General features: G+C 45.3%; 2 protein-coding genes and 1 long non-coding RNA gene across 3 annotated transcripts; 2 read left to right on the forward strand and 1 right to left on the reverse strand.

The window, feature by feature from the left end:
• The first annotated feature begins 5,184 nt into the window (after positions 1-5,184).
• On the forward strand, positions 5,185-10,968 carry LOC132389568 (zinc finger protein 229-like). The gene is made up of 2 exons (XM_059962045.1): positions 5,185-5,231; positions 6,682-10,968. Exon 2 carries the CDS (start codon positions 7,086-7,088, stop codon positions 8,292-8,294), a length of 1,209 nt encoding a protein of 402 aa, XP_059818028.1. The 5' UTR covers positions 5,185-5,231; positions 6,682-7,085; the 3' UTR covers positions 8,295-10,968.
• A 15,044-nt stretch (positions 10,969-26,012) lies between these two features.
• LOC132389571 (zinc finger protein 214-like) lies at positions 26,013-39,254 on the reverse strand. Its single transcript, XM_059962053.1, has 3 exons — positions 39,208-39,254; positions 35,215-35,382; positions 26,013-27,196 (listed from the first exon to the last, which is right to left on the reverse strand). The coding sequence occupies exon 3, from the start codon at positions 26,805-26,807 to the stop codon at positions 26,022-26,024; it is 786 nt and encodes a 261-aa protein (XP_059818036.1). The 5' UTR covers positions 26,808-27,196; positions 35,215-35,382; positions 39,208-39,254; the 3' UTR covers positions 26,013-26,021.
• Positions 27,619-38,470, forward strand: LOC132389573 (uncharacterized). The gene is made up of 3 exons (XR_009510597.1): positions 27,619-29,602; positions 36,391-36,465; positions 38,321-38,470. It is a non-coding gene; the product is annotated as an uncharacterized LOC132389573 (long non-coding RNA).
• Positions 39,255-62,996: the final 23,742 nt, after the last annotated feature.

Raw genomic sequence — 62,996 nt, forward strand, 5'->3', positions numbered from 1 at the left:
CATCACAGGCAAGTACATTCAGATAACACACGGAACACAAGTTATACGAATCTCTGTCAGTAAAAATCTATAAATATGCTTTATGTCTTTAACAATATATAAAATACATTGTGTCATGATCAATATTAAAATGTGCATTTTGTGTCAATAACAGATTTGGAAATGTTGAATTTGCTCCCTGTCTCCATTCCTCCTGTAATCCACAACCAGCTTCTTTGTTTTTGTTACAATGAGGGAGAGGTTGTTTTCTTGACACCACTGTGTCGGGGTGACGACTTGTTCTCTGTAGGCTGCCTCGTTATTATTTGGGATCCGGCGGATCAATGTACTGTGGTCAGCAAATCTACCTAGCAGATTGGAACCCGCCACTGCAGCCCCACAGTGCACTATGTACTGATTGCAAAGCTACGAAATTGCATGTGAATAGCCTCCCCTCCCCCAACTCCACTCTTTCAGCGTCACCAGCAGACTGGGACATCTCACATCTCGCTGCCTCCTCCAGGACATTAAACTGGGAACAACTGTGGTCAGGGACTGATCTCTGGGGAACTCCAAACGCTACCTCCTTCCAGTCTGAAAACGACCCACTCATCCAGACACACACTACCGGCAGTTTATCGATCTCCAACGAAAAAGCCTAATCACCTACTCCTGAGGGTCAATACCATTGCTGACTCTGAGTTTACCACCGTCAAATGCCGGGAGGGACATAATAATCAGAAAGTCTCCAGTCACAGCCGTGTAAATAAAATGTGATCTCAGTGGGTGTGTGGCGCATGCTCAGAATGCGAAGGAGACAGACAGACTGAGCCAAGTCACAGACTGATGAAGGGGAGGAATGATCCATTTTGACAAAGAGAGGGAAGCCGAGAGTTCCTGATATTGTTCCTGATACCGGAACTGTGGCCAGTTAAAAGATGAAGCTTTGTTCCTTCAAAATGTTTTGAGTTCTGACAGTGTTTTTATCAGAAGGCACCATGAAGACTCAAATTATTTCAGTTAAACTCTTGTCCTTCACGCACTGACGTGCTTTGTAAACTTTTAACAGTGCAGGAAACTCGCTACAAGGAGAGCCCGAACACGTGTCCATGTCCGTGATCTGATTGGATACATCGCCATGACGTTGATAGCACTGTGACGTCATTCACTGGCTCTCATTTTGGAAGGGATTCAGTCGGCCATCGCAGATACATCAACAGCTTCTCTCTGGGAAGCGGCCGTTCACCTGCTCCGTGTGTGCGAAGAGACTCATTCAGTTCACCCACCTTGTGATGCTCCGGTGAGTTCACAATAAATAGAGGCCACATTTCTGTCCGGAGTGAGCAAAGAGTTTTACTCAATCATCCCAGCTGCGGCAACACCAGCAACTTCACATCAGGGAGGAAGTTCAAATCAGCTCCGTGTTAAATGTTTCACCATCACGGTGACTGAAGGCAGATGCAGGTTCACGAGGGACTGTTACTGTCAGATTCTGCAGTTCTTGCGGCTGCTCATCGCACCCAGGACTGAACCCTGGTCTCGGAGCATTGGAGGAGTCTGTTCTGTTGATGTTAGCCTTAAACTAGACTTGTGTTTAATATTGTGGATCTGTGAAAGATAAATCAATTCTGTATCAGGTCCCGTGTCTCAGGTACTTACTGTCTCTACCACACTCACAATGTACACTAGAAAGTCCACTCGGCCCATCTGGCTCCTGCAGTGTTTCTGTTCCATATCAGTATATCAAAATCTACCCCTGCCGTTCCTCTCTCACTCTCCCTGAGATGTCAGGTTGCAACTAGTCACCACTCCGTGGGATAGGAGATTTCTCTTGAATTTCATAGAATCATAGAAATCTACGACACATTACAGACGCTTTGGCCCGCAATGTTATGCCGACCATGTAACTTACTCTAGAAATTGCTTAGAATTACCATACCGCCTCGCCCTCTATTTTCCTAAGCTCCATGTACCTATCTAAGAGTCTCTTAAAAGACACTATTGTATCCGCCTCTACCACCGTCGCTGGCAGTGTATTCCACACAAACACAACTCTTTGCTTAAAAATATTAGCTCTGACATCTCCCCTGTACCTACTTCCAAGCAGCTTAACCCTATTCCCCCTCATGTTAGCCGTTTCAGCCTGGGAAAAAGCCTTTGACTATCCACACGACCAATGCCTCTCATTGTCTTATACACCTGCATGAATTTCCTGCATGATTTTCTCCGGGCTGAACAAGACGATGAGCTCACTGTGGTTGTGACGTTGTTCAGGGCTCCGGACGAAGATGGTTAAACTCCTTCTTCCCCGCTCTTTTCAACGTTTTGAGTCATTTTCACCAATTTTAAAGGACTGTGCCTCAGACAGCTGGGTTGTTGCAATTGTTACGTACCAGCAGCAACAGATAACAAATGGAGTCTGGTTTCGATGGTAAAAACACTCTCTTCATTAGAATATACTCCAAATCTAAAAGACTGAACGAAATAAACAGCAATTAACAGTGTAATGCGTATATCTAGCTCCTAAACTATCAAGCTTGGGAAACAATACTTAAAGTCTTCAGATGGTAACGTGGAAAAGTTCAGTAATCCACGAAACAAGTGAGTGAGAGGAGAGGTTTGTAAATCCACACGAACATATAGAGAGAAGGCAATTACGAAGAATTCCACACACATTCCACGCTGGGTAAACGAAATAACAGTCGCCGAAGATCTTATCCGTCGAAATCCACTTAGAAATATCACCAGGTGACAGTCACAGGAATATCGTCTTCAAGTGATTACCACAGAACACCCCGATTCCAGATAAGGGCCAACAAAAGTGATACCACAGACACTCCAACAAATCCACACATAAGGATTATACGAAGTGACAGCCAGACATCCGTTGTGCACTGCGTGCCGATGACCAACCCAATCTTTTGGGCACAGCAGTGACAAGCTGAAGTCACTCTCACTCTCTTCCTCTCCCTCTCCCTCTCTCCCTCACTCTCTCTCTCCCCCCTCCTCCCCTCTGTCTCTGCTGCAGCGCGTTTGTGCCGTCACAGCCGCGCCTCCCTCAGGCACTTAAAGCGACACTCACTCCGCTGTATCTGTCAGTTCACCAGCGCTTGAAAGCCGCCGATCCTTGAATGTGGAGGCGGAGATGCTGGAGAAGACAACGCCCCACTCGCTACAAGGAGAGCCCGAACACGTGTCCATGTCCGTGATCTGATTGGATACATCGCCATGACATTCAGAGCACTGTGACGTCATTCACTGGCTCTCATTTTGGAAGGGATTCAGTCGGCCATCGCAGATACACCGACAGCTTCTCTCTGGGAAGCGCCCGTTCACCTGCTCCGTGTGTGCGAAGAGACTCATTCAGTTAACCCATCTTGTGATGCTCCGGTGAGTTCACAATAAATAGAGGCCACATTTCTGTCCGGAGTGAGCATAGAGTTTCACTCAATCATCCCAGCTGCAGCAACACCAGCAACTTCACATCAGGGAGGAAGTTCAAATCAGCTCCGTGTTAAATGTTTAACCATCACGGTGACTGAAGGCAGCTGCAGGTCCATGAGGGACTGTTACTGTCAGATTCTGCAGTTCTTGCGACTGCTCATCGCACCCAGGACAGAACCCTGGTCACTGAGCATTGGACGAGTCTGTTCTGCTGATGTTAGCCTTAAACTAGACTGGTGTTTAATATTGTGGATCTGTGACAGATAAATCACTTCTGTATCAAATTCCGTTTCTCACTAGAGAAGTCCCTGCCGATGTTTCTGTTCCATATCAGAATATCAAAATCTACCCCTGCCATTCCCTTCTGACTCACCCTGAAATGACAGGTTGCAACTAGTCACTACTCTGTGGGAGGAAGGATTTCCACTGAATTTCATAGAATCATAGAAATCTGTAGCACATTACAGATACTTTTAGCCCACATGGTTGTGCCGACCATGCATCATTCTCTAGAAACTGCCTAGTATTACCATAGCCACCTATTTTCCTAAGCTCTGCGTACCTATCTAAGAGCCTCTTAAAAGGCCCTATCGTATCCGCCTCTACCACCGTCGCTGGCAGTGCGTTCCACACACACACCGCTCTTTGCTTAAACAAAACTTAGCTCTGACATCTCCTCTGTACCTACTTCTAAGTAACTTAAACCTATTCCCCCGCGTGTTAGCCGTTTCAGCCCTGGGGATAGCCTCTGTCTATCCACACGACCAATGCCTCTCATCACCTTATACACCTGCATGATTTTCCCCGGTTTGAACAAGACGACAAACCCACTGTGATTTTGACGTTCTCTCCCCTCTCTCCATTCTCTCCCTCCCTCCATTCTCCCTTCCTCCCCTCCCCCTCTCCCCTTCACCTCCTCCCCCACTAACCCCTCCTCCCCATCCTCCTCTCCTCCCCTCCCTCTCTCCTCCCTTCCCCTCCCCTCCCTTCCCCTTCTCTCTTCTCTCTTCTCTCTCTCTTCCTCCCTTGGTGTTACACGTCACAGACCCACCTCACTCAGGCACTTGAAGGGACACTCAACAGTAAACGAACCTGCGGTCTCGTAACACAATGCACCTCTAAAGTCTGACAGCAGACTAGCGAGTGAATCTTCGATGGTGTAGAGTCAGAAACCAAAGTGCTGCCAGATTGAGTCAGACTTTAGGGCTGCAAAGAGGAGGAAGAGGAATCAGACCAGCAGGATGTGGTTAAAAGTGAAAGATTAGAAGCATTTTGAAACTTGTTGATCGAAAAAAAAGGTCGTTAATTTCTGCAAAATACTGGTGGAAATCAACAGTCAGGCAGCAAATGTGAAGAGGAATAAAAAGACAACGTTTACACCGAGCCTCTTCAGCATGCCTTGCCTGTGTACTCCGCTGCTTAACTGCTGCTTGAACTACAGAGATCTTCCAGCATTTTGTGTGCGTGCGTCTCTGTATTCCCAGCAACTGCAGAATCTCCTGTGTTTTATATCTGCATTTTACTTTTGCATTAGATACACGTTGATATTGAGTATATTGCTTATGGAAACCGCTTTCTGCGTTAAAACAGCTGCAGATTTTTCTATACACACGAAAAAAATGAAGTACAGACATTGAGCCGGTGCTTGCAGAAATGTTTAATGGCACCGTGATTACCCATAGGGCCATGCGTTATGAATTTCGCCGGCGCTGAAGCACCGATGAAATGCGCAGGCGTCAGGTTGAGGGCGTCTTCGAGTATCACGCATGCGCGCAGTACACTGAAGGCCTTGAAAATGTCGGATGCGGGTAAGAGCGATCCTCCGTGATTTTATCTTAAACACCGACTTCAGAAAAATTCCTGTGAAATCCGGGCATCACAGTCCGCAATTCCGGGACAGTCCTGCCCTCTTCCCTCTCTCTCAGCCCCACGATCCGTACACGGGCCCCGGGGAGCTTCCGGTTGATGAGGGAATGGGAACCGATGGATCTCTCAGACAGAGCTGAGCTCCAGCTATCTAAACGCAAGGATTAGGAACTCGGAGAAAGGGAACAAAATCTTTTACATCAGCAGCTGAGAAAATCGCCTTTGTTCCACCTCCAATCACTAACAAGAGAAAATCTGAAGATGCTGGAAATCCAAGCAACACACACAAAATGCTGGAGGAATTCAGCATTAGTACCCTTTTCCATGGATGCTGCCTGGCCTGCTCAGTTCCTCCAGCATTTTGTGTCTGTTGCTTGTTCTACCTCCTCTTGTTCTGGACTTTTCTACTGGTGAGAACATGTTTTGTCCCATTCTCTCTGGGTACTAAATGATATCAAGCAACTTTGCCCTGGGCAGCAAGTAGCTTTCACATCTCAAATGTGCCAGACTCCAGTGAGACAGAAAGACTACTGCCCTTCCCTTCGTATTCATTGGCATTGCCATCACTGAGTTCACCACTGTCAGTCTCTGTCTGATGTGTGTATTGTGGCGATGCAAACGTTGCTGGAGAATTGGGGGAGGCTTCAGGTGAATATAGAAACTGAGTTCACCACTGTCAGTCATTGAGGGTTCAGGGGAAATATTTATGTAGAATATAGAAACTGGTGATACTTGTGTGTATTCTGGAGTTGGAAAAGTTGCTGGAGAATTTGCAAGTGGGAAGAAGTGGCGAGATATTTGGAAATCTGAATTTTTAAAGCGTAACTTAGCAAGCAAACCACATATGGACAATATGCAAAAACTTTGGTGAGAAAATCCTGCATTACCCATTACAGGCCTGCTACATAGGTTGTGTGAGAGTGCAGATGAAGTGGATTGAACCCAGAGGAGATCAAAGTTCCTATTGACAGTGATTTGCTAGCTGTGAAAATGAATACCTCTGTATATAAAATTCACTGTGCACATCTTGGCACTGGGTAAAAAAAATACACAGTGCAAGATTTATGTACACACTGGTTATTTCAAATTAGAGGGGGTATTGGAGGGAAGATGGGGAGACCTGTAGTGTCCCTGATGCCCTCACTTACAAGATGTGCATCCAGCTGCAGCTTGTAACCCTGCACTTTAAGGAGTTGGAACTTGAAACGCATATGGGAATTGATGGTCATTCCAGATACCAGCACTCTGCCCAGTCAGGAGATGATTTCTCTGTCCAACTTGGGAAGAACCTCACTGTAACAGTGTGATACCAGATCAAACCTTGGCAACTCAAGTAATCTCATCTGAAATATTGTCCTACACCCATTGATGGATTTTGTAAATCTTTTACAGGTTAAAAACGGACAGGAATTTGTCTCCAGGAATCTCAAACACGACACGCCAGTTTTGTTGTCTCTGTCTAGATATTTAAGAAGTGGAGCAAGGGATCCTATCGACCATCCATCCTGCTCAGACTGTGGGGAGGGATTCACTCGGTCATTTGACCAACTGGCAAGCCCGGCATTTTACACAGGAGAAAGGCCGTTCACCTGCTCAGACAGTGGGAATTGATTCACTTGGTCATTTCAACTGAAGGTACATCAGCAAGTTCACACTGGGCAAGGCCATTCATCTGTTCTGTGTGTGAGAGATTCTGCCGGACATCCCACCTGTGGACCCACCAGTCAGATCACACTGGGCAGTGGCTGGTCATCTGCTCAATTTCGGGGAAGGGATTCTCTCAGTCATCTGACCTAATGGCACACCAGCGTGTTCACACCAGGGGGCAGCCATTCACCTGCACAGTCTGCGGGAAGGGATTCTCTCAGTCATCCCACCTACTGAGTCATCAGCGAGTTCACACTGGGGAGAGGCCATTCATCTGCACAGTATGTGGGAAGGGATTCACTCAGTCATCCACCCTACAGAGTCATCAGCGAGTTCACACTGGAGAGAGGCCATTCACCTGCTCAGTCTGTGGGAAGGGATTCACTCAATCATCCAACCTACTGAGTCATCAGCGAGTTCACACTGGGGAGAGGCCGTTCACCTGCTCAGTCTGTGGGAAAGGATTCACTCAGTCATCCAACCTACAGAGTCATCAGCGAGTTCACACTGGGGAGAAGCCATTCACCTGCTCAGTCTGTGGGAAGGGATTCACTGATGCATCCCACCTACTGAGTCATCAGCGAGTTCACACTGGGGAGAGGCCATTCACCTGCTCAGTCTGTGGGAAGGGATTCACTCAGTCATCCCACCTGCAGAATCATCAGCGAGTTCACACTGGGGAAAAGCCATTCACCTGCTCAGAATGTGGGAAAGGATTCACTCAGTCATCCAAACTACTGGTCCACCAGCAATTTCACACTGGGGGGCGGCCATTCACCTGCTCACCGTGCGGGAAGGGATTCACTAGCTCATCTAAACTGAAGGTACATCAGAGAGTTCACACTGGGGAGAAGCCATTCAACTGCTCAGTCTGTGGGAAGGGATTCACTCAGTCATCCACCCTACAGAATCATCAGCGAGTTCACACTGGGGAGAGGCCATTCACCTGCTCAGAATGTGGGAAGCGATTCACTCAGCCATCCAGCCTACAGAATCATCAGCGAGTTCACACTGGGGAGAGGCCATTCACCTGCTCAGAATGTGGGAAGGGATTCATACTGTCATTTTACCTACAGAGACACCAGCGAGTTCACACTGGGGAGAGGCCATTCACCTGCTCAGTCTGTGGGAAGGGATTCACTCAGTCATCCAACCTACTGGTACATCAGCGTGTTCACACTGGGGAGAAGCCATTCACCTGTTCAGTCTGTGGGAAGCGATTCACTCAGTCACACCATCTGCAGAATCATCAGCGAGTTCACACTGGGGCAAAGCTGTTCACCTGCTTAGACTGTGGGATAGGATTCACTCAGTCATCACAACTACTGGCACACCAGTCAGTTCACAATGGGAGGTAGCCGTTGTTATGAATCCCTGGGTTTCGTTTGCTGTGGACTGTCATTTTAAAAGAGAGAGAGAGAGAGATTAAGAAGGTGAATCAGCCTGACTTGCAGCTGGTTTACATCGCGTGCAGCTTGTTTAGTTTTAACTGAGGACACAGACACTCAGAGTCAGATGGAGACGGAGGAAAAATGGAAGGATCAAAACCAGGGAACTAGGGGCCAAGTGTCACCGTTTGGAACTTTCCTATGCCCACAAGGGTGGGTTAATTATCGATTTACCATACATCGAATGTGTGGTTGTCACCTTGTTTGATCCATAGGAGTGGATCGGATTTGGCGCATCCTGTGAAGACCACTTATGTGTTAACCCTTGCCGGCTGTGGTGTGGTTGTTCACTTGAAGATGACACACCTTGTGACAAGTCACTTTCGGTGATAATTTGTATGTGGATTTGGAGCGATGACAGATAAAATCTACAGCGACTGTTCTCTTGATTTACCACCGAAGAACCTGTGGAATTCTACATATTTGCGTTTTTTCGCCATTTACCCTGGATTACAAATCTCTCTCTCTCATCGCCTATACTGTAGTTGAACTGAACTTTCATACTTTACCATCTCAAGACTCTAAGCTTTGTTTCCCCCGAGCTCAACAGTTTGGGAGTTACATTTACACACAGTTATAAACTTAACACTGTTAACTTCTGTTTATCTTGTTTAAGTTGCAATATTACAAGTAGATTCTAATAGGGATAGATTTAGCATCAAAACCAGACTCCAGGTGTAGTCTATTGCTGCTGGTTTGTTTCTAAAGCATTATGGTTCATAACAAATTTGGGGCCTGCATCTGGGATATGAACAAATGTGGGGTCTATTGATCGATTAATTATCGACTTGATTGGGAAAATTCCTTTTGACTTATTTGTGTGTGGAAATTAGCAGCAATGGACATTTATAAATTTCTGGAATCGCCAACCCCTGAGGCATCTGGAAAAGCCAAAAAGAATGAATTACTGACTGTTGCTAATGGGCTGAATCTTAAGCAGGTAAGGGGGTGTGAAGGACCAGGGCAAGCATAAAACTGGGAAAGGAGGTAAAGGAAAACCAATAGGGATTTTATTATAAAATATAGGCATCCACCCCCTTTTTCGGAGACTGGGATCCCTGTTTCTACCGGTAATAATGTGCATTTCAATGTGTTCACTCAGCCCTCGATTCTCTAAATGAAAGGGTTATCCACATTTGATCTTTCTTTATATGTTGACCCAACCATTTCAGGGATCAGTCTATTGAAACTCCATTGCACTCTTTATAACAAATACTCTCTAACCACTTTGTTAATCCTCTGCGCGAAAAAATGTGCATCTTCCGCAGCCCCGTGTTGCCCCAACCACTCACCTCCTGAACCTGTCATTGGCCCCACTTGCACGTCAACCATCTGCCGGTGTTTTCCCCCTAATGTGAATCCCTCTGCTCACCACCACTGTGGGCTCAGACATTTCCGCAGATTTCCACCGGGACAAACATCCTGTCTGCCCCCTCTCACACCATTTTTTTTCCTTTCAATAAAATCGCTCCTCTCCCTCCCCAAGGAACTGGCATCAAACCGACGGGCCAAGCGGTCTCCTACCTCTCGACGACACATTAGCCTTCAGCCGCAGGAGACGCTTCACAAACGCCCCAACTTCCCTTGGAGGGAAATGGAAATAAATCAAAAAACGGACATTTACTCGACTGTGATGTGGAGTTTGAGGCTGGGGCGAGAGTCGAAATCAGCGGGGGTAACGCCCTCTGGACTTGTCCACCAATGCGAACTGGTGGTAACAAGTGATTGACATCGCTTTGCACCAGAGGGAATAGCGCAGCCCCTGAATCCTCTGTAGACAGCTGTGGGGGACGGCTGGTCACATGTTTATTAGCCCAGCTATTAAACTGATAAAGCCCGAGCTCAGCAACACATGGATGACGTAAGACGCTGTGCACGTAAGGGCAGATCCCGGTGTGGGTAGCCCATGAGTGACGTCAGGCACGAGGGAGGTCTGTGTGACGTCACCTGTGGGGATGCACTCCCATTTAAATGCACCTTAGTGCGTTTCTTATGATTTCAGAGGGATAACAACATTAATCACGGGTTTCATTACTGAATCCACTGTTGTGAGATGTAAAGTCCTCTGTTATGTGACCGGCTGGGCCTTGTTGGTTGGGGGCTATTGATCTATTAATTATCTATTTGATTGGGCATATCCCTTTTGATTTATTTGTGTGTGGAAATCAGCAGCAGTGGATATTGATAAATTTCTGTAGGTTGGATGACTGAGTGTATCCCTTCCCACGTACTTCCGCATCCAGGTCATCCACTCTTGGTCTTCCTGGAATCATTCTTTGACACTTCTCCGGACCCACTCCAATACGAACACATCTTTTGCTCAGATAATAAGTCGGAAGTACAGGTCGGAATCTGCTCACTATCCACCAACAGGGATCTGCCCAATGTGTTGTAAAGCTATAATATCGCATCCTTGCTCTTATATTGCTAACATTGCAGTTGTCATCCTTAATCAACTCAATCTACAAGCAAATCTTTAGGGCCTCTTGCTCAAGGACTTACAAGCACTTATGCACCTCTAATTTTTTCAAGCTTCTCCCATTTACTTTTTTTCTATGCCAATTACTTCTACCAAATGTGCATGACTTGCATACACTGTATTTCAACTGCTACTTTGCTGGCATTATCCAGGCCTATCAAAGTCCTTCTGCAGACTCCCGCTTTGCTCTAAACTACCTGTCCCAGACCTATCTTTGTATCAACTGCAAAGTTCGTCACCAAGGTATCAATTCCGTCATCCATATCATTCAGATTTAACATGAAATGATGCGGTCTCAATACTGACCCCTACAGAACAGCATTAGTTACCGACAGCAAAACAGAATTGCCCACATTATTCTGACTCTTTCTCCCTTGTCAGTACAAGTTTCTTTCCTGTAATTCCATGAGCTGTGATCCTGTTAAGCAGCCTCACGTGCAGCACCTTAGAAACATAGAAAACCTGCGGCACGTTACAGGCCCTTTGGCTCACAAAGCGATGCCGAACATGTCCTTGCTCTAGAAATGCCAAGGGTTACCTACAGTTCTCTGTTTTTCTAATCTCCGTGTACCTATCCAGGAGTCTCTTAAAAGACCCTATCATGTCCGCCTCTACCACCATTGCCGGCAGCCCATTCCAACCACTCACCACTCTCTGTGTAAAAAACTTACCCCTGACATCTCCTCTGTACCTACATCCAAACATCTTCAAACTATGCCCTCGTGCTCGCAATTTCAGCCCTGGGAAAAAGCCTCTAACTATCCACACGATCAATGTCTCTCATTTACTTGAACACCTCTATCAGGTCACCTCTCATCCTCCATCACTCCAAGGAGAAAAGACCGATTTCACTCAACCTATCCCTATCCAAACAACATCCTCGTAAATCTCCTCAGCACCCTTTCTATGGCTTCCACATCCTTCCTGTAGTTTGGCGACCAGAACTGAGCACAGTACTCCAAGTGGGGTCTGACCAAAGTCCGATATAGCTGCAACATTACATCTCGGCTTTTAAACTCAAGCCTGCGGATGATTAAGGCCAATGCACAGAATGGCTTCTTAACCACAGAGTCAACCTACATAGCAGCTTTGAGTGTCCTATGGACTCCGTCCCCAAGATCCCTCTGTTCCTCCACACTGCCAAGAGGCTTACCATTAATACTATATTCTATAATATTTGACCGAAGCAAATGAACCATATCACACTTCTTTGGGTTGAACTCCGTTTGCCACTTTTCAGCCCAGATTTGCAGACTATCAGTATCCCCCTGCAACCTAACCCAACATTTGTGTCATCGGCAAATTTACTAACCCATACCTCCACTTGCTCATCCAGGTCATTTATAAAAGTCACGAAGGGTCGGGGACCCAGAACCGATCCCTGAGGCAGACCACTGGTCACCGACCTCCATGCAGAATATGACCAGTCTACAACCACTCTTTGTCTTCTGTGAGCAAGGCAGCTCTGGATGCACAAAGCAATGTGCCCTTGGATCCCATGCCTCCTTACTTTTTCAATCAGCCTTGCATGGGGTACCTTGTTGAAGATCATCTGAAAATCCAAGCAAACAACACACACTGCTTCTGCTTTATCTACCTTGCCTTTTATTTCTGCAAAGTATTCCAAGAGATTTGTCAGTCAAGATTTCCTCGAAAGAATCCGGCTGACTTTGGCCTACTTCATCATGTTTCCCCAATTACAGTACCCAAAAAACACACTCTTAGTACACTCTAACATCTTCCTGACAACTAAGGTCAGACTAACTGTCCAATAATTTTCTTTCTTGTGCCCCCTCTCTTCTTAAAGACTGGAGTGACATTTGCAAATTTCTGGTCCACCAGAACCGTTCTAAAATCTAGTGATTTCTGATAGATCATTACTCATCACTTGAAGAGGAAACTACGGGGGAACTTCTTCATTCAGAGGCGGGGAGAGTGTGCCCCGAGCTGCCAGAGCAAGTGGCAGGGATGATTGTAATCTTTTAGAGAAGTTTGCTTAGGTCAATGGATGAGAAGCATAGGGAGGGCGATGGTCCAGGTGGAATTTGTTGGAACTCGGAAGATTAATGCTTTAGCACGGACTAGACTGCCCGAATGGCATTTTCCTGTGTTGTAGTGTGTTATGACTCTAATGCCTTCACAATCTCTTCAGCCACCTCTTTCTGAACTCTGCGGTGTCTTATCTACCTTCAGGCCTTTCCGCTTCAAAAACCCCTTCTCCCCTTAGTAAAAGCATGTATCCTCACTTCTGCCCCAGGTACTGCTGAATGTTTGGCATTTATGTAATAAATTTAATGACACAACTGTAGTGGGTGACTTCAGTCTGCAGGAGGATCGGGAAAGTCAGATTGGCGTGAGATCGCAAAAGAGGGGATGTATTGAATGCAAACGAAATGGCTTTTTAGAGCAGCTGATGGTTGAGCCTACTCGGGGAACTGCTATCTTACATTGGGTGTTGTGTAATAACCCAGATCCTATTAGGCAGGTTAATGTAAAGGAACCATTAGAAGGCAGTGATCATAATATGATTGAAGTCCTACTGCAATTTGTGAGGGAGAAGCACAGGTCACATGTGTAATATCGCAATGGAATGAAAGTGAATTACAGAGGCGTGAGAAAGGTGATTCCCCAGGTGGATTGGAGGATGCTGGTGGAGATGACGTCAGAGCAGAAATGGCTGACGTTTCTGGGAATAGTTCATAATGTGCAGGATAGATATGTCCCACAGACGTAGTTCTCAAACAGCGGGGCTAGGCTATCGTGGCTGACAAAGGAAGTTAAGGACTGTATAAAAGCATATAAGGTAGCAAAAGTGAGTAGTAGGTTGGATAAATGGGTAGCTTTTAATATCCAACAACAGGCAAATTTAAAATAAAAGCTATAAGGGGAAAGGTGAAATAAGACAGCAAACTATACAATAATATAAACCAGTTATAAAATATACGAAAGGGAGGCGAGAGTTGATATTGGACCACTGGAAAATGATGTTCATGGGGTACAAATGGGGAAGAGATGGTAGATGAACTTGATAGATACTTTTCATCCGTCTTGTCTGTGGAAGACACCACCCGTGTGGCAGAGATCCATGGGTGTCAGGGAACAGGAGTGAGTGCCATTGCTTTTACAAAGGAAAACGTGCTCGGCCAACTCAGGTTCTTAAAGTGGATAAGTCACCTGGACCAGATGGATTACATCCCAGAGTCCTGAGAGAAGTTGCTGGAGAGATAACAGATGCATTGTTCATGACACGTCAAGAATCACTTGATTCTGGCATGGTCCCGGAGGACAGGAAGATTGCAAATGCCAATCCACTCTTTGAGAAGGGAGGAAGGCAAAGTAAAGCAAATTATAGTCCAGTTAGCCTAACCTCAGTGGCTGGGAAAGTGTGGAGTCATGATAACAGTTGAGGTTTTGGTGTACTAGGAGACTAATGATATAATGTCAAAGCCAGCATAAGTTCTATACAGGGAAATCTTGCCTGACAAGTCTGTTACAGATCTTCGAGGAAGTCATAAGCAGGATGGACAAACGAGAGGCAGTGGATGTCATTTACTTGGATTTTCAGGAAGCATCTGATAAGGTGACACACATGAAACTGCTTAACAGGATAAAAGTCAGAAGTAATACTGGCATGGATAGAGGAATGGCTGACAGCCAAGAGGCAGCAAGTAGGAATAAAAGGGGCCTTTTTCTGGTTGGCCAGCGGTGATTAGTGGTCTTCAGGGGTCAGTATTCGGACCGCTACTTCTCACATAGTTTGTCAATGACTTGGATAATGGAACTGATGGGGTTGTGTGGCTCAGACTGTGGGAAGAGATTCACCACATCATCTCACCTAGTGACTCACCAGTCAGTTCACACTGCAGTGAGGGATTTCACCTGCTCAGTCTGTGGGAAGGGATTTGCTCAGTCATCTAACCTACAGAGTCATCAGCGATTTCACACTGGGGAGAAGCTGTTCACCTGCTCAGACTGTGGGGATGGATTCACTCGATCATTCAACTTATAGGGACACCAGTGAGTTCACACTGGGGAGAGGCTGTTCACCTGTTCAGACTGTGGGAAGAGATTCACCACATCATCTCACCTGGTGACTCACCAGTCAGTTCACACTGCAGAGAGGGATTTCACCTGCTCAGTCTGTGGGAAGGGATTTGCTCAGTCATTCAACTTACAGGGACACCAGTGAGTTCACAGTGGGAAGCGGCTGTTCACCTACTCAGACTGTGGGAAGGGATTCACACAGTTAGGTAGCCTACAAGTACACCAGTTAGTTCACACTGGGGAGCGGCCGTTCACCTGTTCAGACTGTGGGAAGGGATTCACCACATCATTTCACCTAGTGACTCATCAGTCAGTTCACACTGTTACATATTCAGGCAACAATAAATATATGAGATCGGCAAGGGTTTCTTATAACAAACAACACGTTTACTAAACACAGAAAACAAACCCCCCCAAAAGTAAACAAACACTACCGTAACCGGAAACAGCTGCTGAGCGGCAGCCCAAACAGTTCTTAAAGTGATATTCCAAAACAGTTCTTTAAAGTGGTATTGCCAAAAGTTCGATATGCTCACAGTCCATTTAAAAGGAGAGACTTTACAGGACGATTTAAGTTCTCTTTCACGTCGCTTGCTTCGATCCCCGACATCGAACTTCCCACGAAGAATTCACGAAACAGAACGGCTTAAAGGCACTGACCTTTCCTTCTCCACTACCTTCAATCCTTTCTAGGTAAACCTAGGGATTAACACGAAGATAGTCAACGAAATCCTTCCAAATAAGGATCAAACAAAGGTCGCCCCCGTTTCACCGTAGAAAGCGATTCTCCTCGATCTTTAACTTCCAACTTCGAATCTTCACTCTCCTCTAATTTCGAACTAACAGAATCATAAAGAACCTGCTGGCAATAACCTTTTAAACTTTAGGCATTAAATAAAAACTTCATCCTTCAACTAAACTGCGTCATCACTTCAAACACGCAGTGGCATGAAGTCAACCTGGCAAATCCAGCCACGAACTGCCCCTCCTCACAGGGTGGGGTCTACCTTTTATAACCTGTAAAAAAAAACCCGTCACAAGATCTCTACTGGCGGGAAAATGACATCATTCCACCATCACAAGACCACCACCTCAAGTCCAGTACAGCTTCAACCCCAGTCACATGACAAGGGCTCCACTGTCATGTGTCACGAGTACGTAACAACACAGCAGAGAGGGATTTCACCCGCTCAGATTGTGAGAAGAGATTCACTCAGTTATCTGATCTGCTGGCACACCAGTGAGATCCACTGGGGAAAGGCCGTCGACCTCTAAATGTGGGAAGGCATTCACACGATCATCTCATCTATTAAAACACCAGCAAGTTCACACCGGTTAGACAATGATCGTCTACTCAGACTTTGGGAAGAGATTCACTCAACCGTCTCCACGAATGCTGCATCATTGTGTTCCACTGGGGAGAGGCCGTTCACCTGCTGTGAATATGGGAAGGGATTCACTCAATAATCTAACCTTGTAACACACGACTGGGTTCACATTGGGGAGAAAGTTCCAAGAAGCTGCAGGCTGGATATTAGTCCATCCCCATTGCTGAATGCAATTTCAGGAGTGACTGGGGGAGCCTAGTACAAGAGGGCATGACTTAAGGTTTGCAGGGCGCCCATGCAGAACAGAGATGTGGAGAATTTTTTTTAGTCAGAGGGTGGTGAATCGGTGGCATTTTTTTGCCACGGGCAGCAGTGGAGGCCAAGTCATTGAGTGTGTTTAAGGCAGAGATTGATAGGTATCTGAGTAGTCAGGGCATCAAAGGTTATGGTGAGAAGGTGGGGGAATGGGACTAAAGGGCAGATTGGATCAGCTCATGATGAAATTGTGTAGCAGACTCGATGGGCTGAATGGCCGACTCTGCTCCTTTGTCTTATGGTCTAATGTGATTTTTTTTCTCATGTGCGTTATTCTTCTTCCTCCTTCTGTCCAAGGAAGTGTTAATCCCGGTGGGTTTGAGTGTAAGTAGTCTTTTCTAAACTTGTCATTTCTGTTCTTACTTATCTTTGTAAATTTTATGATCGAAATGGGACTAAGATATTTTCATTTAAAAAAAGTCAATGTCGGTATTGATGGAAGTGTTTATTGCCTTTGTTGTATTTGTTGATTATTGAGCTCTGTTCCACAGATTTTAAAGCCTTGAAATAAATTTTGTCACAGGTTTTCTCAATATTGCACTACTTTCTGTTGTCTTTGCTTGTTGATTTCCCAGATACGTGGTTATCAAGAGTCCCAAAGAAGGGTATTGGCCCGAAATGTTGATTCCCATCCACAGATGCTGCCTGACCTGCTGAGCTTCTCCAGCACTTTGTGTGAATTTCTCTCGATTTCTTGCACCTGCAAGTCCCCTTGTTTCCCAGATATTTATATGTTTAGTGAAATAACAAGCTGGTCGTGGGGTTGTGTGACTCTGTTGGTGAAATATTAAATAAAATCGTTAGATAAGAGGTGGCATAGCGTTGGGCAGTGTAGAATCTGTGGGTAGTATTAAGGAACAGCAAATGTACAAAAAACCCCTGATGGGAATTTTATAGTGACCCCAAAACAGTAGTAAATATGTGGTCCACAAATTACAATGAGAGATGGAAAATGAATGCCAAACGGGCAATGTTACAATAGTCATGGGGATTGTCATGCAGGTGATTAGGAAAATCAGGATGGTGTTGGTCTCAGGAGGAGGAATTCCTAGATTGCCTACAAGATGCTTTTTAGAGCAGCTCGTGATTGAGCCCACTTGGGGATCAGCTATTCTGGATTGGGTGTAGTAACGAACCGGAATTAATTAGGTCACTTGAGTCCAAAGAACACTCAGGGGCAAGTGTTCTTAATCTGATCAAATTCACCCCGATATTAGAGAAGGAGAAACTAAAGTCGATGTGGAATAAAGAGAATTAGAGAGGCATGAGAGAAAAATTGTCAAAATTGATTTAAAAAGAACATGAAACAGAGCAACAATGGCTGGAATTTCTAGAAGCAATTCAGAAGTCACAGAGTGGAAGTGGTATTCTAAAGGTAAGTTGACAAAACCGTGGCTGATAAGGGAAACCGAAGACAACATATAAAACAAAGAGAGGGCACAGAACAAAAATTACTATAAGTTGGAGGATTGTGAGGCTTTTAAAAGCAAACAGAATGCAACTAAAATCATTAAGAAGGAAAAGATGGAATACTTAGGTGAGCTAGCCAGTATTATTAAAGAGGATACTATTTTTATCTTCAGGCATATATAGTGTAAAAGAGAGACAGCAGCGAATATCAAACCAATGGAAAATGATGCTGGAGAGGTATTAATGGGGTGAGGGTGAAAGATGATGGCTGATGAACTGAATAAGTATCGTACATCACTCTTATCTGTAGAAAACACTGGCAGGAATATGGAAGTCCCAGATGTCAGTGGTCAGAATGTGTAAAGTTACATTACTCGGGGGTATGTAGAAGGAAAGGTGGGCAGTAATTTTTTTACTGGAAGGAGAAACCGATATTCATGCCTTCCTGTTGGAGCTCTGCAGGTGGAATATGATGTGTTTCTCTTCAACACTGAGGCTGTTAAGTTGAACAACTCCAGCCATAGCAATTCTGCTATCATCCCTGCTAGTGTCCCCTTCCAATCAACTTTGGTAAGCTCTTCTCCCGTGCCTTCGAAGTTCCCCTCACCCTACTAATAATGATGCATCTTGTTGTACCTTTCCTCTCTCAAAGTGCAGGGTGAATTGCAACATGTTACGATCACAATGTCCACGTGTTTCCTTTACCATAAGCTCCCTAATCAAATTTGGTTCTTTGGACAACACCCATTCCAGAATTAACTTTTTTCAAGAGGGCACAATTACAAGCTATTCTAAAAGCACCTCATTAGTATTTTCCAAATTCCCTCTCTTGAGATCAAGCACCAACCTAATTTTCATAATCTATCTCCACCCATCCCACTGATGGACGATTCATCTCACTCTCATTGGTGGGGAGATGCTCAGCATCCTTACCAGGATTACCAGCCTCCGGGACAGATACTTTTCCCAAGCAGTAAGGCTGATAAATATCTCTACCCTCTAACCCACCCTTCCACAACACCAAACACCTCTACTTTATCATTTCCTGTCTGTCATCTTAAATGCAGGCATCCAATGCCGAGCGTCACTTTATGAACATACCATCAATCCGTACACAGTATATAAGCTGTGGATATATGTTGTTACTATTGTGTTTTTGTGTTGTATTGGAGCCGGAGTAATAATTATTTCGACCTCGTTTACACATGCCTGCTGGAAATGGAATTAAACAACTCTGAACCTTGAATAAATAGTTCAGCAGGCTGCAGCGTTACATTTCTGTCTCTCAGTGTTATTGCGGCAGAGCGCCACCTGGTGACAATGGAGTCCACAAATCGGGGTGGGGGGGGGGGGGGTCCTGTTATTGTGGCAAATCACCACCAAGTGGTAGTGTTGTCCACAAAAGGGAGAGGTTTACAGCGATTGTGAAGTGGACTGGAAGCCAACTGCAAGTGGATGAAGTGCCAGACCTGCCCGAGAACACTTTCCTCACCACGAGTCAGGTTCCCAAACAGTCCTTCCATTTGAGGCAACTTTTCAGCATCGTGACTGTTGGGGTCATCCACTGTTTCCGGTTTTCCAGGTTTTCCTCGACATCAGTGAGACCCGATGTAGTCTCTGCATTCTGCACTCTGTCCCGCTGAGTTTCTGCGGATGTTGGAGATGCAGAGTCACAGACACAAAATGTTGGAGGAAGTCAGGAGGTCTGGTAGCTTCTATAGAGGGGATGAAGCAAAACAGAGATTTCCTGCCGAGACCCTTCATCAGGACTGGAAGTGCGGAGAAGCCGGAACAAGATGGAGCGGGGAGTGGAAAGAGTCCAAGCTGGTAGGTGATAGGTGAAGCCAGATAAGAGTGAAGGTGAGTGGGTGGGGGAGGTGGGAGATGAAGTGAGACGCTGTGAGGTGGTTGGGGGAAAATGCAAAGGGCTGAAAAGGAGGAATCTGATAGGAGAGGAGAGCGGACAATGGGGAAGAAAGTAAAGAGGAACCAGAGGGAGACGATCCGCCGTGGAGAAGAGAGAAGTGAGGAGACATAATGGAAGAGACTGGCGTGTGGGTTGATGAAATGAAAAGGTGGAGATAGAAGTTAAAGATATCGATGCTCATTCTACCCGGAAGTAATATGAGGTGTTGCTCCTCCAACCTGAGAGTGCACTCATCGTGTTAGTTAAACAATGAAACGGAAGGGAGAGTGGATTAATGATTTTACCCTGGGATCCCTATTAAATCAATCCTCTCTCACCTTAAACCAGTCCTCTCTGTTTGTTGATTCCACAAAAGTGGAGTAAAGGAAAAAAATAAACATAGAAAACCTACAGCATTATACAGGCCCTTCGGCCCACAAAGTTGTGCTGAGCATGTCCCGACATTAGAATTTACGAGGGTTACCTATAGCCCTCTATTTTTCTAAGCTCCATGTACCTATCCAGTAGTCTCTTAAAAGACGCTATCGTAGCCGCCTCCACCACCATTGCCGGCAGCCCATTCCACACACCCACCACTCTTGAGTATAAAACTTACCCCTGACATCTCCTCTGCACCTGCTCCCAAGCACATTAAACCCGTGGCAGCCATTGTAGCCCTGAGGAAAAGCCGCTGACTATCTACAAGATCAATGCCTCTCATCATCTTGTACACCTCTATCAGGTCATCTCTTATCCTTAGTCGCTCCAAGGAGAAAAGGCCGAATTCTCTCAACTGCGCACTTTCTCCGTTTCTGTACACTTATAGTTTGGAACACCTGCATAATGTCGGCCTCATTAGTAAGTCTTCGGAATCTGTTGAATTTATAACAGTGCTAGTGTACAGCAGAGAGTCAACTCAGGCCTGCTAAACCCTACCACTGATTCTGTTCCACGACTCTCCTTTTAAATCCTCCCCTGTTGTTCCCCTCTCGTTCTCCTTGCGAAATGGGTTGCAGTCACCACTTTCTGGGGGAAGAGGTTCCCCTTGAGTTATCTGCAGACTGAAGAAGACGAGCTGACTGCAGTTCTCTCCAACATGTTCTTCGCCCCTCTCATCTCTGGACTGATGAAGAATGACTTTGCTAGTTAACCTCCTTATTCACGACTCATTTCCATATTATGGGTCATTTTTCCTGCTTCTAAAATTTGTTGAAAACACCCCTGTCCTTTAAAGACTGAAAGCAGAATGGGGAACCACCTGACGGATGTTCAACGAAGCAGGGTCAGAAACCCGAGGGAAGTCTACACAGGGCAGAGTGGGGCTTTGGATTCTGAACGTATGATGAGGAGAAGGGAAGCAGCAGCGGGGCGTGGCAACGAATGACAGAGTAGCAACATTTGGAAGATGATTGACAGAGAATATAATTTGGTTGTCTGACTGATGGCACAAACAATGACTGTGGTGAGGTGCTCCACTGGTTGAGGAACATGTATGTGCTTGGAATGGTTTAATCTGCTGGGGGAGTTAATCGTGTTTGGTTATCCCGTAATATTATAACCGGATGGTTATTATGGATTGTCCTATCTGAAATAATGTATTGATTATCATATAATATGTAAGATTTTGACACTAAAACTGTATCGGGCTTGAATTTATGGTACCTTTGTGAAGTGATGGGCATTCATGAGTTTGTATTTTAAAGCAAGATTTTGGTGAATGATATTTGCCATTTGTTTGTACCTTTGTGAGTAATCAGATTGAGTTAAACTGTTGCAGGATCCTGGAATGTGTTGGGTTGTGTCTGCTTTCTCTGGCATTTTCTGCACTAACTGCCTCGTTTGTTAATATTTCATGTATTTTTTGATGTTTTCCCCCTTTTGTCAAGCGTCCTTTATTTCTGCAAGGAACACCTTTGTTTTTTGGGGAGAGGTCACCAACTCTCAGTCAGGTGCTCAAGGCTTCCTTGTCACCATCTAGTCTACTCAGATCATTGGGATGTCTCCCATGGAGGGTCATACTCATTCCACTGCTTAATGTTTTCTTCCAGAGTGATGATTTATTGTTCTGAGTTGGCCTCACATGTACGTGTTCTGGTCTGTATCTCTTATCACGATTGCATATACACACATGGAGTGCTGAATCCTGTTCATTTTTGATGAAAATATATACTTAAAAGTTTTATCTGTTTTTCTTGTTGTTTTTTATTGAAGTTCATCGTCAAAGAAACATTTCCAGAAGTTGTATTTCAGACATTGTAGATATATATCATATAATCATATATGTCACAAATCTCAGCATTGAATATATCTGAGGTATACACTTATAGAAAAGAGTGAAAGAAAAAAAAAACAAGCAAAACGAAAAGAAACTATGTACAAGTAGGGAGTGATTTTTTTTTAACAACATATTAAATGATTTGTGAGAATAAAATCGGGCCTATGAGGCATTATGTAGTTAAACCATTTTTCCCAGTATGAAGCAAATTGTTCCAGATTATGATTATCTTCTCCATTTTGTAAATGTCCATTGTAATTTCCATCCATGCATTTAACCTTGGGCTCTCCTGTGATAACCATTTCCTAGTAACAGTCTTTTTACCAGCCGCCAACCATATATTCATTAAATATTTATATTTTTGCAACCATTCTTGAGGTATATATCCAAAATATATGGTCTTACTCCCCAAAGGTATTTCACATTTAAAGATGTCATGTCGGGCATTGTGTATCCCCCTCCAATAGTCTTTGATAACAGGGCAGTCACAAAAAATATAATAATGATTTGCATTTCGATTTCCACAGTTTCTCCAGCAAACCGCGAGGTTACTATCATAATGGGATACCTAAGAGGGTGTAATAAAATATCTTATCAAGTTTTTCCGTCCGAACTCCCTCCATTTCTGTGAACTGGTACACTTCCATTGATACCTCCATATTGTTGTCCATTCTTCCTCAGATATAATTATCCCTCCTTCCTTCCTTCCCCCATTTTGTTTTAATGTATGAAGTCAAATGTATTTTAAGATTTGACAAATCCTTATTCATGCTTGAAATAATTCTACTACCGCTATCTGAATTATATGCTTTTCTAAACAGCTCTAACATGCACGTACTTGCCTTGGTTACAATTTTAAGCATCCTATTAACATACTGTCGCATCTATATATACTGATAAAAATCTTGTTTTTCTAAATGTTTCTCTTTCAGCATTTCAAAGCTGAACAGTGTTCCTTCTTTCATTATGTTGCAAAGAACTGTTATTCCATTAGCTGTCCAGTCCTTAAATCTAGCATCCAATTTATTTGGTGTAAAATCCGAGTCATATGCACACCATTTAAGAATTGCAGTATCTCCCTCGAGATTATATTCTTTTATAGTAGTTTTCCATATTTTAAGAGTCAATTTCACCCATGGATTATTAATAGTATTTATGTACCTTTGCAAGTTATTATCAGCCAAAATTGCTTGTATGGGGAAGGGAAGTACCCGCTCCTCAATGTTTTTCCACTGAGCGTCATACGATGGGTTGCTCCAGCATATCACAGCTCTCAACTGTGCTGCAAAATAATAACCTCTAAGAGAAGTTAGGCCACATCCACCTTTTTCCTTTGCTAATTGCGAAGTTTTGAGATGAACTCTAGGCCTTTTACCTTGCCAAATATACCTTGATAACATCTTGTTCCATTCATTGAATTGATTTTGATTAATCTCTATTGGTAGGGTCTGAAAGAGCTATAACAGTCTGGGCAGTGTATTCATTATAATAGACTCACTCCTTGAACTGAAACTAAAAGAAAGGAATCCGGTTCCATCTTGCTATATATTCCTTATTTTTTTTTATATATAAAGGCTGATAATTACATTCTGATAATGTTGCCTAATCTTTTGGCATAATGATGCCCAAATATTTGAAAGACTCTGTTTGCCATGCCCGGGGTTATCTACTTTCAATTTCTCTTGCTGGGCTGTAGTAATATGAAAGTAATTGGGTTTTATCTATGTTGATCTTGTATCCTGATAATTGACCATATTGTTCAAAGGATTGCATCAATCAGGTAAAGAGGTCAAAATGTCATCCACGTAACAAGCCGATTTATGCTCTGTCCCTTTACTAGTAATTCCCCACTTTGTCTGATGTATTGAGCTAATGGTTCCAGATATAATGCGAAGAGTAGTGCTGACCATGCAAAACCCTGTCTTGTGCCCCTTTCTAGGGTAAGACTATTTGATTAAATATCCATTGATTTTAATCCTAGCGGTAGGGTTGTCATATAGTGCCTGTATAGTTTTAATAATTGTTATGGAAACCAACTCTATGTAAAACTCTGTAAAGAAAATTCCAATTAACCGAATCAAATGCCTTTTCAGCATCCACGCTTATCACTATTGCTTTGATTTTACTTTTTTGTATATATGATCCATAATGTGAAGTATCCTTCGAATATTGTGCAAACACGAGGAAATCTGCAGATGCTGGAAATTCAAACACACACACAATGCTGGTGGAACACAGCAGGCCAGGCAGCATCTATAGGGAGAAGCACTGTCAACGGCTCTGGCCGAGACCCTTCGTCAGAACTAACAGAAAGGAAAGATACTAAGAGATTTGAAAGCAGTTGGGGGAGGGGGAAATGCAAAATGATAGGAGAGGACCGGAGGGGGTGGAGTGAAGCTGAAAGCTGGACAGGTGATTGGCAAAAGTGATACAGCGCTGGAGAAGGGAAAGGATCATGGGACAGGAGGCCTAGGGAGGAAGAAAGGTGGAGGGGAGCACCAGAGGGAGATGGAGAACAAGTGGAGTGATGGGCAACTAAGCTTGTCAGGGATGAGGTAAGAAGGGGAGGAGGGGCATTAACAGAAGTTACAGAAGTCAATATTCATGCCTTTCTTTCTCCCTTATCACTATTGCTTTGATTTTTTTTTGTATATGAATTTGTATACAAGTTCCCTCTCTTCAGCAAGAGTCATTCCTTTGCCGCCTGGCTGGCAGTTTCCGCAGCCGCAACCCCCGCATTTTGGCTCGCATGCTGCGCCAATACTATCCCACTTCCGATTTCCACACTCCATTTCCATAGCGGTTTTCTAGAACACAGAAGATGTCATCTGCAGTTTTATAAGTTTTGAGGCGAAGGTCTCTTCTGACTTTGTCGTCAAGACTGTCCAGCAGTTGAACCTTTTCCACCTCTCTTGAACCGGTTGGCTCTCTCTGCCTCTGGAGTGCTTCCCAGTCCTTTCTCCACCTGTGAAAATGCTGCCAGTAAACTTGGGAAGGGCCGTCGGTTTCAGTCTGATGGCTGGCGTGGGAAAATTGGAGGAAAAGCCCAATGCCTTCGGTGTTAGTCTTTCAGCGTCCTCCTTTCTCCTTGCCTGTATGAAGTGGGCCTTCTTGGAAACTAGCTTGGGGATTTGGTGTTTGAGCCCCTTTAGGCGACTCTGAAGGTGCTTCCGATCCCCTGGCCGGTTCCATCGTTCCCACCTCCTTCGCTGTCTTTACCAGTCATTGCAGGTGGTTAAGCATGAAGCCATACGCCTCCTGGTGGCCATCGGGTTGTACAGCAGTGACGTCTTCACATTCATCCTCTGCTGCTTGTAGTGCTATGAGCAACTCAACATTTCCAAAGTTGGTCCAAAGAGTCTCCAGGATCAGCCTTCTGATTTCCTTTAGTTTCAACTCACACTCATTTGCCGTCTTTGCCAGGTCAGCTTTTTGCTGTTCAGTTAACACAGCTACTTTCTCTGTGTTCAGCACCGCCTCCCGTTCTGCGGTGAGTCCGGCCTCCGCATCATCATTGGCTTCCATGACTTTCTCGGCTTCTATTGTGAGTTTATTGAAACTCACTCTGAGCTCCTCTTCAGACATGTCTTCATAGGTCCTGGTAATACTGTTGGCCAGACGAGAAAACAATCGTTTTGCTGTCATTCTCTCTAGCTTGAGTTGCTCAACTGATTTCCCAATAGCTTGATCAGCCATGTCTGATTCCCTCTGCAGGTGAAAGTACAACTTTTTAGTGATGCTTTGATGTTTTTTTATCTCAACTTGATTTCCTTCCTTTTTCAGGACTCCAGGTTATTGCTCTTGCTGTTCCAGCTCAAAGCTCCCAGATTTCTGTTTCCTGGTCAAACAGTTTTGTCAAGTCTGAGCAGGTGAACGGCCTCTACCCAGTGTGAACCTGCTGGTGTTTTTCGAGACCAGATGACCGAGTGAATCCCTTCCCACAGACTGAGCAGGAGAATGGCTTCTCCCCAGTGTGAACTCGCAGGTGTTCAAGTAGGTGGGATGACCGAGTGAATCTCTTCCCACATTCTGAGCAGGTGAACGGCTTCTCCCCAGTGTGAACTCGCTGATGTACCAGTAGGGTAGATGACTGAGTGAATCCCTTCCCACAGACTGAGCAGGTGAACGGCTTCTCCCCAGTGTGAACTCGCTGATGACTCAGTAGTTTGGATGACTGAATGAATCCCTTCCCACAGACTGAGCAGGTGAACAGCCTGTCACCAGTGTGAACTCGCTGATGTACCTTGAGATTAGATGAGTAAGTGAATCCCTTCCCACAGTCTGAGCAGGTGAACAGCCGCTGCCTGCTATGAACTCGCTGATGTTTCTGTCTGCTGGATGAATCAGTGAATCCTTCCCCACATTCTGAGCAGGTGAACGGCTTCTCCCCAGTGTGAACTCGCTGATGTCTCTGTAGGTTGGATAACTGAGTGAATCCCTTCCCACATTCTGAGCAGGAGAATGGCTTCTCCTCAGTGTGAACTCGCAGGTGTTCAAGTAGGTGGGATGACCGAGTGAATCTCTTCCCACATTCTGAGCAGGTGAACGGCTTCTCCCCAGTGTGAACTCGCTGATGTCTCTGTAGGCTGGATAACTGAGTGAATCTCTTCCCACATTCTGAGCAAGTGAACGGCCGCTCCTCGGTGTGAACTCGCTGGTGAGCCATTAGGTCAGATGACCGAGTGAATCCTTCCCCACAAATTCAGCAGATGACCAGCCTCTGCCCAGGGTGAACTGACTGGTGTGTCCACAGGCGGGAAGACCGACTGAACCCCTTCCCACTCACAGAATAGTTGAATGGCCTTGCCCAGTGTGTAGCTTCAGTTGAGATTACCAAGTGAATCCATTCCCAGTGTCTGAGCAGGTGAACGGTCTCTCCCCTGTGTAAAATGACGGACGTGTCAGTTGGTCAGATGACCGAGTGAATCTCTCCCCACAGTCTGAGCAGGAAGGATGGTTGTTTGAATCTGTTGCTCCTTAAATATCTAGACAGAGACAGCACAACTGGTGTGTTGTGTTTGAATTCCCATAGACAAATTCCTTGTCGTTTTTAACCTGTAAAAAATTTTAAAATCCATCAGTGGGTGAAGGACAACATTTGATATGAGATCACTTGAGTTGCCAAGGTTTGATTTGTTATCACACTGTTACAGTGAGGTTAAACCCAAGTTGGAGAGAGAAATCATCTTCGAACCGGGCACAGTGCTGGTACCTGGAAATACCCACAAACTCTCTGATGCTGTATAAGGGTGGGGTATTTCTGCCATCTCCAATATGTGACGGCTCAGTTTGACTCTCTTCAATGGTATTATTCCCTGTTCCCACTGAGCTGAAAGGGTATCAGGCCCCACAGTAACAGAAACCCTCTCATGGCGCATCAGCGCCAGACTTCGAGATGAAAGGTCCTGAGTTCGAATCCGGCCGGCTCCCCTGCACGCATTCCATCCGTGCTGGGTTATGAGCTGGTGATCTCTTTGGCCCCTCACCCAGCAGAAGGTAATGGCAAGCCACTGCAGTAACTTGCCTCAACGTTAGAGAGACATGGAGAAACTCTGGAATTGAGGATTTCTCCTACTCAGATATACGGTTGGTCTGCACAGCTCTTAAAGGAATTCGAGTGAATGGTAGTATTATTTAAGGTTCTTGTCATGGAAAAGTACAACACAGAAACAGGCCCTTCCAGTTTGTGTTGAACTATTTAAACTTTCTACTCCCATACCCCTTTCATCCAAGTACCTATGCAAACCTCTTAAATTTTGAAATTGAGCTCGCATGCACCACTTCTGCTGGCTGCTCATTCCACACCCGGATCTGTGTGAAGAATTTTCCCCTCATGTTCCAATTAACCTTTCACCTTTCACCCTTAACCCATGGCTTCTGGTTGTAGTCCCACCCCATCTCAGTGGAGAAAGCCAGCTTGCATTTACCCCATCTATAACCCTCATAATTGTGGTATACCTCCATCAAATCTCCCCTCAATCTTCTACCTTCCAAGGAATAAAGTCCTGACCTGTTTCAGTCTCTCCTTATAACCCAAGTCCTCCAGACCTGGCATTTCTCTGAAATCTCTGAACCCCTTTTACATCTTTCCTGTAGGTTGATGACCAAAACTGCACAATACTCCAGATTAGGCATCACCAATGTCTTGTACAAAGTCAACATAACATACCATCCAGTACTTTGGTTTATGAAGGACTATGTGCCAAAATCTTTCTTTCCGTCCCTATCGAACTGTGACACCACTTTTAGTGAAACATAGGCCTGTATTCCCAGATCCCTTTCATCAACAACACTCCTACATGTCCGACCAGTCACTGTGTAAAACCCACCCTGGTAGGTCCTACCAACATGCAACACCTCGCACTTCTCTGCATTGAATTCCATTTTCCATTTCTCAAGCCATATTTCCACCTGGTCCAGTTCGCACTGCAAGCCATGATAGTCTTCTCACAGTCCGCTGAATCCCCAGTCTCGGTTTCATCCAAAAATTTGCTGATCCCTAACCAGCTTATCATCCAGATTACTGATATAGATGACAAACAACAACAGATCCAGCACTGATCTCTGGCTCACCACCAGTCACAGGTTCCAGTCAGAGAGGCAACCATCTGCTACCATACTGGCTTCTCCCACAGACAGTGTCTCATCCAATTTACTGTCTCATCTTGAATGCTGAATGACTGAACCTTCTTGACCAACCTCCCATATGAGACTTTGTCAAGTGCCTTGCTAAAGTCCATGTAGACAACATCCACTGCCTTGCCCTCAGCCACATTCCTGATAACTTCCTCGAGAGACTCTGTAAGACTGGTTAGACATGACCCACCATGCACAAAACCATGCTGTCTATCCTTAATCAGTCCACATCTATCCAAATACTTATATATCCGGTTCCTGCACATATGTTCTAATAACTTTCCCACTACTGATGTCACGCTCACTAACGTAACATTTTCTCATTTATCCTTAGACCCCCTCTCGAACAGTGGAACAACATTGTCTGTCCTCCAATCCTCCAGTGCCTCACCTGTCACTAAGAATTATTTCAATATCTTTGCTTGGACCCCGACAATTTCTGCACTTGTGTTACGCAGGGTCCTTGGGAACAACTAGTCAGGCTCTGGGGATTTATCCATGCTAATTTGCCTTAAGACAGCAAACACCTCCACCTCTGTAATCTGTCCATGCTCTCTGAATTTGATGCTGCCTTGCCTCACCTCTATCGACTCTGTGTCCATCTCCTGAGTAAATACGGATGCAAAACTACTATTTCAAACCACCCCTATCTATTTTTTCTCCCATATAGATTACCATTCTGATCGTCCAGAGTGGGCATGTTTCTGTTCTGACCTTCTCCATGTTTCTGTGACAGAGAAGCTGGCCAAACCTGACTGGAAGGGGAGTCTGGTAGGAATGACGATGGAGCAGCAATGGCTGGAGTTTCTGGGAGCAACTCGGGAGGTGAGTGATAGACACATCCCAAAGAATTGGAAGCATTGGAAAGGCAGGAGGACACAACTGTGGCTGAAATGAGAAGCCTAAGCCAACATAAAAGCCAAAGAGAGGGCAAATAATAGAGCAAAAAACATTGGGAAGCTTTAAGAAACCAACAGAAGTCAACTAAAGAAAGTCAGATGAGCTCAGGGTGTGGGAGTATGATATTGTAGTCATTAATGTGTCTTGGTAGCACCCAACAGCCTGAGGAATTTAGAGGAACAAAATATCCGGGGCCTCGATATCAGTTGAAAACAAAGGTTCCCTGCACCAGTTACCTTTCAACATTTATTTTGGTAGGTGCATACAAACTCTGCACCCTCAAAATTTCACTTCTGAAGAACCCCCACTTACCAAGTACTCCTTTGCAGAAAACAGCCTGTCCCAGTCCACACTTTTCAAATCCTTGCAAATACCATAAACATTGATCTTTCTCCAATTTAGAATCTCAAGAGAGGTCCAGACCTCTGTTTTTCCGTACTTACTTGGAATCTCATGGCATTATGATCACTATACACAAAGTGTTCCCATTCACTAATTTTTGTCACCAGCCCTAGATCGTTTCCCAACAGCTTATTGCACAATTCTACGCCGGATGTTTTACGTACTGATTAAGGAGCATTTGACAAGCTCTACCCCAGCTAGTCCTTTTACAGTATGGGAGTCCCAGTCAATATATGGAAAGTTAAAATCACTTACTATATCAACTTTTTTTTCTTGGTATAGTCTGTGAATTCTCTACAAATTTGTTCCTCCAGATTCCTCAGACTGTTGGGTGCAACCAATTCCCAGTAATGCCTACGATATCACAATTCCATGCCCTGGGCTCATCTGGCTTTCCTACGATGCTTCTTGCATTGTGATTTCCACAGCTCAACACATCCATCGCACCAGGCTCAAGCATTTGATGCTGACTCTGTCTGAGCTCTGAACAACATCTGTCTGGTGTCAAGAAAATAACCTCTCCCTCAATGTCAGAAAAACCTCCAATGCTGAATTTTGTGATGAGGACGCAGGAAAGGTTTTCTTCTGATGACTCTTCCATGAAGGTCATGTTTGTGCAGGTGTCGCTGTACAGTAGAACAGTGCACCACCAGTTCAGAGTCTGCTAAATCTTCCTGAATGTTTTTTACAGTCAAACGGGGGTTTTGATTTGCCTTTCTAGCAATCCTACGAGTAGCTCTTTCGGAAACTTTTCTTGGCCTTCCAGACATCAACTTGACCTCCACCGTTCCTGTTAACTGCCAGTTCTTAATTACATTATGTACTGAGGAAACAGCTACCTGAAAACGCTTTGCTATCTTCTTATAGCCTACTCCTGCTTTGTGGGCATCATTTTTTTTAACTTTCAGAGTGCTCAGCGGCTGCTTAGAGGAGCCCATGGCTGCTGATTGTTGGGACAAGGTTTGAGGAGTCAGGATATTTATAAAGCTTTGCAATTTGTACAGCCTGGCCTGTCCTAATGATGATTGCAAACAAGCCATAGCCCTAACAAGCTAATTCAGGTCTGAGACCTTGGTAAAATTTAACTGAGAGCTCAAATCTCTTGGGGTGCCCGAACTTTTCCTTGGTGCTCCTTTCCCTTTTTTCTCCCACTCTAAAATTGTACAAAACAGAAATAATACACTAAACTCCTGATGAAGGGTTTCGGCCTGAAACTTCGTTACTACCTCCTCCCATAGATGCTGTCTGGCCAGCTGAGTTCTGCCAGCATTTTGTGTTTTTAATAATACACTAATCTTGCTTAAAATGTTGAATATTTTGTCTTTAATTTTGAGACTTTTGGAGACCAGTTCACCTTCTACTCACTGAACTATTCACAGTAACAGGAAGTTTGACCAGTGGTGCCCAGCCGTTTGCATACCACTGTATGGGATGGGGTGGAAAGCGCGGGGTGTGACGGGAGAGAGGAGGAGGAGGAGGAGTGGGACTGACAGGGAGCGAAGAGGGAGAACGCGTGGGGTGAGTGGTAGATTTAGAGGGTGAGAAAGAGGGGAAGACAGTGTGGGATACGGGAGACAGCGGGGAGAGTGTTTGAGAGAGGGGGGAGGGTGGGATGTAGGGAGAGAGAGAGAGGTTGAGAGCTGGAAATGGAGGTGGTTACAGAGTGGCGGAGGTGAGTGAGTGAGAGACAAGTTTGATTGAGGTGCGTGAGAGAGGAGGAGATGGAGAGGGGAAGACAGAGGGCGACTGATATTGAGAGTGGGATGGCGGGTGATAGGGGTAGGGACAGGGATTGTGGAATGGGAGAGAGAATGGAAGAGAAACAGATGGAGAGATGGATAGAAGGGGAGAGAGTGAGAGAGAAATGAAAAGAGGCATGACAGAGTGAGGAGATGAAGAGAAACAAGAGAGAGGAGTACGATTTATTACTAGAGGGGTAGAGAGAGTGACAAAAAAGGAGAGCGCAAGGAAAGGGGTGAAAGAGAGTGGGAGGCTGGTCAAGTAGCAGTGTAACTGAGAGGGATAGGGAAGAGAGAAGCGGGAGGGAGAGAGGCGGTGAGGAAGCACGGATGATTGAGAGGGCGATGATAAGGAAGGGGTGAGGGAGAGTTGAGAGTGAGGGAGAGAGGGAGCAGGAAGGGAGGGCTGGAGTAGAGGGCCCTATGAGGAAGACGGACTGTGAGGAGGGTGTGGAGAGGGAAATGGGGTAAGTAGCTCGGGGTGAGGGAGAAAGGCAAGGAGATTGGTGTGTATGATCTGAATTGTTAGATTAACTATTTATCCAGTCCCCAGTTGCAGGGTCATTAATCACGTATGTTCACAAGTCACCGAACAAATCCATCATGGGATTACGGTTCCATGCTGGGAATTATGAGTGTGAGGGCAGCTTGCTGTTCTCGGTGTCGGATGTGGGAGGTCCTGGAGTTTCCTAGCATCCCGGACGTTAACATCTGCGCCGGGTGAGCCGAGCTGCAGTTCCTAAGGGACTGTGCCAGGGAACTGGAGCTGCAGCTCGATGACCTTCGTCTGGTCAGGGAGAGCGAGGAGTTGATAGAGAGGAGTTACAGGCAGGTGGTCACACCGGGGCCATGGGAGGTAGACAAGTGGGTCACGGTTAGGAGGGGAAGGGGAAGAGTCAGGTACTAGAGAGTACCCCAGTGGCTGTACCCCTTGACAATAAGTACTCCTGTTTGAGTACTGTTGGGGGGGGGTCAGCCTATCTGGGGGAAGCAACAGCGGCCGTGCCTCTGGCACAGAGTCCGGCCCTGTAATTCAGAAGGGTAGAGAAAGAGAAGGCAGTAGCAATAGGGGACTCAACAGTTAGGGAGTCAGACAAGCGATTCCGTGGATGCAGTCAGGAGACGCGGATGGTAGTTTGCCTCCCTGGTGCCGGGTCTGGGATACTTCTGATCGCGTCCAAGATATCCTGAAGTGGGATGGTGAGGAGCCAGAGGTCGTGGTAGATATAAGTACCAATTACATAGGTAGGAAAAGGGAAGAGGTCCTGAAAGGAGAATATAGGGAGTTAGGAAGGGATTTGAGAAGAAGGTCCGCAAAGGTAGTAATCTCGGGATTACTGCCTGTGCCACGTGGCAGTGACAGCAGTCATGGAATGAGGTGGAGGATAAATGTGTGGCTGAGGGATTGAAGCAGGGGGCAGGGATTCAAGTTTTTGGATCATTGGGACCTCTTTTGGGACAGGTGTGACCTGTACAAAAAGAACGGGTTGCACTTGAAAGCTAGGGGGACCAATATCCTGGCGGGGAGATCTGTGGAGGCTACTGGGGAGACTTTAAACTAGAATGGTTGGGGGGGTGGGAATCAGATTGAAGAGACTAGGAGAGAAGAGGTTAGTTCACAAATAGAGAAAGCTTGTAGACAGTGTGAGGAAATCTAGGAATAATGGTGCATATTTCCCTGAAGGAGGAAGCTCATGTGGTGATGAAGAAAGCTTTTGGTATGCTGACCTTTGAGCATTGAGTACAGGAGTTAGGATGTAATGTTAAAATTGTACAAGGCATTGGTGAGGCCAGATTTGGAGCATTATATACAGTTCTGGTCACCAAATTATACGTAAGATGTCAACAGAGAACAGAGATTTACTAGAATGTTACCTGGGTTTCAGCACCTAAGTTACAGAGAAAGGTTGAACAAGTTAGGTCTTTATTCTTTGGAGGGTAGAAGGTTGAGGGGGGACTTGATAGAAGTATTTAAAATTATGCGGGGATTGATAGAGTTGATGTGGATAGGCTTTTTCCATTGAGTGTAGGGGAGATTCAAACAAGAGGACATGAGTTGAGAGTTAAGGGGCAAAAGGTTAGGGGTAACATGAGGGGTAACTTCTTTACTCAGAGACTGGTAACTGTGTGGAACGAGCCTCCAGTGGAAGTGGTAGAGGCAGGTTCAATTTTTTCATTAAAAAAAATTGTATAGGTATATGGACAGGAAAGGAATGGAGAATTATGGGCTGAGTGCAGGTCAGTGGGACTAGGTGAGAGTAAGTGTTCGGCACGCACTAGGAATGCCGAGATGGCCTGTTTCCGTGCTGTAATTGTTATGTGGTTTTACCGCGTACGATTCTGGTCTCCATATCCGATAGCGGGGAGTTTTAACTCATATGGGGACCAACTGCAGCTCAACCCCAGCTGATGCGGGTGTTTCCCCTGTTCAGGTGGGGGTGAGGAAGGGGTTAATCTCGGGTTTGTGTAAATCGAGGGCTGGTTGCTGTGGGAAAGGGGTGGGACCGAGCCGGACAGCGGGAGGCTCCGGGCTCTCCAGTCTTGCATCCCTGGTTTTAGTTTTGCACTGTGTCAGGATCGCGGGATCAGTTTGTTGTGGTTCCCCAAGCTGGGAGGGTGGACGTGGGTGAAGGGGGCCTGTCTATGTGTCGGTGTGGGGTGAATGGTCAGAAGGGTGTGGGGCCACTGGCGGAACGGAGGGTGGTTGGGGTACTGTGGGTGATCAGAAGTAACATGACCTGGGTGGATGGGCAAGGGGTAAATTACGTTGTCAACGAGGGTGGATCTGGTCCAATGAATCAGACAGCTCAGCTCGCCTGTCCTTTCAGGAGGCCACAATTCTCTCATCATCTTAATCACTGACTAATCTTCCGGTTAACATTGAGTTTGTTACAGAGCCCCAGAGCCTGGGAATGGCTGGGTGGTAGGAATCAGAGGGTGATGGTGAGAGGCTGTTTCTTGGACTCGAGTTCCATGCTTAGTGACGTTCCCTGGGGTTACACCCATTGCTACTGGTCATCTATGTCAATAATTTGGTTGAGAAAGTACTGGGTATGGGTAGAGAGTCTGCAGCAAGTTCAAACAAATACTGTTTTTGAAAGACAGTCAGTAAAAACACTCCCCTCTCTTTCCCTCTCCCCACTCAGATCTGACCAAAAGCTACATCAGAGGATGCAAGATCTTTTACTGAGTAACCACTGTGAGGGAATGGGAGTGGTTTCAAAGGGCTGGGCTGCTGGAAGCACATTACCAGACCTGGAGTGATTGCAACTGGGTCTGACAGAGGCATAACTGGTTCTGCTGGGCACATTCAGTCTCACTCCCAACTATTTCCTCCCTTCCTTTGTACAGGTATGTAATGTCTAAAGGACCAGTGTTTGAGTAAAGGAGACTCACCAAACTTTCTCCTGACTGAATCACTGGAATCTCCGAGTCAGATGGGTTCTCTCCAGTCGGTGCTCTCAGTCCTCGGGCTGGTTCATTTGTTGCTGTTCCCACGTCATCAGTCGTGGTTTGCCTCCAGTTGGGGTTTTTCTTCAAATAAATCTTTCACCACAGGTCGAACTTTAAACAGAGAGACAATGAAGCACGTTAATAATGAAAAGGAGAACTAAACATTTCTGTGTAATGTTACTAAGAACAAAACTCACTGAAATTTAAACACTGAAGGCAGATGTAATGATCTCAGCGAACAATCTTTTATTGTCCCTCACATGTCACAGACGATATGGGATAAGAAGGAGCCATCATTCAGTCATGGTAAGACATAAGACACAGGAACAGAATTAGGTGATTCGATACATCTGGTCTGTTCCACCATTCAACCAGGGCTGATTTTTATTCCAACACCACATTCCTGCCTTCCTCCTGTAACCCTGAGCTGCTCAGCAATCATCAATATGTTAATCTCTGTCATATGTATACCCAAATGGCAGCTTCAACCACCCTCTGTGGCAACAAATTCCAAAGATCAGACATCTTCTGGCCATAAAATGTTTCTCATCTGAGTTTTAAGGGGAAGCATCTTTATTCTGAGACTGCACTGTCAGATCACAGTCTAATGGAAACATCCTCTCCATGTCCACTGTATCCAGGCTTTTCAGCATTGGGTAGGTTTACTTAACCATACATCCCTCCACCACCCCCACCGTCCCTCTAAACTCCATTGAGCACAGGCCCAGAACCATCAAATGCTCCTCATTCATAACACCGATCGTTCCTGAGATTATTCATGTAAACCTTGTTAGGAACACTGTACTGAACACATTTCCAGGAACAACAGAAAAATCGGTACCAGGATAATTGACAGGGAAAAGTTGTGCTTTCATTACTGTTCTACTCTCACATGTGCTGGCGCGTGGCCAAGTGGTTAAGGCGTTGGTCTAGTGATCTGAAGGTTGCTAGTTCGAGCCTTGGCAGAGGCTGCCTGTATGTCCTTGAGCGACGACACCGGTGCCAAGCTGTATGGGTCCTAATGGCCTTCCCTTGGACAACATCGTTGGCGTGGAGAGGGGAGACCTGCAGAGACTCTAACGGAGGCCTACAAACTATCACAGCCATTTTCATTTCCAGGTTAAAACAGGTCCATTTCATGAAATATAAACCAAGAAATAAAAAGAAACTGGAATTACCAGAAAGACTCTGCAGGTAAGGAACAGCTTACAATACAATTCAATTAATAATATTTCATCAGATTGAGTTCAAACATTTTCAGTTTTTAGTGCAGATCCCCAGCACAGCTGCCTGATTTCCACTGTGTGATTTCCAAACACAGTTTGAACACCAGACTCAGGGACTAGTTCTGCTGTTGTAAACACGGAACAGCCCGTTTACTCACAGCCTCTCCCTGTGAGGATGGAATGGGAACTCATCCTCTCTTCAGACTGGCAGTCATTGCTTCCAAAGGAACTCCAGAAACAAACATCTGATCCCAGACCAGAAATACTCGATCAACACCTCACAAGCCCAAACAGCTCGATCCCTGGGTCCACTTTAGCTGGATTAAAAACTATGATATCCCAGGACCCAACCTCTCAGAGTCACACAGCTTAATCTGCCACTCACCGACCCTGAGAGTCTCACACATCGTCCCCACATCTCACACTGGGTCGTTCAATCCGGGATTTCCCCACAACCAATGTCCAGCTGCTTGAAATTTCTGCTTCATTGCAGGACGAGCATCCGGCCCCTTCTGTAGAAGCTCAAACCAAAGTCAAAGCCAAAACACCACCAGTTCCATTTGCCTGGAAAGCCGATCACAGGATTAGAGCCCAAGCACCAACTCTCCCAGTACTCTTTGCTGCCAGCAAAATGCTGCAGTGTGTCAGCCCGTCACTGTTCATAAACGAGCACCTCCACACCAATGCACAACAGAAATGGGACCTGATGACCCTCCGGCATTCCAGCTAACAAAAGCCGATTCTGGAAATGACTCAGCGAGGCCAAAGGTACAAAAGAACACTTCACAATGAAGACAGAGATTGGAAGAAAGATTGCTGATATATAACATCGAGGAGGTGGGATACAGGGTGAACCGAAGATGACCCAGATGGGAGATGTAAATCACTGAAGCAGGAAGATGGGTTTAGGAGACTGCACAGAGACTGAACAAGATGAGCAAAGATAAGCAGATGGAACCAGGTGGGAGAAGGGATCGTACATTCAGGGGTGCAGTGCTACCAGAGCTCACCGGACAACTGCTCCGATACCTCTGTAAAAATGTCAAAATAAACAAGCGGGTAATTTAACAGCAGCCACATATTAAATAGAGGGAATTCTACGGAAGCAGGGGGTTGGGAAGTGGGGGTGTTGGCTGGTGGGGAAAAGTACCACTAATAACATTAGGATATTTGATCGTTTTTGGTGAAATCCTGGAGCTGTGACTGTTTTTTATTTAGGTATTTGTGAAATTCCTTCTCGCTCGACCCATTGTCCAAGGAAGCTGGGAAATACCTGTACAGAAGTGCAAGCATTTTCCTGCTCTTTCCAACGGGTACCATTGGATTCCAGGAAGGAGCTATATTAAGCAAGGAATGAACATAGACACCCAAGTTTAGAAGTTGAAAACAATGAAAGAAAAATTCACTGCTCGCTCATCTTCTTCCTGATTTTGATCAAATACACAAGCTAATCATCCAAAATCCTCTTCTACACCTGGATAAATTTAGTTTTGTTTTACAAGCTAAATGGAAAAAAAAACATTTCTGGGCTATAAGGTAGTTTTACGTCATTTCAACTATCATTAATAGCGGATCAACCCCTTGGCCTCGCTCCACCAACTGTAGCTGATGGGAAAGAGGCTCTTTTTCTCTTTGTGTTGATAGGAAAAAGAGTAATTTAGTGAGGCAATGAATGAGATGAAATGCATTTCCAAAACTCCCAAATGGTTGCTGTCCTCCCGTTAACATTTTTCACTTCCAAACAACGATATTTTCTATTTGTATAAATGCGATAATAATTTATGTAAAGATTCAAACTTCTTTAACTTTTTATATATTTAAAGACTAAACAGGATCTGTAAAGGTCGAACTATGTAACACCCGACGTGTGAGGAGATTGTATCGACACTCACAGATACACTTCCCGTCCAACCATTTCTGCGAGAGAAATGGTACGAGGCAGATTTGCCAACCTACCACTTTTGAGAATAACATTCAGCAATATTCGGGGCTTTTGCAATAGTTCATCAGAGTTTATTTTTTCATACTTAATTACTTGGTTCCAATTTAGGTGGCTAAAATTGTAAAAAATGAATTGCTTTATTTCTGTTATTTTTATACCTCTGAGGAACACTGCTAAGCGCTGCAGGCCCTGCCGTCTGCTCTGACTCAGTCGTATTAGTAAGGCTACATCTATGGTGGTCCGTGGATTACTCGCTAATCCTAAAGTAAATTTTTCTCAGTAACAACCCTTTGGCTTCTAAGCAAACAAAGTTATTTTACTTGCTTGATAATTATATTTTATGATAATCGGTTAAGTGCAACAATGCAATATTTTGTCATATTATTAAATTAAGTATTATATGTTTAATTTTACCAGTTATACACTGAAATGTAATGATAGGCTGTCATCTTGTTAATGTCTTAGCTGTGGAGCTCTGGAATTCATATATTTCTTTCACCTTGGTTTACTGCTTGCCATTATAGGAAGCCCTATATATGTCACATCCAATTTGTGCACCTGCTCATTGCACGTATGGGGCAAGGCAGTTGCCCAGTAAATGAAATGAGCATGTACACAAATTGGATATCACAAACTGGAAGTGATTGATAAGTTCATGGCCTAAGGTGGAAGGAGTCAATTTTACAAAACCGATCAATTTTACAAAACCTAGCCATTTTCAATTATCTGAAACAGAAATACCACAAAAGTTATTAACTTCAAACTTACTGCATAATCACTCAAAGAGTTGAACGACACGTGCAGGCACCGAGCGCTGTATAACTTCAGGCCTTCCAACTTAGGCCACTAACTTATCAATCAAACCACCACCCACCTTTCCCCCCCCCCCCCCCCCCCCCACAGCTTCGGCAGCTAAAAAATTACCACTTCAGCCCTGCTCCTCAGCCGTCCGGCAGAGCTCGGGCCCGGCCCTTTCCCAATGCAACCGGCCCCCGAGTTACACAACACCGGGATCATTCCCGACTCACCCCTGTTCGAATCGGAGAACCGCCAACAACAGCGGCACTCGGCACCGCGCATGCGTTCAGCAGGCGTTTCTCCGCAGCGCCACCGATGGCCGGAGGTCTGCACATCGTCTCCGAAGGCCGGAGATCTGCACAGCGCCACCAGTGGCTGGAGATCTATACAGCGCCACCCGTGGCTGGAGATCTATACAGCGCCACCCGTGGTCGGGGGCCGGAAGGACAACGGAGAGGTAAATCACAAACACGACAAAGTCTGTAGATTCTGGAAATCCAAAGCAACACAAACAAAACGCTGGCCGAACACAGCAGGCCGGGTAGCAGCGGGAATGGAAATCAGAATGAAAATGTTTGGACACCGGGAACTCCCGCACGGAGCGGATAGTGCAAAGGTTAGTTTATTATTAGAGCAGCTATCCATAAATAACACTTAGTTTCTGTTTCTCCATAGAACCACGAAACAAAGAAAGAGCATGAAAGTCGCTCAGTGAGAAAAATCAAACTCCCACCCCACCCCCCGGATCAAGAAGAACGGGATCCCAATCATCAAACCCCAAAACCCACCCCTCCGCACAAAAGGGAACAATAACATCGAGCCCCCCACAAAAAAAAAACACTCCTACCCCGCACAACTGCGGTGGAGCCGGTGTCACCAGTGTAGAGGCGGCCGCATCGGGAGCAGCGGACACAACGGGCGACCCCGGAAGATTCACAGGTGAAGTGTCGCCTCACCTGGAAGGATGTTTGGACAACGGAGAGAGTTCGGCCATCCGGCCCTTTCATTGTGACACCCCGAACTCCACGTCAAATCCGTCCAAACGAATCTGGGTGAATTTTAATAACCAATATATATCGATCAGCTGTCTGAATGATCCCCTGACTCTGAGAGGAAGGGGTATCTATGGTCCACACTGTCAGGGTGTTGAGTTTACCAGGAGACAAAGACTGCAGGGACGAAAGGTTTTCTGTTGGCTAATACACTGTGTGTGGACCCTGCTGGCAATTCTGGTGTTGTGACCCGAATCGGGACAAACACCACGCTGCCCACTCCACCAACAACACGGCACAGCCGGACACATAACAGGGGACTTTACATCCCACAACCCTGGATTCAGTGATGAAACCCGTGATTAATGTTGTTGTCCCACTGAAAAGTCCATTAAGGTGCTTTTAAATGCCTGCGCTCTCCCACAGGTGACGTCACACAGCTCCTACCCCCCACGCGCCTGACGTCACACATGGGCTCCCCACACCGGGATCTGCCCTCACGTGCGCGGTGTCTCACGTCACCCACGAGCTTCATCGGTACAACGGCTGGGCTAATAATCACGTGACCAGCCCATTCCCCCATCGCTGTCAACAGAGGATTCAGGAGCTACGTTATTCCCATTGGTGCGAAGCGATGTCAATCACTGGTTACAACCAGTCACGGAGGTGGACAAGCCGAGTGGGCGTTACCCCGCTGAGTACGTCTCCCGCTCAAGCGCCGACCGCCTCCTCAGAGCGGAGAAAACCTCAAAGTAAATGTCCGCTTTCTGATTTATTTCCATTTCCCTCCGAGGGAAGTTGGGGCGTTTGTGAAGCGTCTCCCGCGGCCGGAGTCTGATGTATCGCTGAGAGGTAGGAGGAGACCGCTCGGCCCGTCGGTTCGATGCCGGTCCCCCGGGGAGAGAGGGGCAAGAGCCGGGGAGTGAGAGGTGGATCCAGGTGAGGGGGGAGGTGGGAAGGTGGAAATAGTGACGGGTGGGAGGTGAGTGATCGGGGCAACACGGGGCTGCAGAAGATGGTAATTAATTCTATAGAGGATTAACAAAGAGGTTAGAGAGTATTTGTTAGAGAGAGTGCAATGAAGATACACCAGACTGATCCCTGGGGTGGTGGGGTCATCGTATGAAGAAAGATCAAATGTGATAACCCTTTCTTTTAGAGAATCGAGGACTGAGAGGTGAACACACTGAAATGCACAACATCATTACCGGTTGAACCAGGGATCTCAGTCTCTGAAACAGGGATAGACTGTGCGGGACTGAAATGAGGGGAAATGTCTCCATTCCGAGGGTGGTGAATGTTTATAAATCCCCACCACAGAGGGCGGTGAAGACTCAGTGATTGTCCGCACGTAAAACAGATGTGTGGAGACCGAAGGGATCGAGGAAATGAGGATCGGGCAGAAACACGTGGCTGAGATGGGTGAGCAGCCGCCATATTGCTGATGGTTAGAGGGGCTGAATTGCCTCCTGCTGTTTCTCACTTGATGTTTCAGTGTTCCTGTCCAGCAAGGCTCTGGAGGAATGTGAATAGAAATTAGTGTTTAGAAACACAAAACTGATTTAAATGAAACGTGAACATTTCCTTTTTGAATTATGTTTTGGACCTGGATGGGAATTGAGCCGGTGACTCTGTGACCTGGACGTGGAGGGAAAAGGATCGGGGAAGATATGGTGTGGAAAAATAATCATGTATCTGGGGTAAATATGGAATAATGTGGGGAATGCGGTGGATGGGTCGGGCAGCATGTGAGGGGCGAGGAGCAGAGTCACCAGTTCAGGAGGGAGTCGCTCCACCCGTCACCTGATCCCGGTTCCTGTTCACGTTTTTCTGCAGATCTGCAGCATCTGCGGGTCACTGTTCTATGTGTCCGTGTAGCTTCATCTTTCCCCGTTCAGACAAGTCAGTGAGATCCGGATCTGTCACGTCCTCTCATTGTGGGTGGACAATGTGTTTTTTCTCTGCAATATTTTCTGTTGTTTCATTCACTGTTTTGAGATGCTGAAGTGCTGCCAATGTTTCTGGGTGTCTGACCCGTTTATGTGAGAATTTAGCCATTTGTATTTATCTGCGCTTCTCATAAATGTGTAAAGTTTAGTTCAGCTTCACTTCAGAATTTCCAAAGCAACACCCAGTCAGTCAAATTGCTCCACACAATTAAAATAGCTTATTACTTTTTTCTCTATTTTTGTACTATATATATGTATATTCTTATTTTAAATCACAATTTTTCAAAACTATTGTTATCAATTAGGTTCTGCTGCTACCGCAGGGACAAATTTCATGACACATGCCGGTGCTATTAAACCTGATTCTGATATTGATATGGGAGACCAACCACCGGTTACCTGATCCCAGTTACCGCAGATCGTAATGTGAGATTGAAGTATTTTCCATATATTTGCTTTCCACAGAAATGACAACAGTTCAGTTTCCTTCTGTGGTTCCAGAGCAGAAGCTCAGTCTGTCTAATATTTCCACACAATTAAAATGGGAAATTTGTTTATTATCATCATGTACTGAGCTACAGTGAAAATCTTGCCTGATGTACCATCCAGACAGATGGATACATTTCAACAGTACATTGAGCTGATATACATCAAAATAATCACTGTAACAAAGCATTATGGCTGCAGAGAAAGTGCGGTGCAGATAGACATATGGTGAAGGGTCACGTCCAGTTACATTGTGAGGTTGAGTCCATTTTATCATTCATTTGGCTTATAACTGCAGACAGGAAGCCGTCCTTCAGCATGGTGTTACGTACTTTAAGGCTTTTGTATCTCTTCCCAATGGGATAGCAGGTTTGCAGCAAGAATGTCTGTGGTTGTGAGGATCTTTGAGTCCGTGGCCTGTTTTTCCGAGGCAGGGGAAGTATAGGAAGAGTCCATGGAGGGGAGGCTTGTTTCTCTGATGTTCTCTGCAGTTCCTTGCAGTCATGGGCAGAGCAGTAGCTAGACGAAGGCGTGAAGTGTCGACAAGGAGCTCAGAGACCTCGGCCTTCACCCTGCCTTGTGTAGCTGGATCCTGGACTTCCTGTCAGATCACCAGCAGGTGGTAAGAGTAGGCTCCATCTCCTCTGTCTCTCTGACCCTCAGCACACATACCCCTCAGGGTTGTCTCTTTGGCCCCCTCCTTTACTCTCTGTGCACCCATGACTTGTGTTGCCACCCACAGCTCCAATCTGCTATTTAAATTTGCTGACTGCACTACATTGATTGGCCTAATCTGAAATACTGATAACAATCAATCAAATGCCTTCTGACAAGGCTCGGTCCAAACAAACTTTTCACCCTTCTTCAGGAGATTGGTCAGAGGAAGAGCGATAGCAGCAGAGTTCTTACGGTAATATCCATCCATTCCCAGAAACCTTCTAAGAGCCTTCTTAGCACTCAGAATAGGAACCTGAGAAATTGCCTGGACTTTTGCCTGAACAGGAGCCAACTTCCTTTGACCTACAACATAGCCAAGACAGGTCACACTGGCATGGCCAAATTCACTCTTAGCCAAGTTAACTGTAAGGTTGCCCTAGGAAAGCCTGTCAAACAGCTTTTCTACTGCAGAGATATGCTCTTCCCAAGTGCCACTCCCTGTAACTAAGTCATCAATATAGGTATCTGTGTGTTCTCACCCTCGAATTACAAAATCAATCATTCTCTGGGATGCTCCTGGAGCATTTTTCCTTCCAAAAGGCAAAACATTGTATTCATACAACCCAGATGCTGTCACAAACACAGAAATGTCTCTACCTCTGTCCATCAATGGAACACACCAATACCCTTTCAACAGATCAATCTTTGTAAGATATTAGCCATTCCAACCTTATCGATGCAATCATCCACCCTACGAATAGGATAGGCATCAGTTTTTGTTACTGCATTTACCTTTCTACAATCAGTGCAAAATCTAACACTACCATCATGTTTGGGCACAATAATGCAGAGTGACTCCAATCTCATTTTGAAGGCCTAATAATACCATTCTCCAGCATATACTCAATTCCCTGGTCAGCCAATTTACACTTTTCGACGTTCATGCGAAGTGGGTGTTGTTTAATCGGTTTGGCTTGACCAACATCTACATCATGTACTGCGACCGTGGTTTGCCTGGGAACATCGGGAAATAAATCTTTGTACTTCAGAATTAATTCCTTCAGCTGTTGTTGTTGCTTTGGCTGCAGATGAGCCAACTCGTTATCAATGTTTTCTAGAACAACCGAGTTCATTAGCCTAACTGGGACCATGTTTGGCTTGTGAAAAGTCTCAGACGAGTCAATTGTTTCATTCTCAGGGTTACCAGATTCATTTGTTTTGACAACAATACTCACAGATGGTGCCTGCTTGTCAAAAAAGGCTTTATCATATTTATGTGCACCACCTGTGTTAGTTTACGTCAGTCGGGTGTTTTAATAACAGAATTCACATTATTAATTTGAGAGACTATCTCATACGGTCTATTGAATTTCGCCTGAAGTGGATTCGTCAACATAAGGCAAGCACCTTATCTCCCACCTGGTATTTTCTTTCGCGAGCCCTGTTATCAAACCAACACTTCATTTTGTTTTGAGAAATCTTTAAGTTTTGTCTCGCTAGACTACAGGCTTGGTGTAGTTTATTTTTGAACTTCAAAACATAGTCTAACGAGTTAACATGTACATCCCCATCAATCCACGGTTCCTTTTAACAAGGTCAAAGGTCACTCTGCGACCAAATACAAGTTCAAATGGAGTAAAGCCCAGTGATTCCTGTACTGACTCTCTTTCTGTGGACAAAATCAAATGTATTCCTTCATCTGGACAAAAGCAAAAGTATCCCTTCATCCCAGTCTTTTCCATTTTCAACACAATATGTCTTAATCATTGTTTTGAGGGTAGAATGAAATCTTTCTAAAGCCCCTTCTGGTTCCGGATGGTATGCAAATGATGCAATCTGTTTTTCTCCCAATTCATAAACTACCTGCTTGAATAATGCAGATATACAAATACATCCTTGATCAGACTGTATTTCTTTAGACAAATCGAATAAAGTGAAAATCTTGGTAAGAGCCTTCACCACAGTTTTAGCTTTAATATTTCTGAGAGGCATTGCCTCTGGGAATCTGGATGTAGTACACATAATAGTTAGCAGATACTGATGGCCAGCTTTAGACTTTGGCAATGGGCCAACACAATCCACTATAACTTTAGAAAAGGGTTCACCGAATGCAGGTACAGGCCACTGGGGTGAGCTCATTAGGTTTACCCACAACTTGACAAGTGCCTTTTGGAAACTTATTCAGGGTAAACATAACTTCATGAATTAAAGCAAACTGATCTGCTAATCCAGCAGATTCCTGCGGAGTGGCAGCATCATTTCCATCTAAATACGTCTTTATGTCATCAGGGACGCACCTTTGGAATTCTTCAATTAAAACCAAATCTCTCAAGCTGTTAAAATCATCATTTACATGTTCAGATGTGCACCAGTGGTCAATAGACACAAATTTCTCATAAGCAAATTCCGTATATCTGGTTCACAGTTTTCTTCAAATTTCTAAACTTTTGCCTGTCTGCTTCTGGGACCAACCCGTAAGCTTTGAGCACAGCCTGTTTCACTACGTCATAATATGTGGTCATAATGCGTGGCCATGTGGTTAAGGTGTTGAACTAGCGATCTGAAGGTCATGAGTTCGAGCCTCAGCCGAGGCAGCTTGTGTGTCCTTGAGCAAAACACTGAACCACACACAGCTCCTGCACATTTATAGCCCAGTGGCGATGATTGGGGCAGCATAAATAAGTAAATAATAAGCTGCTTCAGCAACTGTCAAAGCAGAATAGGGTTGCTAAGCCTTCCCTTAAGTACACTTTGTAAGAGAATTTTCTGTCTGCTTTTCTGCCTCTTTAGCCTGAAACTGCATCTGCCTTTCCGGAGCCTCCATCTTTAATATTTCTAACTTCTATTGGAGCTCAAGCTCACGAGGTTTACATTCAGGAAACACCTCCAACTCCTTCACTTTAAACACATCCTCAGATACATAATGCTCAGATATTATCTTCTGCATCTGTGCCCTCCTCATTGTCAATTTCACCTTAGCAAGTATTAACGTTCTAGCAATACTCAACAACTCAATCTTTCTGGTGTCCTCTAATGCCTGAGAGGTTCACACTTCCAGATATCTATCAACATCCATTGCTGCTGGTTTTCCACACACAAGTAAATCAAAAGGGATTTCCCCAATGAAATTGATAATTAATCAATCCTTAAATTTGTCATATCCCAAACACAGCCCCATTTTGTTACAAACCATAATGCTTTAGAAATGAACCAACAGCAAAAGACTACTCCCAGTGGCCACACATTTTAATTCCACATCCCATTCCCATGCTGATATGTCTATCCATGGCCTCCTCTATTGTCAAAATGAATCCAAACTCAGGTTGGAGGAACAACACCTTATATACCGGCCGAGTAGCCTCCAACATGATGGCATGAACACTGACTTCTCTAACTTCTGTTAATGCCCATCCTCCCCTTCTTACCCCATCCCTGACATATTTAGTTGTTTACCTGTTCTCCCCCTCACTCTGGTACTTCCACCCCCACCCTTTTCTTTCTCCCAAGGCCTCCCTTCCCATGATCCTTTCCCTTCACCAGCTCTGTATCAGTTTCGCCAATCACCTTTCCAGCTCTCAGCTTCACCCCCACCCCCTCAGGTCTTCTCCTATCATTTGCATTTCACCCTCCCCTCATTACTTTCAAATCTCTTACTATCTTTCAGTTAGTACTGTCGAAGGGTCTCGGCCCACAACGTCGACAGTGCTTCTCCCTATAGATGTTGCCTGGCCTGCTGTGTTCTATCAGCATTTTTTTTGTGTTTGTATTTCCAGCATCTGCAGATTTCCTCATGAGTGTTATGTGTATGTATGTGTGTAAATATAACTCCCAAACTTCTGAGCTCAGGGGAAACAAGGCTTGGAGTCTGGAGATGTTAAAGTATTAAAGTTCAATTAATTCACAGAATAGGTGATGTGAGAGAGATATTTTTGTAATCCATGTTGAGAATAAATGTAATTTTTGTAATAAATGTTGAGAGAAGGCAATTATGTTGTATTCCACAGGTTCCATGGTGGTAAAAAGAGAGAACAGTCGCTCTAGATTTTATCCATCATCTTTACAAATGTACATACGAATTATCACCTAAAGTGAATTGTCATAAGTGGTATCATCAAATGAATGACCACGCCACAGCCAGGCAAGGCTTAACACATAAGTCGTCTCCACAGGATATCCCAAATCAGATCCACTCCTGTGGATCAAATGAGGTGACAACCACACATTCGATGTATGGTGAATCGATAATTAGCCCACCCTTGTGAGCGAAGGAAAGTTCCAAACAGTGATCCTTGGCTACTAGTTCCCTGGTTTTGATCCTTCCATTTTTCCTCCTTTGTCTCCGTCTGACTCTGAGTGTCTGTGTCCTCAGTTAAAACTAAACAAGCTGCGAGCAATGTAAACAAGCTGCAAGTCAGACTGATTCACCTTCTTAATTTCTCTCTCTCTTTCTCTTAAAATGACAGTCTACAGCAAACAAAACCAAAGGATTCATAACAATGGCCTCTCCTTACTGTGAACTGACTGGTGTGCCAAGAGGTGGGATGACTGAGTGAATCCTTTCCCACATTCTGAGCCTCTCTCTAGTGTGAACTCGCTGATGACTCTGTAGGGTGGATGACTGAGTGAATCTCTTCCGACAGAATAAGCAGGTGAACGGCTTCTCCCCAGTGTGAAGTCGCTGGTGTCTCTGCAGGGTGGAAGAGTCAGTGAATCCTTTCCCACACACTGAGCAGGTGAACGGCATCTCCCCACTGTGAACTCGCTGGTGACGCCGTAGGGTGGATGACCGAGTGAATCGCTTCCCACATTCTGAGCAGGTGAACGGCTTCTCCCCAGTGTGAACTCGCTGGTGTCTCCGTAGGGTGGAAGAGTCAGTGAATCTCTTCCCACAGACTGAGCAGGTGAATGGCTTTTCCCCAGTGTGAATTCGCTGATGTACCAGTAGGATGGATGACACAGTGAATCCTTTCCCACAGACTGAGCAGGTGAATGGCTTCACCTCAGTGTGAACTCGCTGGTGTCCCTGTAGGGTGGATAACTGAGTAAATCTCTTCTCACAGACTGAGCAGGTGAACGGCTTCTCCTCAGTGTGAATTTGCTGATGTACCAGTAGGCGGGATGACAGTGTGAATCCCTTTCCACAGTCTGAGCAGGTGAACAGCTTCTCCCCAGTGTGAATTCGCTGATGTACCAGTAGGGTGGATGACAGAGTGAATCCTTTCCCACAGACTGAGCAGGTGAATGGCTTCTCCCCAGTGTGAATTTGCTGATGTACCAGTAGGCGGGATGACAGTGTGAATCCCTTTCCACAGTCTGAGCAGGTGAACAGCTTCTCCCCAGTGTGAACTCGCTGGTGACTCTGTAGGTTGGATAACTGAGTAAATCTCTTCTCACAGACTGAGCAGGTGAACGGCCGCTCCCCAGTGTGAACTCGCTGGTGAGCCATTAGGTCAGATGACAGAGTGAATCCTTACCCAGAAGTTCAGCAGAAGACCAGCCTCTGCCCGGTGTGAACTGATTGGTGTGTCCACAGGTGGGATGACTGACTGAACCCCTTCTCACACACAGAACAGGTGAATGGCCTTGTCCAGTGTGAACTTGCTGATGTACCTTTAGTTGAGATGACCGAGTGAATCCATTCCCACTGTCTGGGCAGGTGAATGTCCTTTTTCCTGTGTAAAATGATGGGCATGCCAGTTGGTCAAAATCACCGAGTGAATTCCTCCCCACAGTCTGAGCAGGAAGGGTGGACAATTGGATCCCTTGCTCCACTTCTTAAGTATCTAGGCAGAGACAACAAAACTGGCGTGTCGTTTTTGAGCTTCCTGGAGATGAATTCCTTCTCATTTTTAACCTGTAAAAAAATTTACAAAATCCATCAATGGGTTTAAGACAACATTTCAGATGAGATTACTTGAGTTGCCAAGGTTTGATCTGGTATCACACGGTTACAGTGAGGTTCACCCTAAGCTGGACAGAGAAATCATCTCCTGACTGGGTAGAGTGCTGGTACCTGGAATGACCATCAATTCCCTGATACTCTTCCTGTCTCAATAACAATGGAGCATTTCTGTCGTCTCCAGTCTGTGACCTGGCTCATTTTGACTCCCTCCATTGGTATTATTCCTGGCTCCTGCTGAGCGGCACGTGTTCCTTGTCCCACAGTGACTGAAACACTCTCATGCAAATTGTCTTTCTTGACATGCAGCTGGGATCTTCTCTTGTGTATTATTAACAAAATGCCACAATTTTAACGCCATTTAAAAAATTCCTGCTGAAATGACTGGTTGGCCACACATCTGTTAAAAGGACTTAGAGTGAATTTTTGTATTATTTCAGGTTCTTGTCGCAATCATAGAAAATTTCAACACAGAAACAGGCCCTTTGGGCGATCTAGTTTGTGCTGAACTATTTAAACAGCCCACTCCCACACCCCTACCATCCAGGTATCTACACAAACCTCTTAAACGTTAAAATCGAGCTCGCATGCACCACTTGTGCTGGCTGCTCATTCCACAGCTGGATGACCCTCTATGTGAAGAAGTTCCTCTCATGCTCCCCTTAACATTTCACCTTTCACCCATAACCCATGGCCTCTGGTTGTAGTCCCACCCAATCTCAGTGGAGAAAGCCAGCTTGCATTAACACTATGTGTGCCTCTCTATCACAATCAAATCTCCCCTCAATCTTCTACATTCCCAAGAATAATGCCCTGATTTGTTCAATCTTTCCTTATAATCCAAGTCCTCCAGACATGGCAACATCCTTGTGTATTTTCTCTGAAATCTCTGAACTTCTTTTACATCTTTCCTGTAGGTAGGTGACCAAAACTGCACATAATACTCCAAATAAGGCCTCACCAATGTCTTCTACAAGTCAACATAACATCCATCTATTGTTGTCACTACTGTGGTTCATGAAGGGCAATGGGCTAAAATATTTCCTTCCATCCCTATCTAACTGTGATACCACTTTCAGTGAATTAAGGACTTGTATTCCAAGGTCCCTTTCTTCTACAACACTCCTCCGTGCCCGATCAGTCACTGTGAAAGACCTCCCTTGGTAGGTCAGACCAAAGTGCCACGACTCACACTGGTCTGCATTAAATTCCATTTTCCATTTCTCAAACCATTTTCCCACCTGGCCCAGATCACACTGCAAGCCATGAAAGTCTTCTTGCAGCCGCTAAACCCCCAGTCTTGTTGTCATCCACAAATTTTCTGATCCAGTTAACCACACTATCATCCAGATTACAGATATAGATGACAAACAACAACAGATCCAGCACTGATCCCTATGGCACACAACTAATCACAGGATTACAGTTATAGAGGCAACCATCTGCTACTACACTGTGGCTTCTCCCAAAGACAGTGTCTCATCCAATCTACTGTCTCATCTAGAATGCTGAGTGACTGAACCTTCTTGACCAACCTCCCATATGAGACTTTATCAAGTGCCTTGCTAAAGTCCATGTAGACAACATCTACTGCCTTGCCTTCATCCACTTCCCTGATAACTTCCTCGAGAGACTCTGAAAGATTGGCTAGAGCCATACTGTCTATCCTTTATCAGTCCACATCTATCCAAATACTTACAGTATATACTTGGTTCCTGCACCCACATTCCAATAACTTTCCCAGTTCTGATGTCAAGCTCACCAATGGATAACTTCCTAGTTTATTTTACAGCCTTTCTTGAACAGCAATCTGTCCTCCAATCCTCCAGTACCTCACCTGTCACTAAGGATGATTTAAATATCTGTGCTTGGACCCCAATAATTTCTGCACTTGTCTTCCGCAGGGTCCAAGTGAACAACTTGTCAGGCCCTGGGGATTGATCCACACTAATTTGCCTCAAGACAGCAAACCCCTCCACCTCTGTAATCTGTACAGGATCCATGAAGTTAATGCGGCTTTGCCTCACTTCTCTAGACTCTGTGTCCATCTCCTGAGTAAATATGGATGCAAAAAAAATCTCCCCAAGTCTAGGCTATCCTTCATGGGGATTACCATTTTGATCTTCCAGAGGATTAATTTTTTTTCCCTTGCAATCTTTTTTGCTCTTAACATATCTGCAGAATCCCTGAGGATTCTCCTTCACCTTGTCTGCTGGGGCAAACTCATGCCTTCTTTTATTTCTTTCATAAGTGTTCACTTGAATTTCCTGTATTTCATAAGTACCCCATTTGCTCCTATCTGCCTGTACCTGGTATGCACCTCCTTTTTATTGATCTGGGAGAGGAAAGCCAAAGAGGTGATAGATCTGCATGGAGGGAGGTGGGGGTAAGGAGTGTTAAACTAAAGTTGCAGGGGGAATGGGAGCCTGAATAACAGAACAGATGGTGGTGGGGTTGTGGAGAAAGATGTTGTTCAGGCCTCAGACAAATTTCAGGAATGAAAAAGTTGAGCATGGTGCAGTGAATATGCTGAGCCCTGTATATTTCAATACAGGGAGCAGTGCAGGAAAGGTGGATGAGTTCAGTGCATGGATCAACACCTAGAATCAACACTAGGACCTGGCAACTGTGGATTGGGACAGGCTGCTTTATGGCAAAGGTGTGCTTGGTAAATGGGAGGCTTCAAAGCAAAATTTTGAAAGTAGTAAGCGGGTATGTCAGAATAAAAGGTAAAGATAGAAACTGTAGGGAAACTTGGATTGCACGAGATATTGAGACCCTGGTAAAGCACAAAATGGAATTGCATAACAGGGATAGGCAGTCAGTTTCTTATGGAGTATAAGAAATGCAAGAGAACACATAAGAAATCAATCAGGATGGCTAAAAGATGGCATGAGGTTGCTGACACAGAAAAGGTGAAGGATAATCCTCAGGGATTCTAGTGATAGATTAAGAGCAAAAGGATTGCAAGGCACAAAGTTGGTCCTCTGGAAGACCGGAATGGCAATTCACGTGTGGAACCAAAGCAGATGGGGGAGATCTTAAATATTTTTCCATCTCTCTTAACTCAGGAGATGGACAAAGGGTCTTTGGGAGTGTGGAAACTCGGCATTAACCATTTCAACCCTGGGGGAAAAAACACTCCTCTGGCCACTCACATGCTCAATACCCCTCATCATTTTATACACCAAAAAATGTCTCTAAATATAAACAAGGAAATTATACATTGCACAATCTACTTTCCACGATTCAGTACATTTACACAGACAGGTGTGTAAAAAGGGCCCAACGAATATCAGCAACAAAAAGGCCCAATTCACCAGAACCACAAACTGTTCCTGCTGTTATCATCCAGGACACGGTACCACAGCAAAAGGGCCAACAGGCTTCGGGACATCATCTTCCACCAGGCCATCAGACTGATTAATTCATGCTGATACAATTGCATTTCGATGTTATATTGACTGTCCTATGTACAAACTATCTATTATAAATTACTATAAATTACACATTGCACATTTAGATGATGTAAGGTAAATATTTCTACTCCTCATGTTTATGAAATATGTAACTAATAAAGTCAATTCAATTCACCCTCTCCACTATCTGTTCTGTCATTCTGGCTCCCATTCCCCCTACAACTTATTTTAACCACATCACCCCCTCCCCTGCTCACTACCACTAGCAAGTCTTACCACTAGGATATTCGTCCCCTCTTGTTCTGTTCCTCTAACTAACGAATCCCCTATCAGTCTTTTGACTTTCCTCTGCCAGGTCATTCCCCCCACAGCTTCTGAAGTGGTCCACCTGTTGTTGTGTGAAATGGCCACAAGAGTACTCTGCGATGCCTATTTAACCTCATTCCCCTTCCTGACTCTCACCCAGTTTCCTGTGTCCTGCACCTTGGGAGTAGCTCACCTCCCTTCATGTCATATCTATCACCCCCTCCAACTGCTGGATGATATGGAATTCACCCATTTCAAGCAGCTCATTGAAGTGCAGGGTTACAAGTTGCAGCTGGATGCACATCTTGTAGGGGAGGGCATCAGGGACACTGCAGGTCTCCCCTCCTTCCCTCCAATACCCCTCTAATTTGTAATATCCAGTGTGCAGATAAATCTTGTACTGTGTATTTTTTACCCAGTGACAAGATGTGCACAATGAATTTTATATAGAGAGGTATTCATTTTCACAGCTAGCAAATCACTGTCAATAGGAACTTTGAGCTCCTCTGGGTTTGATCGAGTTCATCTGCATTCTCACACAACCTATGTAGCAGGCCTGTAACAGGAAATGCAGGAGTTTCTCACCAAAGCTTTTACTCATTGTCCATATATGGTTTGCTTGCTAAATTACACTTTAAGAAGTCAGATTTCCAAATATCACTCCACTTCTTCCCACTTGCAAATTCTCCAGCAACTTTTGCATCACCAAAATGCAAACAGGCATCACTAGTTTCTGTGTTCTACATATATATTCCCCCTGAACCCGTCCCCAATGACTGACGGTGGTGAACTCAGTGAATGAAATCCCAATGAATATGAAGGGAAGGACAGTAGTCTGTCTCACTGGAATCAGGCACATTTGTGATGTGAAAGCTACTTGTTACACAGGGGAAAGGTGTTTGATATCATTGCGAACCCAGAGAGAATGGGACAAAACATGTTCTCACCGGTAGAAAAGTCCAGAGCAAGAAGAGGTAGAGGAAGCAACACACACAAAATACTGGAGGAGTTCAGCAGGCCAGGCAGCATCTACGGAAAAGAGTACTAATGCTGAGTTCCTCCGGCATTTTGTGTGTGTTGCTTGGATTTCCAGCATCTGCAGATTTTCTCTTGTTAGTGATTGGAGGTAGAACAAAGGTGATTTTCTCAACTGCTGATGTAAAAGATTTTGTTCCCTTTCTCCGAGTTCCTAATCCTTGCATTTAGATAGCTGGAGCTCAGCTCTGTCTGAGAGATCCATCAGTTCCCATTCCCTCATCAACCGGAAGCTCCCCGGGGCCCGTGTACGGATCGTGGAGCTGAGAGAGAGGGAAGAGAGCAGGACTGACCCGGGATTGCTGCCCACGGTGTCCGAAATTCAGAGGAATTACCCTGAAGTCGGTTTTTAAGATATAAACACGGTTAATCGCTCTTACCTGCAACCGACATTTTCAAAGCCTTCTGTGCACTGCGCGCATGCGTGAAACTCAGGGACGTCCTCAGCCTGACGCCTGCGCATTTCATCGGCGCTTCAGCGCCGGCGAAATTCTTAACGAATTGCCCTATGGGTAATCACGGTGCCATTAGACATTTCTGCAAGAACCCGTTCAATGTCCATAACTCATTTTTTTTTATCTTGGGTATAGAAAAAATCTGCAGCTGTTTTAACGCAGAAAGCAGCTCCCATAAGCAATATACTCACTATCAACGTGTATCTAATGCCAAAGTAAAATGCAGATATAAAACACAGGAGATTCTGCAGTTGCTGGAAATACTGAGAAAACATTTTCTATGTATTCCTCTCCAAAATTTCTGCCTTATCTGTTGATTTCCACCTGTGTTTTGCAGAAATTAACCACCTTTTTTTTCGATCAACCAGTTTCCAAATGCTTCTAATCTTTCACTTTTAACCACATCGTGCTGGTCTTATTCGTCCTCCTCCTCTGGACACCGTCTCTCTCTGGAGCCCCTGACTCAGGCTGGCAAATCTTCGGTTTCTGACTCTGCACCATCGAAGATTCACTCAGACTTTAGAGGTGAATTGTGTTACGAGACCGCAGGTTCGTTTACTGTGAGTGTCGCTTTAAGTGTCAGAGTGAGGCGGGGCTGTGACGTCAGACACAAGCTGCGGGAGCGGGAGCGGGAGCGGGAGAGGGAGACAAGCTGTTGGAACTTCAGCGTGTGACTGCTATAGGCTGCAACTCTTCCATGCCCAAAAGGTTGGGTTAATCTCATCATCGGCACGCAGAGCACAACGGATGTGTGACTGTCACTTCGTATCATCCATCTGTGTGGATTTGCTGGAGTATCCTGTGGTATCACTTTTGTCGGCCCTTACCTGGAATCGGGGTGTTCTGTGGTAACCACTTGAAGACGATATTCCTGTGACTGTCACCTGGTGATATTTCTAAGTGGATTTCGGAACTAATCGACGGATAAGATCTTTGGCGACTGTTATTTCGTTTACCCAGCGTGGAATATGTGTGGAATTCTTCGTAATTGCCTTCTCTCTACATTCCCTTTATTAGTAACTACGTTATACAGCAATATAAATGCAGATATATGAAACAGGTTAGCAATGATTGTCTGTGTGTGAGTGTGTGTGTGAGTGTGTGTGTGTGTTTGTGTGTGTGTGTGTGTGTGTGTGTGTGTGTGTGTGTGTGTGTGTGTGTGTGTGTGTGTGTGTATGTGTGTGTGTGTAAATAGGAAAGCCAAGCTTCTTCACGCCTCGGGGTGAATGGATACCGTCTTCCGGTGATGAGTGAAGTTCGGTTCAGTTCGTGGGATTGAGTCGAGTAGTGATGGAGAGAGAGAGAAGGAGAGGTTTGTGTCTTCAGGTGAGCTGACGCCGTCGATAGTCCGTCCTCCGAAATCCTTTGGAAGTCACCGACTGTGACACTACAAACGGGACCGTTCTTCTGTGGTGGAGTTATTAACCCAGGCGAGGGATGGACACACGAATAACTCCCCACCGGTCACAGCCTTTTCACACTGCGAGAGCCACTGATCGATGCTCCTGATCGATCTTCCAAAACCCACCTTTTTCTGTGGACACAACAAAGCTCATTCAGTGTCCAAAACCATGTGTCTGGAGGTCTATCAGCGGACCTCCTACTTATCTCACCGCGCTGAGCCCCAGCTGTCATCAAACAGTTCCTCCCTTCTCTCTCTGTAAGAACACAGAAGCTGACAGTGTCCTTGTAAAAGTGTAAACAAGCTTGCAGAGAAACCATAACACCGTCTCCGAGCAGTCTTTCTCCTCTCTCTCGTCTCTCTCTCTCTCTCTCTCTCTCTCTCTCTCTCTCTCTCTCTCTCTCTCTCTCTCTCTCTCTCTCTCTCTCTCTCTCTCTCTCTCTCTCTCTCTCTCTCTCTCTCTCTCTCTCTCTCTCTCTCTCTCGTGTTGAACATCATCTCTCTTTTCAAAAACACAGTTCATATGGGTAATTCAGGACCCCGTCACTATACTAATAAAGATAATTGTTTTAACATCGAAACCAGACTCCGTTAGGAAAATAGATGGCTATGTGGTAGGGTAATTCTAACCAATTTCATGAGCAAGTTAAATGGTCGGTACAACATTGTGGGCCAAAGCATCGGTAAAATGTTGTAGATTTCTGTGATTCTATGAAATTCAAGGGAAATCACCTATCCCACTGAGTGGTGACTAATTGCAACCTGTCATCTCAGGGAGGGTGAGAGAGAACAGCAGGGGTAGATTTTTCACATACTGATATGGAACAGAAACATAGGTAGGGACCAGCTGGGCCGAGTGGCCTCTCAAGCGAGACACGGGATTTGATACAAACTGATTTATCATTCACAGATCCACAATATTAAACACCAGTCTAGTTTAAGGCTAACATCAGCAGAACAGACTCTTCCAATGCTCAGTGACCAGGGTTCAGTCCTGGGTGCGATGAGCAGCCGCAAGAACTGCAGAATCTGACAGTAACAGTCCCTCATGAACCTGCAGCTGCCTTCAGTCACCGTGATGGTTAAACATTTAACACGGAGCTGATTTGAACTTCCTCCCTGATGTGAAATTGCTGCTGTTGCAGCATCTGGGATGATTGAGTAAAAACTCTTTGCTCACTCCGGACAGAAATGTGGCCTCTATTTATTGTGAACTTCACCGGAGCATCATAAGGTGGGTTAACTGAATGAGTCTTCGCACACACGGAGCAGGTGAACGGCCGCTTCCCAGAGTGAAGCTGTTGGTGTATCTGCGATGCCCGACTGAATCCCTTCCAAAATAAGAGCCAGTGAATGACGTCACACTGCTATAACGTCATGGCGATGTATCCAATCAGATCACGGACATGGACACGTGTTCGGGCTCTCCTTGTCGCGAGTGGGGGCGGCTGTCTTCTCCAGCATCTCCGCCTCCACATTCAAGAATCGGCGGCATTCAAGCGCTGGTGAACTGACAGATACAGCAGAACTAACGTGTTGTTGGTGTTTTGTGATTCCCACAGACAAATCCTTTTCCTTTTCTACACTGTTAAAAGCTCACAAAGCACATCAAAGGGTGAAGGACAACATTTCAACTGAAATAATTTTAGTCTCCATGGTGTCTTCTGATTAAAACACTGTCACATCTCAAAACAATTTAGAGCAACAAGATTTCGTCTTTTAACTGGCCACAGTTCCGGCATCAGGAACAATATCAAACTCTCTGCTTCTCTCTCTGTGTCAAAATGGATCATTCCTCCCCTTCATCAGTCTGTGACTTGGCTCAGTCTGTCTGTCTCCTTCGCATTCTGAGCATGCGCCACACACCCACTGAGATCACATTTTATTTACACGGCTGTGACCAGAGACTTTCTGATTATTATGTCCCTCCCGGCATTTGGTGGTGGTAAACTCAGAGTCAGCAATGGTATTGACCCTCAGGAGTAGGTGATTAGGCTTTTTCGTTGGAGATCGATAAACTGCCGTAGTGGTGTGGCTGGATGAGTGGGTCGTTTCCAGACTGGAAAGGGGTAGCGTTTGGAGTTCCCCAGAGATCAGTCCCTGACCACAGTTCTTTACAATTTAATGTCCTGGCGGAGGCAGCGAGATGTGAGATGTCCCAGTCTGCTGGTGACGCAGAAAGAGGTGGAGTTGGGGGAGGGGAGGCTATTCACATGCAATTTCGTAGCTTTGCAATCAGTACATAGTGCACTGTGGGGCTGCAGTTACGGGTTCCAATCTGCTAATTGGATTTGCTGACCACACTACATTGATCGGCCGAATCCCAAATATTAACGAGGCAGCGTACAGGGAAGAAGTCATCACCCCGACACAGTGGTGTCAAGAAAACAACCTCTCCCTCATTGTGACAAAAACAAAGGAGCTGGTTGTGGATTACAGGAGGAATGGAGACAGGGACCAAATTCAACATTTCCAAGTCTATTATTGACACAAAATGCACATTTTAATATTGATCATGACACAATGTATTTTATATATTGTTAATGGCATAAAAGATATTTAGATTGTTACTGACAGAGAATCGTATAATTTGTAGTTCCGTGTGTAACGTTCTCCTTCGGTTGTAACGAAACGCCGAATTTAACGTCCGGATAAACCACAGTTAATAAGAACCAGATCGCAGTAAGATTAACCATTTACTGTTCACTCTTCACATTAACATATGGTGAAAACTGTTGATAAAACAATACAAGATTGATACAGTATTTGTTCCTTCCTTAATATCACATTTCAAGTGTAAATACTTGCAAAGGTGACTATAACTACATTACACTAAGGTGCAGTATACAGGGAGAGTTTACCTGCTCCATTGACTACTTTAAATACACTTCCATGCAAACTATCCGCGACTCTTTAACTAACGAAAGCATAAACATTATCTACCGTCGTTACCTCTAACAGGATCAGCATTAACATCTTAGTTCAATATATCGATTATCTATTAACTTACAGCGTTGCTCTCACTGTGATTTCTCATGCCTGCAAAACTGCTTGTGCTCAGGTGAGCCTCGTGGAAAGCCCCCACCCTCGCGCTAATTTCAAACCGGTGTTTTCCCACAAGACGCGGCGAAACCGGATGTGACGTCATCGCATGCCGATATATTTTACATGCAATGAATACACTTTAAACACTTCTAATTCTAACTAGAAAATACTATTGAATGAATTACTAAGCGAAAATATTATAAACTAAATAACTGTCGTAAAGACAGCACACTCCCCGCTTGACCTTCGTAAGGTCACAATGAGCAGAGTACAAAACTTAGTCTCTTAATCAGTCATTGGGTAGAAGTAGAATAACTTTTGTAACTGGCCCTTGGTAAATTTTCACATCGCCTTGGTCGGTAGTCTTCAATTCGATCTTCCTGACATGTCCATCCTCGCTAGGGAATGTAGCAGTGATTCTGGCCGTTGGCCAGCTGTTGCGAGCGATTTGCTTGTCCCTGAGCAGGACTAAGTCTCCAACTTGAAGATTCTTGCGGGGTTCTGTCTTGTGTTGCAACAAAGGTAGATATTTTTGTCTCCAGCGAGACCAGAACTGATTTGCCAGAGCCTGGACTTGTCTCCATTGCTTTGTGTACAAATCCTTGTCTGAGAAGTCTCCTGGTGGAGGAGGTGCTCCTGCCTTCTGCGTAAGGAGCGTTGATGGCGAAAGTATAAAGGGGTTTTCTGGGTCAGAAGACACAGGTAGGAATGATTGTGCGTTTATAATGGCTGTGACCTCTGCCATTAGGGTGCACAGTACCTCGTGGGCCAATCGGGTGCGTTGCTGTATCTCAGGTTTCCTTTTCCAGGTTTTCCGTAAGGCCGTGAACCGTTTGACTGCCTGCTCTTTGTTATCTGGTGAGCGCTGGCATGGTTCTCTGATAGGCAATGGGGCAACCCCATTATTTGCTTCATCTCTGAAGACCTTGGTGTCTTTGGTTTTTAAAGAAATGGTATCTTGAGCTGATTGTGCAAGTTTGTTGTCATACTTCGTTAGAGCGAAGACTGACTGGCCCAGCGACTCGTCGCTTGCCTCGCGCTTGTTAACGCCTTGTTGTGCTTCCTTGATGCACGGGACACTCGGGCAGGGTTGAAAGATCGAATGGCGGCCACTCTCTAGCACATTGGTCTTGAGTGTGCCGACCGTCGGTTTGTGTACGTCACCGAGACACACCTCTCCTATCACCACCCAGCCCAGATCCAGACGTTGCGCGAAGGGGGCGTTGAGTGGTCCATTGATCTGCTGCCTAACCTTGTGTACCTGGATAACATCTCTTCCTAATAGCAGGAGTATTTCCGCTTTCGGATCCAGTTCTGGGATGTGTTTGGCGATGTGGTGGAGATGCGGCTGGTGTAGCACCGCACTTGGTGTCGGGATCCCAGCGCGGTTATTCATGATTTCATTGCACTCTAAGAGCGGAGGGAGACAGATGACGACTTTACCATCCAGGGACTCGATCTGGATGCCTTCTGCCTTCCTTCCTTGGGTTTCCATGTTGCCTGAGCAAGTTTTGAGGTAGTATGGGAACCGCTCACTCTCAATGTTGAACAATTTAAAGAACTCTGGACTGACTAGTGAACGATTGCTCTGATCATCCAGAATCACATAGGCTTTGATGGCCTTGTCTTTGGCTCCTTTAGGGTACACCTTAGTGAGGCAGATCTTGGAACAAGAACGACTTGACTGAGCTTGACCGCAAACTTCTGTACAGTTCGTGCTGACAGCTATTGACCTAGAGTGAGCCTCTCCCTCCCCGCCGTCCTGTTGTGGGGGTGAAGGAGCGCTCTCGGTTTGTGGTGACAGGTCGGGATGCATGGCCTCGACGTGATCTGGGCTGCCACATTCCGGACACTTCACGGCGATCGTACACTCTCTGGCGAGGTGAGAGGTTGAGGAACAGCATCTAAAACATATTCTTTTCTCCTTGAGAAGAGCCGTCCTCTCTTCAAGGGGTTTCTTCCCTAAACATTCTGCATGCTTTCAGGGGGTGAGGTTTGTTATGCAATGGACAATACTTGCCAGGGTCGTTGTTAGTCGTAAGGGCTTCGGTCTTGAGCACTGACACGGTTTATCAATGTTGAAAAACATTCGAAACGGATCTGCCTGGCTTGTGTGTAAATCGAACTGCTTCCTGGACCTACAAGGCTAGGGTCGTTTCGCCTCTTCGCCTCCTTGCACACAAACCTAGTGAGGAGCTCAAAGGGAGGAAATCGACCATCGTGGTCTTCCTTGTACTCTGAGGCAACAGTCAGCCCACTTGTCCTGCAGCCCAAATGGAAGTTTGTCCACAATTGGTCTAATCCCGGATGGAGTATCTAGGAATACTAGACCAGCTGAATAGCCATCTTCTTTGGCGCCTTGGATCTCCATGAGTAAATCTCCGAATTCTCTTAACTTAAACGTGATCTTTGGCTGACACCTTAGGAAAGTTTTCCAGACGTCGATATAGCGCCCCTTCAATAATGTCGGGGGACCCATATCTCTCCCAAAGTCTCTCCCACGCTCTTCGCTTAAGGCTAGCTCAGGTTTGTTGATGTACACTGAACGCATGCGTCTCACCTGGTCGCGTGATTCTTTCCCCAGCCATTTCGCCATAAGGTCCAACCTTTGGGTTGCACTGAGCTGGACCCCGTCAATCACGTTGGTGAATGTGGAGAGCCAAGCACGGTAATTTTCGGGTTTATCGTCAAACTGGTACAGTCCCGAAGTGACGAGATCCCGTCGTGCTAAATACTGCAGCGTGGATCGGCTGCAAGCGGCATGCGGGCTGGAGAAGTACGTTGGCGCCCATATGACTGAGAACGCACGTTTCTCATGAAATTTGCCATCCTGGATTCAACCTCCGCGTCTCTTCGCATCGAACTTTGTAACTTTGGTGTCAAAGTATATCGGTTGTCAGCTCTTTCATTCTTGACTCATCGCGGGGCCGCGAGGGTAAATTCTCTTCCTCGTAGCTGGGAAGTTATCGAATAGGTATGGAGAGGGGAGACGAGCCTGCCTGTCTGCTTGATATTGTACATAGTCGCTCGTGCGTTCCAGTCTGGTCCTTTCCAAAGCAGAGCTTGTTTCGGTCAGATCACGCGACCCTTCAGCTTCTTCTATGTACTCTGCTTCCACCCTGGCAGCTTCTCCTTCTCCTTCTAGCTGCAGCACATGCAACTCTGTCGATATTTTTGTCATTTCCAACTGGGTTTCGGCTTCTCTGGCGGCCTTTCTTTCTGGATTTCGGCTTCTCTGGCAGCCCTTTCTCTTCTGGATTTCGGCTTCTCTGGCAGGCCTCTTCTCTTTGTCTGGCGGCCCTTTCTTTCTGGATTTCGGCTTCTCTGGCAGCCTCTTCTTTCTGGATTTCGGCTTCTCTGGTGGCCAGTTTCATTTTCAAAACTGCTTCTTGTCTGGCGTAATGCAGTCGCACCTTGGCGGCTTCTGCCTTGGCTCTTGCCTGTGCGGACTTACTTGATGTCGTTCTACTGCCCTTGTCGCTGGGCGCCATCGACTTGATCCGGATCGAGCTGACATTGCAGCACTTGGAACACCTGATAACGCCCGGGTGGGCTTACTTGATGTCGGTTTACTGCCCTTGTCGCTGGGCGGCGTCGACTTGATGCTGGATTGAGCTGACATTGCAGCACTTGAAACACCTGATAATGCCGCTTTTTCACTGTAACGTTCTCCTTCGGGTGTAACGAAACGCCGAATTTAACGTCCGGATAAACCACAGTTAATAAGAACCAGATCGCAGTAAGATTAACCATTTACTGTTCACTCTTCACATTAACATATGGGTGAAAACTGTTGATAAAACAATACAAGATTGATACAGTATTTGTTCCTTCCTTAATATCACATTTCAAGTGTAAAATACTTGCAACAGGTGACTATAACTACATTACACTAAGGTGCAGTATACAGGGAGAGTTTACCTGCTCCATTGACTACTTTAAATACACTTCCATGCAAACTATCCGCGACTCTTTAACTAACGAACAGCATAAACATTATCTACCGTCGTTACCTCTAACAGGATCAGCATTAACTTCTTAGTTCAATATATCGATTATCTATTAACTTACAGCGTTGCTCTCACTGTGATTTCTCATGCCTGCAAAACTGCTT

This window comes from Hypanus sabinus, unplaced genomic scaffold, assembly GCF_030144855.1.
Source record: "Hypanus sabinus isolate sHypSab1 unplaced genomic scaffold, sHypSab1.hap1 scaffold_603, whole genome shotgun sequence".
Classification (NCBI taxonomy): domain Eukaryota; kingdom Metazoa; phylum Chordata; class Chondrichthyes; order Myliobatiformes; family Dasyatidae; genus Hypanus; species Hypanus sabinus.

Excerpts from the sequence above, each read along its gene's own strand:
- LOC132389568 (XM_059962045.1), top strand. The coding sequence starts at position 7,086 with ATGGCACACCAGCGTGTTCACACCAGGGGGCAGCCATTCACCTGCACA.
- LOC132389571 (XM_059962053.1), bottom strand. The coding sequence starts at position 26,807 with ATGGCTCACCAGCGAGTTCACACCGAGGAGCGGCCGTTCACTTGCTCA.